Source organism: Pseudophryne corroboree, chromosome 10, assembly GCF_028390025.1.
Source record: "Pseudophryne corroboree isolate aPseCor3 chromosome 10, aPseCor3.hap2, whole genome shotgun sequence".
NCBI lineage: Eukaryota > Metazoa > Chordata > Amphibia > Anura > Myobatrachidae > Pseudophryne > Pseudophryne corroboree.
In genome coordinates, this window is record NC_086453.1 from 361,936,321 (window position 1) to 362,008,409 (window position 72,089).

Here is a 72,089-nt window from a genome sequence, read left to right on the forward strand (position 1 = left end):
AGGAACATTTAAGGGCATAAGTTGCCCGATAGGCAAGGAACGGGGAACCTTATGCTGTGCACAGACCTGACAAGAAAAAACAAACTCCTTAATGTCTTTAGAAAGACCAGGCCACCATACTGAGCGGGAGACTAATTCCAAAGTCTTAGAGATCCCCGGATGCCCGGCAACTTTGCTATCATGAAATTCAGTCAAAACAGTAGCTCTCAAAAACTCAGGGACGTAAAGACGACCAGCAGGAGTATTTCCAGGAGCTTGATGTTGAAGCTGCTTTAACTGGGTAAATAAATCTTGTGTGAGGCCTGCCCAAATGACTGAAGACGGAAGTATGGGAGTAACAGGACTGTTATTATGAACTGGAAGAAAACTGCGTGACAGGGCATCCGCCTTGGTATTCTTGGAACCTGGCCTAAAGGTGATAATAAACTTGAAACTAGTAAAAAATAAAGCCCAACGAGCCTGCCGGGCATTCAGCCGCTTAGCTGATTCGATGTACTGAAGATTTTTGTGGTCAGTCAATACTGAAATGGTATGTGTTGCTCCCTCAAGCCAATGTCTCCACTCCTCGAAAGCCCATTTAATAGCCAGTAACTCCCGGTTACCAACATCGTAGTTGGATTCAGCGGATGAGAATTTCCTGGACATGAAGGCACAAGGATGTAGTTCCAGAGACCCCGGATCCTTTTGAGATAGGATAGCCCCCACTCCAACCTCCGAGGCATCAACCTCAACAATGAAGGGCAATTCTGGGTTGGGATGTCTGAGGACTGGAGCTGAGACAAAAGCTTGTTTCAAGGCCTGAAAGGATAACTCAGCTTCACGTGACCAGTTGGTAGGATCCGCTCCCTTCTTAGTCAGTGCCACCATGGGAGCAACTAGGTCGGAAAAAGAATGAATAAATCTTCTATAATAATTTGCAAACCCTAGAAAGCGCTGAATTGCTTTTAAGTTGGTGGGTTGCGCCCAACTAAGGATGGCTTGGAGCTTCTTAGGTTCCATGTAGAATCCCCGAGGGGAAATAATGTACCCTAAAAAGGATACCTCCGTGACATGAAACTCACACTTCTCCAGCTTGGCATATAGATGATTTTCACTTAATTTTTGAAGAACCTGACGCACTTGGGTAACATGTTGTTCAATTGAGTCAGAATAGATCAGGATGTCGTCTAAGTAAACGACCACGAATCTTCCTAGAAAGTGACGGAGCACATCGTTAATGAGATCCTGGAAAACTGCCGGAGCGTTAGACAAGCCGAACGGCATCACCAGATACTCGTAGTGACCCGACTGAGTACTGAAAGCCGTCTTCCACTCATCTCCAGACTTGATTCGGATGAGGTTATATGCTCCCCTCAGGTCAATTTTAGAAAAAATCACAGCCGAACGCAGCTGATCAAAGAGGACAGAAATCAGCGGCAGAGGATAAGTATTTTTAACTGAGATCTTATTCAGGGCTCTAAAGTCAATGCAAGGTCTGAGTGATCCATCTTTTTTCTCCACAAAGAAGAAGCCTGCACTTAAAGGGGATTTAGATGGCCTGATAAATCCTTTCCCTAGACTCTCCTTAACATACTCATTCATGGCCGGAGTTTCTGGCCCGGATAAAGCATATAACCTTCCCTTTGGCAATGTGGCACCGGGAATTAGCTCAATAGCACAATCATAAGGCCGATGGGGAGGCAGAATGTCCGCATTGCCCTTGGAAAACACATCAACAAAGTCCTGGTATTCCACGGGAATGAGTTCGGGAATGGCAGCAGCTATTCTAACGGGAAACGTAATACATTCCTTATTACAGATGGTACCCCATTGTGAAATCTCCCCCGACTGCCAATCAATGGTGGGATTATGAAAGGCCAGCCAAGGGTGACCCAGAACCACTGGAACTGCTGGGCAATGGGTAAGGAAGAACTCGATCTTTTCGGAATGAAGAGCTCCTACCATAAGTAGTACAGGAGGTGTACAGAGGGAAATAACCCCATTGGACAAGGGACTCCCATCTAAACCATGCATGGTGATACACCTACCCAAGGCTAACTGAGGAATACCTAAGGCCTTGGCCCAAGTTAAGTCCATAAAGTTCCCTGCAGCTCCACTGTCGACAAAAGCCGACACCGAAGAACTGAGGCTGCCAAAGGAAACTTTAGCTGGGACTAAAAGGGAGTTATTCGAGGAGATAAGCTGCAGACCAAAGTGAACCCCCTCACAATTCACTTGGTCGAGGCGTTTCCCGACTTGTTCGGACAATTACGGGCAAAATGTCCCTTACCCCCACAGTACAAACAAAGACCAGAGTTTTGCCTTCTGGCTCTTTCTTCTGGAGACAGTCTGGAGAAACCCATCTGCATGGGCTCCTCTACGTCCTCAGGAATGGAAAATACACATGGAGTAGTCCTGACTGGTGCTCCTTTTTCAGCCCTCCGCTCTCTGAGACGTCGATCAATCTTAATAGAAAGCTCCATGAGTTTATCGAGTGTCTCAGGAGCGGGATACTGAAGGAGACTGTCCTTTATAGACTCAGATAAGCCGAGGCGAAACTGACTGCGCAGGGCTGGGTCATTCCAGCCACAGTCGTTCGACCAACGGCGAAACTCTGTACAATAAACCTCTGCAGGATTTCTACCCTGTCTGAGAGCGCGTAACTGACTCTCAGCGGATGCATCTCTATCAGGGTCATCATACAAAAGCCCTAAAGACCCCAAAAAAGCGTCGACTGACAACAATGCCGGATCCTCTGCTTTTAAACCGAATGCCCAGGTCTGAGGATCCCCCTGGAGCAAAGAAATAATGATTCCTACCCTCTGAGATTCAGTACCTGAGGAGATCGGTCTTAAACGAAAATAAAGTTTACAGGATTCTTTAAAATTAAAAAACTCCTTCCTATCACCAGAAAAACGGTCAGGCAAGTGCATTTTTGGTTCAGGGACTACCCTCGGGGAAGTTCGTAAAAGATCTTCCTGCGACTTCACCCGCAGGGAAAGATCCTGAACCATCTGAGTAAGTTCTTGAATCTGGCTGACTAGGAGCTGACCAGGATTTGGCCCTAAACCTGTGGGATTCATGAGGCCGATAACTCTTAAAAAACTGAATAAGGAAAAAATCAAACCCTGTTTAATTTTAAGTTTTGGTTTGGCCGGTAATAATGTTATGATTCCAGTACTCCTGACCGGAGGAGATCTTATGACAATGGCCAGAGTACTGGAAGGGAATGCTGGTTACGGGAGCAGGAAAGACTAGTTGCCCCTGGCGCCCTAACTCTATTGTCTCACCCGTGCTATCGGAAATCCCTTGCGAGACTATGGTTTCTTGAGCCCCTGGCAGCCACGTTTGAAAGGCGGATTATGTCTGCCCAACTCCGGTGCCCCCCGGTCTTAGTGAGAGACAAAGGGAAATCCGAGGCAGGATGATGACAAGAGGACCTCTGATTACAACAGGCCAAGGGCAACAAGCTAACTAACCAAACTTGAAGTATGCGCGGAAAAACCGCCAGATAAAAGGACAACCAAAATCCACTAGTCCATTACTCCTACCCAGCACCGCTGGATACCGGAGTGGATCTGTGGGAGCGGAATCCTCCGCAAAAGCTCCGAAACACAAATAATAAATAATAAGTAATAAAGCGGCCAAGCCGCAACACACGGCTACGCCGCGACTCACGAACACCACTGGATGTTTAACGGTGCTCAGTCAGGACTCTAGGAACAGATGATGACTTCCGAGTGCAGGACAACTGAGGACAGGAACGACCGGATACAGCAGGACTGGAAACACTCTCAGCAAACAGATACAGCATGCAGGAAGCTATTACCGGCGTCTGTATGAGGCACTGCAAGAGCATATAAACCGAAGCCCTCCAATCAACTGCTGCCAGTGCTGATTGCATGAATGCCGTGCAGCTGCCTTGCTGCACGGCCAGGAAACAGGTGCCCTTACTAATTTAAATGGACCCAGCAACGGGGAACGCGGTCCGCCAGTGGCGTCCCCGTTGCTAGGGTCCGTGCGGCTCCGTGCGCCCGGCGTCTAGCGTTGCCAGGGAGCTGGCAGCTGTACGCGCACGGCGTCCCTGGTTGCTAGGCGCCGGGCCGCACCGACGAGCGGACCCCGGCGCCTAACAATGAACTTGCGTTCAGGCCTATGCGTTTGAACTTGTTATTCAAGCACTTAACCATAAGGCTTAATCTAACTTTCACCTGTGTACCCCACCGGTGTGTGTTTTTTTCAAGTATCCAGAATACGTAATTGCCATTTCATTGATGCACTAACAGTATTTATCAAGCACTAGAGACATACCCCTGATGAAGTCTTAGAGTAAGACGAAATGCGTCGGGTTATTTGTTCATAAACATCAAATCTCCGAATTGTCAAAGGAGAAGGAGGAATCAATCAAAGCTATTTCAACTGGTCCTCTGTACTATATGGTGTTATCTGCAAGAAGAGATACTATACCGTTTTGTATCATTGCTTTTATGTTGTAATACATTTTTACATGGAACATGTTAAATGTGGTTTTATGCTCACGAATTAGGAGTAAATATCTTAGGGAGACTGCTGTTTTTCCCCATTGAATATTGGGTGGAAAAACAACCCAAGTGCGCCCATTCCTCTACTGGCACATATTTGTATCTTTTTAGTCCCTCCTAACAAGGGACTTAGTGGAATTTGGCAGCCCAAACCCAATCCTTTCTCACTTTCTGTTTAATAGCGCAAAAGGGAGAGTATCTGTTTTGTATATATATATATATATATATATATATATATATATATACATCTCTCTCTGAAATCTTGGCAACATTTATTGTATAGATTGTAGGAGACACATACATATTATATATATATATATATATATATATATATATATATATATATATATATGTATGTATGTATATATAAATCCCTACAACTAAGAAAGCCCTATGGGGTTGCATAGGAAAATTCTCCCTGTGCAATAAAACACCAGCATCAATTTATATTTTCACCCAATTGATTACCACAAGTAAATCACATTACAATTGTATTCCCTATAATGGAATCTTTTTTAGAACTGGTTGTATATAAAAATTATTTTTAAGCTAATAAAAAATTAAAAGTTAAGTTTTAACTACTGAAAGAGTGCCCCCACAAAAGAGGTGAATTCTCTTTTTTTTCCCTGTCTTTCTGTGGATAATTTTTTTTGTTTTTGACATTGAGGAAGAGATAAGCCCCATACATAATAGACAAGATTTTTAAAGATCTCACAATGGCTGATCTGAGTGAGATATTTCACAATCTCATCCAGTGTGTACACTAAATGTCATTAACGATGCACGCTAGTGCGCATCATTAATGACCCCCTCCCTTGTCTGAACATGTACAGACGAGGAAGGACCTAGTAAATGATAGCCATGCTGGCCGTCGTTCCCCCGGATGCACCCCTGTATGCACTTGCCGATGCCGGCCCCCACCTGCCAGGTTCCCATCGTTGCCAATATTGGCATTGGCGGGGATTGGCTAGTGTTTACTAGCCTATAGCAGAGAGACAATTGGATACAGGAGTGAGGAGAGCAGGGTAGAATTCAGGGGCGGAAAGGTAAACTTGAGTATCATCAGCATTTAGATGTTATGGTAAGTCAAAAAAGGTAATGAGCTCACGCAAAGATGACGTATAGAGAGAGAAAAGGAGAGGACCTAGAACAGACCATGGGGGACACCTATAGTTAATGCAAGTGGTGGGGATGTGGAATCATGAGAGTTGACAGAGAAAGAATGGTCAGAGAGGATGGAGGATAGCCAGGATAGGCCAGTATCATGCAGACCAAGGGTGTGAAGGATTTGCAGAAGGAGTGGTGGGTCCACAGTATCAAAAGCAGCATAGAGGTCAAGGAGAATAAGCAGAGATAAGTGGCCCTTGGATTTAACAGAAAAGGGGGACATTGCAGACTTTCGTGAGGGCATGTTCAGTGGAGTGGAGATGATGGAGACCAGACTGGAAAGGGTCAAACAGTGAGTGGAAAGAATGAAAGGCAGTAAGGTGGTTGTAGACAATATGTTCAAGGAGTTTGGAGGCAAAAGGGAGGAGAGATATGGGTCTATAGTTGGATAGAGTGTGTGGATAAAGGGTAAGTTTTTTTTAGAATAGGGGAGATGAGTGTATGCTTGAAGGCAGAGGGGACAGTGCCAGATGAGAGGGAGAGATTGAGGAGGTGGGCAAGTTGGGAACAGGCAGAGGAAGCGGAATAGGCATGAGGGGATAGGGTCAAGTAGAGGGGGGGATGAATGGATAAGGGCTAAGACTTCCTAACTATATACGTGGGAGAAAGATGTTAGAGATGGTAAGAGGGATGGGCATGAATGGCAAGGGAGAGGAGGTGGCTGTTTGCTGATGGTTTGGTTGGATGTGATGTCCTAACGTATGGAATCAATTTTGGAAGTGAAGTAAGTGGCAAAGTCAAGAGCAGAGATTAAGGGGAAACGAGGTGGGGGAGGACAGAGGAGGGAGTTGAGGGTGTCAAAGAGGCACCAGGGGTTTGAAGACAGGGAGGAGATGAGGTTCTTGCATTATGACTGTTTAGTAAGGGAAAGTGCAGCACTGAAGGATGAGAGCATAAGTTTGAAATGAAGGAAGTCTGCTTTAGAGCGTGACTTCCTCCACTGTCCCTCAGCAGTACGTGAGCATTTTTGCTGATATCTGGAGCATTTGGTGTGCCAGGGTGCAGGTATTGATCTGTGAGGGTGAATTGTGATTTGTGGAGCGACAGAGTTAAGAGCAGTATTAAATGAAGCATTGTATAGGAAGCGGCTTGTTCAGGGCATGATAGATACACTATAGGAGAGAGAAGGGAGTCGAGCAGGGAGGATAGGGAAGTGGTGTTGTTTGCCTCAATGTCACTTGTTTTTCACTGTTTTATCACTTGTCCAGGCTTAATACATCTACCCCTATATTAGCCAACCAACAGTTGGTTTTCTCATTCATAATCTTCTTCTACCTATGAATTATTATTTTCTGCTGAGGAACTTGAAGCCATGGAGGGATTTAGAAGAGCTTCACCGACACCAACATTTTCTGATCCATGACTCAAATGCAAAAGGAAATTCCCATTGTATCTCCCCAAACAAACATCTGTTCAGAAGTGAGTATATTAATTTGATTTTTACATAAATAATATTCTAATAAATAGGACTAGGAGATCTTGAGCATATAAGATCCACAATCTTAGTGAGAAAAGAAAGCCTTTAGTTAAAATCAGAGAATGGCTTGATGTTGTGATAAAGCCTTCGGATAAAAGGTGCAATGTTGTACTATGGTCCAGAAATATATCTCAAGGAAGACTAACATCAAGAGGATAAACAACCTCATACTGAACAAAGATCACATGCTAGCCTGTATAGACATCAAATCCCTCTACACTATCAGCATTCATCTACAGGGAATGGAAGCCATCAATTTTTTTCAGTATAGAGAAAAGACATCGGACTTCCATAAGTTCATTCTGGATCTACTGGAATTCATACTAAACGGGAATTAATTTGTATTCAATAACATTTTTTTTCCCTCCAAACTAGGTCATTGCATGCTCACCCACTAATGTAAATCTGTTCATATAATGGTAGGAACATGATTATGTCTTCAATGATTTCAATGATGAATTTACCACACTTATACCAATGTGGATTCATTACATCAATGAAATTTTACTGATATTGAATAGAACAGCAAACAAAAATAGAAAAGGAGAAAAAGAAGACTCTTGTGTGGGCGCACTCTTTAGCATAATAAATGTGATAATGTATAATGTCTCGTGAATTAAAATGTAACTTTTATTACATTCAGTACATAAGAAAAAGCAGTATTCCTCATTGTATAAAATATGGTTAACTTGAAAAAATTGGATATGTTCTGGTGAACTACAATTAAGGTAGATTAAATTATTTTCATTTTACAATCCCCCTCCTCTTATGCAAATGTTCCAATGACCATTCGCCGACCTGGCGACGGAGACGGCTACACTCACTTCCGCCATCACTGCATCAGCCCCATTGCCCTAATGTGCCCACACTCAGGGAATGATTGACGTGGCTTCCGCCCATGATGTGCTCAATTGGATTCAGGTCTGGGGAATGGGCAGGCCAGTCCATAGCATCAATGCCTTCGTCTTGCAGGAACTGCTGACACAATCCAGCCACATGAGGTCTAGCATTGTCTTGCATTAGGAGGAACCCAGGGCCAACCGCACCAGCATATAGTATCACAAGGGGTCTGAGGATCTCATCTCGGTACCTAATGGCAGTCAGGCTACCTCTGGCGAGCACATGGAGGGCTGTGCGGCCCCCCAAAGAAATGCCACCCCACACCATTACTGACCCACTGCCAAACCGGTCATGCTGGAGGATGTTGCAGGCAGCAGAACATTCTCCTTGGCATCTCCAGACTCTGTCACGTCTGTCACATGTGCTCAGTGAGAACCTGCTTTCATCTGTGAAGAGCACAGGGCACCAGTGGCGAATTTGCCAATCTTGGTGTTCTCTGGCAAATGCCAAACGTCCTGCACAGTGTTGGGCTGTAAGCACAACCCCCACCTGTGGAAGTCGGGCCCTCATACCACCCTCATGGAGTCTGTTTATGATCGTTTGAGTAGACACATGCACATTTGTGGCTTGCTGGAGGTCATTTTGCAGGGCTCTGGCAGTGCTACTCCTGTTCCTCCTTGCACAAAGACGGAGGTAGCGGTTCTGCTGCTGGGTTGTTGCCCACCTACGGCCTCCTCCACATCTCCTGATGTACTGGCCTATCTCCTGGTAGCGCCTCCTTGCTCTGGACACTACGCTGACAGACACAGCAAACCTTCTTGCCACAGCTCGCATTCATGTGCCATTCTGGATGAGCTGCACTACCTGAGCCACTTGTGTGGACTGTAGACTCCGTCTCATGCTACCACTGGAGTGAAAGCACCGCCAGCTTTCAAAAGTGACCAAAATATCAGCCAGAAAGCATAGGAGCTGAGAAGTGGTCTGTGGTCACCACCTGCAGAACAACTCCTTTATTGGGAGTGTCTTGCTAATTGCTTAGAATTTCCACCTGTTGTCTATTCCATTTGCACAACAGCATGTGAAATTGATTGTCAATCAGTGTTGCTTCCTAAGTGGACAGTTTGATTTCACAGAAGTGTGATTGACTTGGAGTAACATTGTGTTGTTTAAGTGTTCCCTTTATTTTTTTGAGCAGTGTATTATCTGAATATGCACTTGCTCTTTTTTTTCTTTTTTTTTTCTATTTCTATTTTTTTTTTTTCATCTTACTTCTCTTTTTCCCTTTTTCTTCTTTTTGTATTCCCCACCTGCTTCTACTCTCTCTCACAATTATAAGCTGGTTGGCATATATCTATTATTAGTATTCTACTTTCACTGTTCAAACTTTATTTTTTTTTCAAACAAATGACTATGGCTTTGAATTTTAATTCCACAATGGCAGGCGCAATATCAGTATACAGTATGTGTTTGAACTAGAAATATTTTAATTAAATTGCTTAAATATTTTACAAGATTTAAATATAAATTGAAAAATAATTAGTATGATAATTTATTCTGCTTTAGGAGATGATCACACTGTCACCTGCATTCCCATGACAGCTACTGAGGCTGATAAACCATCATGTGATAACACGGATATCCTGGTTACTGAAGAATATAAATAACTGGATCCTAGTGAATATAAACAGAATTCCTGAGCCAGTAAATTAATAGACTTGAGCGTCAGCCTGTGACACAGTAATACAAGATGGATTCCAGCGCCCATAAATTCTATCCTGTACACGGTTTTGATTCTAGAGAACATCTGGAAGCATATTTTTCTAACAAACCAGATATGGTCTTTGGAGACGATTCAATTAAATTTCCGATGGAATGTTTACACCATGCTTTCAGTGAGGGTATGTATATTATACTGACAGTATGTATACTATACTGACCAACTTACCCTAGTGTGAGTGATTGCATGTACATGATTGTGTGTTGGGGAATTTAGACTGTATTCTCTAATGAGACATGGGGGTAAATTTACTAAGAATCGTATTTTCCCGTTTGAGGTCAAAGTTCAATCACGAATGACATCGAAAGTGTAAATATGCAACTTTTTGAATTGATTACGACTAATTTACTAAGCTGCCGTATTCTGTATTTTCGGGTTTTCCGATGTCAATGTCATTCGTTTTTTTAGGCAGTGTTTTACGTGAGTGACTTGTAAAACACTGCCGACTTTAATACAATGAATCTCGGCCGGATCTGAGAGATCCGTGCAGGGCTTCATTGTGCACCTTGTAAAAAAAAAAAAAAAAAATGTTTAAACTTAAAAAAAAAATTGCGTGGGGTCCCCCCTCCTAAACCAAACCAGCCTTGGGCTCTTTGAGCCGGCCCTGGTTGCAAAAATATGGGAAAAAAATTGACAGGGGTTCCCCCATATTTAAGCAACCAGCACCGGGCTCTGCGCCTGGTCCTGGTTCCAAAAATACGGGGGACAAAAAGCGTAGGGGTCCCCCGTATTTTTGAAACCAGCACCGGGCTCCACTAGCTGGACAGATAATGCCACAGCCGGGGGTCACTTTTATACAGTGCCTTGCGGCCGTGGCATCAAATATCCAACTAGTCACCCCTGGCCGGGGTACCCTGGGGGAGTGGGGACCCCTTCAATCAAGGGGTCCCCCCTCCCAGCCACCCAAGGGCCAGGGGTGAAGCCCGAGGCTGTCCCCCCCATCCAATGGGCTGCGGATGGGGGGCTGATAGCCTTTGTTGAAAGTTATGAATATTGTTTTTAGTAGCAGTACTACAAGTCCCAGCAAGCTTCCCCCGCAAGCTGGTACTTGGAGAACCACAAGTACCAGCATGCGGCGGAAAACCGGGCCCGCTGGTACCTGTAGTACTACTACTAAAAAAATACCCCAATAAAGACATTACACACACACCTTGAAAGTATAACTTTAATGCCTACATACACACCACCATATACACATACTTACCTTATGTTCACACGAGGGTCGGTCCTCTTCTCCATGTAGAATCCATGGTGTACCTGTTGAAAAAATTCTACTCACCAAATCCAGTGTAGAGGGCTCCTCGGATAATCCATTTGTAATCCACGTACTTGTAAAAATAAAAAAACGGGACACCCGACCACGAACTGAAAGGGGCCCCATGTTTTCACGCTATATAAAATGCTCAGACTATATAAATACATTGTAATAATGATACTTTATGATGGATCTAAGATTATATATTTCTATGCAGTTGTTAAAGTCAATAATAATTTTTTTAATTTGCTAAATTCAGTGCCTATGGGCCTAATTCAGACCTGATCACTGCTGCAAATTTATTAGCAGTTGGTCAAAACCATGGGGGTCATTCCGAGTTGATCGCACGGTATCAGTTTTTTGCAGTTGTGTGATCAGATAGTCGCTGCCTATGGTAGAATGGGCGATCGCTTGTGCATGGGAGCTGTGCAAAAAGTTTATGTACAGTTTCTGATTAGCTCTGAACTTACTCAGCCGCTGCGATCACTTCAGCCTGTCAGGTCCAGGAATTTGTGTCAGACACCCGCCCGGTAAACACCTGGACACGCCTACGTTTTCCACTACACTCCCAGAAAATGGTCAGTTGCAACCCAGAAACACCTTCTTGCTGTCAATCACTTTGTGATTGCCGCTGTGATCGTGTTCTTCTTAAGGTTTCATGCTGCCTGGCATTTCCTGTCACCGGGCAGCGAAGCGCCTGCACATTGTGGTCGTGGCGCATGCACAGTTCAGAACGATCGCACCACTGTGAAAAATGAAAGTGTGCGATCGGGTTGGAATGACCCCCCATGTACACTGCAGGGGAAGTAGATATAACATGTTAAGAGAGTTAGATTTGGGTGTGGTGTGTTCAATCTGCAATCTAATTGCAGTGTAAAAATAAAGCAGCCAGTATTTACCCTGCACAGAAACAAAATAACCCACCCAAATCTAACTCTCTCTGCAAATGTTATATCTGCCCCACATGCACTGCACATGGTTTTGCCAAACTGCTAGCAAATTTACAGCAATGATCAGGTCTGAATTACCTCCTATGACTCTTTCTTTGATGACGGAACATGACTGTATACAGTACATACTGATTGCCATTGAGTGTAAGGAATATGCATTACATCATATCTGTCCACTGACATGTCTATTTAACATACAGTAATGTACAGTAAAGTAGTTCTTGCGCTATAGTGTATTTCAATGGAGACCTCTCGCATGTGCAATGGTGATTTTTAAAAGCAAAATCTGGTGGATGATCACTGGTATTACACTCGCCAGTAATGCCATACGCCAAACACCAGAGATGGATAGATGAGCGAGGCTCCATCTGTATGTATTATATCATTAGATCTGCCCACTTACATACTGTAGTTACAGTGTATTGAGTGAGGATTGAAGAATCCTGTGTAATAACACTGTCAGATGACAAGGACTAGAAGGGTAAATTGAGCACTTGAAATGGCCTCAGACAAGACCAACAATAAAGTAGGTGGGGTTGACCAGAGCCAAAACTAGGATTTTTGTCACCCAGGACAAGGCAACAATTTGGCATCCTCCCTTTCTCACATAAAATTAATATTATTGCCCATCCCTACCACACTTTATAAAGGGCAGAGTGCACTGCAAAAAGAGGGGTCTTACCATAGGGTGGGAGGATACCTGTCAGCGATGATACCTTCAGGTCTTACAGTTGGGTGGGAGGATCCCTGGCAGCCATGACAATCCCAGGGCTTACTCCAGGGTCACAGGATACCGGGCTGCACAGCACCAGACCCCAAGACCAGGGCCGTTTTAACAGCAGTGCAGGCCCCTGGGCACAGCAATGCACTGGGCCCCCTACCCATCCTCCAGCGGTAGGGGTGGGGGTGCTATCAGCGGTAACTTTGATGTCCCGCGGGCGGAAGTGGGTGTTCTATCTTCCGCTCAGAGTGTAGGACCTGGAGCAGTAATTTCTGCTAATTATTCCTTTACTGCACAGCTGGGGCTAAACTGTAGAGGGGGCATTGGGTTGAAAGAAGAAGCCCTGGTACATGACTTCCGGGATGGTAGGGGGTGATTAATACGTAGGGGAGGAGTGGATAGTGGAGTGGACTTAATATTCATCATTTTCTGGTGGGAGGGCAGCTTGCTTGACTGCAGATATCTCAAGTTCCTGAAAATATATTTCTTAGCTTTGAATGGGATATAAAAACTAGAGAGTCCCACCTTTCAGGAAGTTCTGGGAACTTGGCGATCAGAGTTCAGAAGCCAGAGCAATTGACCAACGAAAATCTAAAACTACATATTAGGCGTGTGGAGCTGGAGCAGGGAGCAACTGCTGGAAGGCTGATATCTCTGGTTCTGGGCATAGTAAAGACAAGCTGCCAGTTTCCAACAAAAAGGGAGAGTCACAGTTTTTGGATTATACCCTCAGAAGAAATCTAAGTCAGACAGAACCCAATATATCTGGCTGGGAAGAGCCATTAACAGGCTTGGATGGGGACCACTGCTTTCAAGTCGGATATCTCCAGTTCCCTAGGTCCGATTTTCAAAAATCTGGTACCCCTGGAAAGAGGGGACCCTCAGCTATCATCCTAGGACCCTTATACTCATGGGGCCCTTGGGCAAGAGCCCATTGAGCCCATACGAAAAGACGGCCCTGCCCAAGACATGATGCCGGATCTCCTCACCTATGTGTAGCCACCAGCCCATGTGCAAGTTACTGTAACTCACAAGCTGGTTCCCTTGTTGGATGTAATTTCTGGTCACACCATCTGGGTCCTCCCTCAAAGCTCAAAGTCAGGGCAGTGGCAGAAACAGGGTAACCATGATGCTGCCAGAGCAGGATGTGGGACTGTACCATCGCTAGGGAGTATGGAGTAGAAGATAATTTAAGTAAGAGAAGGAAAATCATATGAGGGTAGAGGGCCCTGCTCATGAGAACTTACATTCTAAATATGAGGGGCAGATAGACAAGGGTGACACAGATGGGGTAAACAGTGAGTGTGAGAAAGAAGGCCTAGGAGGAGAGTTTGCTGGGTTAGGTAAAGAAGTAAAGAAACGGGTGCAGGGAGTACAGTTTTAGCCCCCCTTAAGCTGCATGGTCCCCATAAAAGAATGAAAAACAATGCTCAAAATCTTCTTTCCTAGAGTAGAGCTGAGATGGGAAGGGCTGGCAAAACATATGTGGGGCCCAGTAGATACAGGGGGTGTGGCCAAATCCTAGAGGTTTGGCCATGCACCTGTAAAAAAATTAATGAGGAACCCTATGCATACACTATGGACAGGAGCATTCATCCCCCTCACCAGCTGGCCCAGGCCTCTGCCAGTACCCTCAGACAAGCCTGTGTCCAGGTAATAAGTTTCTAAATCTGTTTTTGAAGTGCTACAATGCAGCAGCAACACTTTGTTTCCATGCCAAGTTCTGTTGTGCTTCACATACAGACTCATTTGAACACAGATATACAAGTGTAATATATCATATTAATCAGCACAGTCTCCTGGTACGGGCTAGGTGCATTGCATTGAAATAGACACTAGCAGAGGGAACTGGTAACTCACACACGCCAGGCATCAGTGATATCTAAGTGTGCATGTTTCCTAAGAGATAACATTATGGCACATTATGACACTTCTGAGGTCTGTAAATGTCTGTGTGTATATGCTGGAAAGGTGGCTCCAGTTACTAGAAATGCTGATCAAAGAAGTACTTACATACCTCATACATTACAGTGAAGCAGCAACAGGTGTGTTGTGAGGAAGTGGCTTACCTGTATCTAGTAGAGATGTGCACCAGAAATTTTTCGAGTTTTGTGTTTTGGTTTTGGATTCGGTTCCGCGGCCGTGTTTTGGATTCGGAAGCGTTTTGGTAAAACCTCCCTGAAAATTTTTTGTCGGATTCGGATGTGTTTTGGATTCGGGTTTTTTATTTCAAAAACCCCTCAAAAACAGCTTAAATCATATAATTTGGGGGTCATTTTGATCCCATAGTATTATTAACCTCAATAACCATAATTTTCACTCATTTCCAGTCTATTCTGAACACCTCACACCCTCACAATATTATTTTTAGTCCTAAAATTTGCACCGAGGTTGCTGGATGACTAAGCAAAGTGACCCAAGAGGGCGGCACAAACACCTGGCCCATCTAGGAGTGGCACTGAAGTGTCAGACAGGATGGCACTTAAAAAAAATTGTCCCCAAACAGCACATGATGCAAAGAAAAAAAGAGGTGCACCAAGGTCGCTGGATGGCTAAGCTAAGCGACCCAAGTGGCAGACACAAACACCTGGCCCATCTAGGAGTGGCACTGCAGTGTCAGACAGGATGGCACTTCAAAAAATAGTCCCCAAACAGCACATGATGCAAAGAAAAAAAGAGGTGCACCAAGGTCGCTGGATGGCTAAGCTAAGCGACCCAAGTGGCTGGCCTCCCTCCACATTTTTGTTCTCCATCCTTTAATGTGTGGAATTATATGCCAGTAATATATCAATAGCAATGGCCTACTGTACCGTACTGCTATATATATATATATATATATATATATATATATATATATATATATATATATATACTGGTGGTCAGCAAAATTCTGCACTGTCCTCCTACTATATACTGCGCACAACTACAATGCAGCACAGATATACTTGACGACACAGACGTAGAGCAATGGCCTACTGTACCGTACTGCTATATATATATATATATATACTGGTGGTCAGCAAAATTCTGCACTGTCCTCCTACAATGCAGCACAGATATGGAGCGTTTTCAGGCAGAGAACGTAGATATTTGCAGCACACTGAGCACAGATATTTGCAGCACACTGAGCACAGATATTTGCAGCACACTGAGCACAGATATTTGCAGCACACTGAACAGTGAACATAAAAACTGAGAGAATGCAGCCACGTCCTCTCGCTATCATCTCCAAAGCACGAGTAAAAATGGCGGCGACGCGCAACTCCTTATATAGAATACGAATCTCGCGAGAATCCAACAGAGGGATGATGACGTCCGGGCGCGCTCGGGTTAACCGAGCAAGGCGGGAAGATCTGAGGCTGCCTCGGAACCGTGTAAAATAGGTGAAGTTCGGGAAGGGGGGGGGGGTTCAGATCTTGAGGAACCGAACCCGCTCATCTCTAGTATCTAGGGATGTGCGGGTTCTCATTTGTTTTGGATGACCAATAAAATAAATCTGGATAAATCCGAACTTGAAATAAATTTAGCAAAAAAAATAAAAAAAAGTAAATCCGAACTCGCACACCTGTAACAGGACATTACAGAATGATGCATAGTAGAGTACTGTAGATGCTACATATTATATTACACTCTGTAATCACTGGGATCTTTCCCTGCAGGTCACATTAAGGGAGACATTTTGATTGACATCAGTCCTGGATCTTTTATTCATCATCTATATACAGCCAGTGAATATTTCAAAGAGATCCTTGTGCTGAAGTGCTCTGAGCAATGTATTATGGAGGTGAACAAATGGATTAACACACGTACCGGAGCATTTGATTGGTCTCACATAATGGAATGTACTAAATTCACAGAAGGAAACAGGTAAGAAAACATATTTTCCAAAACATCTATCAAGTGTAACCCCAGTGTCAGTACTCAGTAAAGTATTCCAAATGCTTTACACTGGGCGTCATTTATCCTGGGATGAAAGAAATATCTGTTGTACAGCTCATGCCATTGGGGGTAATTCAGATCTGATCGCTGCTGTGTGTTTTTACACAGTGGGTGATCAGATCCTAACTGCTCATGCGTATGCACCACAATGAGCCTGCGTATCAGACAACAACGGGGATCAATTGTCAGCAACGAGATGGTGCAAAAAATCCATTTGCATGGGCGCTCGCAAGGTGATTCACAGGAGGAAGCCATTTTTCGGTGGTAACTGACCATTTTCTTCGAGTGATCTGGAAAATGAAGGCGTTCCCAAGCATTTTCAGGGAGGGTGTCTGATGTCAGCTCCAGCCCCGATCCGCCTGATTTAATCGCACTGGAAGAGTAAGTCCTGGGCTGCGCAGAGAATGCACACACAGAATTTTAGCAGCTCGGCGTACACATAGCATCGCACACTTGCACAGCAAAAATACACTCTCCCTGTAGGAGGCGACAATCTGATCGCAGGACAGCAAAAAACACAGCCCAGCGATCAGATCTGAATGACCTCCATGGTCTCCTGTTATATGTAGTTCAGCAGACTTAGATAATATTACTAAACCCATTACTGTTTAACTCTTTCATTTGAAATAAACAACTTGTCCAAATCCCTGGGTTTCAATTTCTTTCATCGCCTAAATCCATATGGATTCTTCTTCTCTGCTCTCCTGAAGGAGAGCAATAGGTAAAAATAAAAAACCCTTTACTGAGGGACATGAAGTTGCTCTTTGCAGAATACAGACATGAATTAATAAAAAGGAGCCTTATAGCACATACTCGTCGTGAGTCTGTCTGCAGTGTGGGAAACCATTCTGTTGGGTGTTCGTTATTGACCTCTTGTGGTCAATGAATGAACATATTATTAAGTCAGATCAATTAAAGTACTGGCATCTACTTTTATAGGTGTGATGCAGCCAGTGGTGGGCTGGGATGGGGGGCATGGTGCCATCTGCCGTCTTAGCTCCTGGGCCACCTGCAGCTATGATCTGCTTGTACATGGCCAGCTGTGGGAGGCAGGAAGGAGGTAGACAGGTAGAATGCTCCTTGCCTGACTGCTCTGCACTATAACACAATAAGAGTAGCTGACCGGGCAGCTCCGCCTCCCTGAGCTCCTCTCTCACTGTCAGGTGTGAATACGCATGTGTATCAGGCTGCTGTGTGCCGCTGCTGAGGAGCTTGCCTTTGTCAGACAAGAAGAGCTGAGCAGCCACAGGAGACTAGGCAAAAGTAGAGCAGGAAAGTTTGTTTGTGCTGGGGCCTTCTCTATAACCCGGCCTCCAGGCACTGTAAGCTCAGTTTTGAGTTGGTGCCTGTCAATGCAGTCACTAATTAATAGGAGGGCTGCACTTGACAGAAAATGTCTTCAAAACTGGACTGTCAGCGCTATATGTCATGGTGACACTTCAGCGCTGCAGCTCCATCACCTCTATAGCAGCGTTGCATACTCCCATACCTGTACCCGTGTACTTGCGGTGGAGACACTCTAGGCACATGGTCACAGATGGTTTCCTGGTTCACGTGGCTGCTGTGGGGAGGAGGTAAGAGAGTCCCTCAGACGGGACCCGCCACTAAATCATATTCCTGTTGACAACTAGGGAGACGGACTGTGATGCTCGCGTGGACACTGTCACTGAGCAGGGACCCCACTATATCCGCCAGGGCATTCTACTGGACAAGTTGACGTGAATCGCAGCGTTGGATGTAGGTAAGTATGTGGGTGTGTGAGTGTGTGCAATTAAAATTGTACTGTCATGGTGTCTGTGTACTGTTTTTTTGCGGTATTTTTTTGTAGTAGAACTACATGTACCAGCGGGCCCCTTATTTCCATGCATGCTGGTACTTTAGGTTCTCCAAGTACCAGCTTGCGGGGAAGGCTTGCTGGTACTTGTAGTTCTACTACAAAAAAACAATATTCTTTCTTTTTACCCAAAGGCTATCAGCCTCCCATCCACGGCCCACAGATGGGGGGAACAGCCTCGGGCTTCAACCCTGGCCCAAAGGTAGCTGGAGGGGGGGACCCTTTGATTTAAGGGGTCCCAACTCCTCCAGGGTACCCCAGCCAGGGGTGACTAGTTGGGGGGTAATGCCATGGGCGCAGGGACCAGTATAAAAGTGTCCCCCAGCTGTGGCATTATCTCTCTGGCTAGAGGAGCCCGGTGCTGGTTTAAAAAATACGGGGGACCCCTACATATTTTTCCCCCGTATATTTTGAACCAGGACCAGATGCAGAGCCCGGTGCTGGTTGTTTAAATATGGGGGGACCCTACGCTATTTTTCCCCTGTATTTTTACAACCAGGACCGGCTCAAAGAGCCCAAGGCTGGTTATGCTTAGGAGGGGGGACCCCACACAATTTTTTCCTTTTATTTTTAAGCCTTTCACATCCCTACCCACAAATCAACATGCACAGATCTCACTGATCCGTGCATGCCTATCAGAATACGGATAAAAAAAGCAGGTCTATTTCAAAAATGCTTTTTTATACGAATTTGAATATTTACCGGCAGTGTTTGTCTATTGCCGGCAGTGATTGTGAATACGAATTCTTTGTAAGATACTGAGTTGTATAAAATAACAGGCGTGTTTGACCGATGGTGTATTCATTCATATTTGTGAACTCTGCCGTTAAAACAAATATGAATGCCCTCATCACTGCCGAGATTTCTGTTTAGTAAATTCCAGAGCTGACACTTTAAAAAAAAAAAAAATCTGACAAAATCGGGAGCTTAGTAAATATACCCCCAGGAGCCATTCTGGGCTGCGTTCTGAAATCTACTGAGTACTATAGTGGAACACCTAACGCCCCCTATGGGACCACCTGTGCCATTACAGCCTCAAATGTTCCCTGTGGTGAATCCACCTTGAGTAGATGAATTGTCTAACGCATTCCTTGGCCAGACAAAAATCTACCCCAGGTCACTCCCATGTCTCTGGGTCATCTAAGCGGGCTGCTTCCTCCTTTGAATCCACAAATCTCTCAGATGTTTCATCTGAAGAGGAGGGTACTGTCCTGTCAGACACTGAATCAGGTGATTCTGATGAGGACTCTGAATTACAGATTGATGTTCCTGCTCTAGTGGTTGCAATTAAGCAAATCCTACTAATCACTGATGATGTTGAGGAATCCACTACTGACACTAAGAAAACTGATATGTTTAAAAGGCAGAAGGTGGTTAAAGATATATTACCCCATTCTGACCATTTGGTGAACATCAGGCAGGAACCCTGGGCTAATCCAGGGAAAAAGCTCCCTCTCTCTAAATGGGCCTTAGTTCACTACCGTCTCCTCGCAGAGTTACAGTATGTAACAAGTGGGAAAATTCACTGCCAGTAGATTCTTATTTCACCCACCTAGTGGTGTAATCCACTCTGCCTGTTACCACTGTCACTTCTCTGAAAGAAAAGACAGATAAGCATGTGGAGGGATGCCTGAAATCTATTTACTCCCTTACAGGTGTTGTACATAGACCCACTATTGCTGCCTCTTGGGCTGCTAAAGGTATCAAAGTATGGGTTCAGACAATACAGGATGAACTGCCCGATGATATACATGTAAATGCCAGACAATTCCTGTCTCACATTACCACCACCACCTTTTACAATAGGAGGTGTCCTCTGAGGCAGTTGTGTTGGCGGTCAAGGCATCAACTATGTCTGTCCTGGCTCACCATATTCTGTGGTTGAGGTCATAGAAGGTGGACCTGGACTCCATAAAGACCTTGGAGGTACTCTCTTTTAAGAGAGACATTTTAGTTGGAGAAGAGTTAATTAAAATTGGGTCTGAACTGGCAGCTGCTAAGACTGTTTTCCTCCCAAATACTAATCCTTCTGCACAGAGGGCAAAATGTACCACTTTTTGTTCCTTTCGGCCTCAAGGGAAAGCATGAGGTCGTGCTACCATAACCATTTAGCTCAAGACAAAGCAGTCCTGGGTGACCCGTCAGCCTGTGTCTAAACAAGACAAACCTGCAGCATGATGGGGTAGGCCTCCACCTGGGGAACCTTTGGGTTCTAGTCCAACTTCTGCAGTTCACCCAGGTCTGGTTAAAGACCACTTCAGGCGAATGGGTGAGAGAAGTTGTCTCTCATGGGTATGTAGTATCCTTCAAGAGACGTCCCCTCACCAGTTTTGTGCCATGGTCATCCCCTCGGATCAGTTAAAAGCACAATCTTTGCAGCAGGTTGTGAGTTCTCTCCTGGATACAGGAATGGTTGTGCAGGTACCTCTGTCCCAGAGAGGCAGTGGTTATGACTCAACCCTGTTTCTAGTATGACACTGAGTGGGTCCTTCCAACCTATTCTCAATTTCAAATCAATAAACACGTTTGTGAGAGTCTCTTTGTTCCGTTTGGAAATGCTGCGCTCAATAGTACTGGTGATGGAACCCAGAGACTATATGGTATCCCTGGATATACAGGTTGCGTACCTGCATATATCTATTGCCAAGTCATCAGCAGTATCTGCGGTTTGCTATTGGCAACCTACACGATCAGTTCCAGGCTCTGCCACTTGGACTGATTTTCACCAAGGTCATGGCCGTAATGACGGTGCATCTCCATCATCAGGGAATCAGGATCCTGCCATATATAGATGACCTGCTGATCCTGGGAAACTCCCACGATGTCCTCCTCAGTCATCTACAACAGACAGTAGACTTCCTACATGCCCACTGGTGGCTCATTAACTAGAAGAAATCCTCGCTGCTCCCAGCTCAGAGCATGGTGCACCTGGTTGCACTGCTGGACATGCACAGTCAATGGCTGTTTATGTCTCCAGAGAAGATCCTGAAGCTTCAGGACATGATAATATGCTTCCATTCCTGCAAGAGTGTTGTTACACTGGGCGATGCAAGTACTTGGCCTAGGGTGTGACAGTCAACATGGTGGAGTACGCTCAAGTTCATTCCCGCCCTCTGCATAATCCTTTTAAAGTGGGATGGCCTACCTCACCAGCTCAGGTCTGACATGATCACTTTGAATCTGGAGGTTCGGCTGTCGCTGACCTGGTGGCTCCAGGTCCAGCAACTGACCAGGAGATGTCCCTTCTGTATCACTGACTGAGTCCGGTTAACAACAGATGCCAGGGGATGGGGTGAGGTGTTGGAGCAACACTCTTTCCTGGGTCACTGGAACAGAGAATGATCACTCCTTCCGATAACCATTCTGGAGTTGTGGGCGGTGTTCAATGTATTAAGCTTGCCCTGCCTCTACTGCAGAACAGGCCTTTTCCAGTATGGTCAGACAACGCCACCATGGTGGCATACATAAACCATTAAGGTGACACTTGATGATGCATGGCAATGTTGGAAGTGTCAATAATCCTTCATGGGGTGGAATGCCATCTGTCAGCAATATTGGCAGTGTTCATTCTGGGCATCCTAAACTGGGAACTGGACTTCATAAGTCATTAGGACGTGCATTCCGGAGAGTGGAATCTTTATCTGGAAGTCTTTTGACTCCTATTGGACATGTGGGACCTACCAGACGTAGCCCTGATGGCATCTCGATACAATCACAAATTTCCGGTCTTCAGATCAAGGACCAAGGTTCCTCAAGCAGCGTTCATGGATGCACTAGCCATTCCATGAAACTTTCGGCTGCCATACATGTTCTCTCCAGTGTCACTCCTGCCCAGGGTCCCGTGGAAGTTCAAGAAAGAAGGAGGAATACTGCTTCTAGTCGCTCTGGCGTGGTCCAGTTGGCATTGGTTCTCAGACCTGCAGGGTCTATCAGCAGAACATCCTCTTCAACTTCCTCAATGCTCAGACCTCCTCGTACAGGGTCCGTGTCTCTACAAATAGGCTATTAGTGGTCTAAAGTACCAGTGCAATACACACTGGGGCCCATGTTCTGTTCCCAAGTAACATATACATTCAGACCTGGCCAGACTGGCTTTGATGGCGTGGCTCTTGAAGCATCACTCCTGAGGGCCAAAGTATTCACTGAGGTGGTCATCCGAACTAGGCTGAAAGCCCATAAGACATCATCTGCCTGTATTTATTATAGGGTTTGGAATTCTAAATTCACCTGTTGTGCTGATAAGAATTATGTTGCCTACAGATTCAAAACTTCTAGAATCTTTGCTTTTCTACAACAAGGCCTGGATTTACGCCTTCGTCTGGCCTCCCTCAAGGTTCACATATCTGCCTTGTTGGTGTGGTTTCAGAGAAAATTTGCATCTATACCTGACATTCATAGCTTCACCCAGGGTGTGTTAAGTATTCAGCCTCCCTATGCCGCTCCTGTGGCTCCATGGGATCTGTCTGTTGTCCTGAATGCTCTGCAAGAGTCTCCATTTGAACTTCTTGAGTCAGTGGACCTTAAATTTCTCACAACCAAAGTCCTGTTTCTACTGGCTATTGCCTCTGCTAGAAGGGTTTTGGATTTAGGCACTTTGTCCTGACTTCAACCCTTTCTAATATTCCATCATGACTAGGCAGTTCTTAGAACTCACCCAGGTTATTTACCTAAGGTGGTGTCATCTTTTCACCTTAACCTAGAGATTGTGGTTTTGGCCTTTATCTCTTCTGTTTTATCCTTCAAAGAGTGGTCTTTGGATGTGGTACGGACTCTCCATATTTATGGGGTGTGGACTGCCTCTTTAAGGAGGTCAGATACCCTTTTTGTACTGTTTGGTTTTCACAAACGTGGCAGGCCTGTGAATAAGCAAACCCTGGCTAGATGGATTAGAATGGTGAATGCACAAGCTTAAGCACAGGCTGGATTACCAGTTCCTGCTGCTATTATTGCCCATACTACTCAGTCTGTTGGACCTTCTCAAGCAGCCCACCATCGTGTGTCTGCTGAACAATTGCGCAAGGCAGCTACATGGTCCTCAGTGAACATGTTAATTAGGTTCTATACTTTTGATACTTCCCCCTCCCAGGATGCTTCCGTTGGATGCTGGGTTCTCATACCCACTAAGGCGCATCCCCTCCCTTGAGGAACTGCTTTAAGACATCACCCAATGATTCCCTGTGGAAAAAAATGTACCCTGCTGCAGAAAAGAAGATTTATGGTAGAATTACCATTGTTAAATCTCTTTCTGCAAAGTACATTGCGTTCAACAGCGCGCCCACCCTGATGCACTAGCTCCTATGGTTTTGTTTGGCATAAACAGCTGGTTCCTTCACCTGTCATGAGAATGTGGTTCTATGTGACTAACATCTGACTTCTCTTTTGCTTGCTCTTACATTGGACTGGTTAACAAAACTGAGCTCACAGTACCTGGAGGCAGGGTTATAGAGGTTATAGAGGAGGCCCCACAGTGCATCCTGTGGCAGCCTAAAGCTTTAAACTCTCTGAATCAAGATCCACTTTACACCCAATGTTTCCCTGTGGAACCCAATGTACTTCGCAGAAAGAGAATTAACAATGGTAAGTCTACCATAAATCTCCTTTTCAAGACATTATTGATGCGAGTTTCAGTGCAAATCAGTGCAGTTTGATGACAAAGCCTGATTCAAACCAAGAAACAGAGGCATGGTGAAAGACCATACAGATTGTTGATGAAAATACCCCACTTGAACAGAGAGAAAAAGTTCTCCAAGTTGTTGAGGAAAAGTTCAAAGCTTTCAGTAAAGACCCTTCAGATATTGGGAAGGTAACCATCATTCAACATCATATTACCACGGGAGATGCAGTACCGATTAAAGAGAGGCATTGACCCATTGCACTGGCTTTATACCAACCAGTAAGGCAAATGCTGGAGGACATGAAGGCCTCTGGGGTCATCAGGGAGAGCCATAGTCTATGGGCAGCACCAGTAGTCTTGGTAAAAAAAGGATCTGCAGTTAAGGTTCTGTGTGGATTATCGCAAATTAAACAATGTCACACAGAAGAATGCGTACCCATTGCTGTGGATAGAAGAGTCACTAGGAGCCTTGAAATCAGCCCAGTATTTCCCTACCCTTGACTTGACTAGTGGCTACTGGCAGATTCAGATGGCTCTTGAAGATAGAGAAAAGTCTTTACTACTCCAATGGGGCTATTTGATTTTGAGCGTATGCCCTTTGGGTTATGTAATGCTCCAGGAAACTTCCATCGAGAAATACAGCATTGCCTAGGACGCATAAACTTTGAGATGGTCTTATTGTACCTTGATGATATTATCTTTTCTAAAACCTACCAGGATCACCTTCAACACCTGAGAGAAGTTTTCAAGCAGCTAATAAAGTATGGGCTTAAGATAAAACATTCTAAGTGCTACCTTCTCAAGCCAAAAGTTTCATACCTGGGCCACACGGTGAGTGCGGATGGAGTCTCTCCTGATTCTGATGCAGGATAGGCCAACTCCTCAGAACATCAGAGATGTCAGAAAGGATTCTAGGCTTTGTGGGATATTATAGGCATTTTATTGAAAACTTTGCTGAAATTGCAGCCCCAATAATTAGACTTCTTTGAGGGGATCCTAACTCTGATCATTCCATGAATATTTCTATTATGTGTACTCCACAGTGCCAGGAGGCATTCACTCAGTTGAAGTATATACTTACCAAAGGTAAGATTTACAGCGGAGGGAGTAGTAAGCCTAAGGGACAGCTCATCTCTGTACAGTCGAGGCAGACTGTTAGGGCTGGGAGCTCCATATAAGGGCATTGCTATCTATAGGAGAGGTAGTACAATAATTAGGCTGTAGTAAAGTGATACACTATCTCCAGTTCACAATAACAGCACAGAGACAGTAATGGCAGTCAGATTACAGAAGAATACAAAGATGAATAAATATTGCTGGAGCTAGGAACAGGATCAACCAATCAATCCCAGAACAAGCTGCATACCACTGGCAGGGCGGGCACACCCTGAACAAGGAATGCAAAAAAATAGAAAAGAAGTGATAGCGCTGATGGGTAAAGTATATCAACTTAATTTTAAAAAAGTAGATATGTACAATACCTTTAAAACTGAATAACATAAAAATACAAGCAAATACATAAGAATTTAAAAAATATGCAACAATGTAGCATGTATTGGAGACACAAGTGGGTGATCTGATTTACTTCCAAAGTATTAGACTGGACACATTCTTTTGCTTCTGTAGCTGCAACATATACAATGAAGCCAGGAAGTGTGTAGAGTCTGATATAACAGCAGCCTTTGAAGATCTGAACACTAGCAGTATTACCGGCTATAGTGATCCGTGATTACTGATCAGGAATGCAGCCTGTGATGAAGTCTTACCCACTAGGTAATTTACTATTCTTGAGCCATGCAGTGTGTGCTGCTGTGCCCTGCTTTATGGTCTGTTCTATGAGTAGGAGAGGGGGTTGGACAGTGTTTGCATGCTGTGCATCCATGGCAAATGTTCAGACCCGTCTCATCAGCAGATGACGGCAGGGCAGCGGCTCGAACCCATTAGGGTGTATGGCAGGTGTTACCTCTGTGGGAGATTTATGCTGTAGATCACAGTTCACTTTGAAATAGGGAACACACTGTGCTTGTGTGTCATCCAAAAGAGCCGATACTCAATGCGTTTCTCGGTCTATGTCGCTGACCGTTTCCTCAGGAGGGTTAGTGAAGAAGATTTCAGAAGAAGTAATTAACAGACTACAGGCTATAATATATATATTGTCTGCAAATTCCCAGACTATTTCCTCAGCAGCCAGCACTAACAGATGCGATTCTCATCTGTCATTTACCCCCCAGCTTCTTCTTCCATCTGCTTATTTACCTAAAGAGTCAGTCAGGATTATAAAGTTGCTGATAATAGGCACTGACCTCTTAATAAACCATTCATCTTCAAATACTCCTGTGAGGAGCAGCACTTACCGGTGTTAGTCAGGAGTCCGCTACTTTACTGTTCCCTTTTCTACTCTCTCAGTGAACAGGCAGAGATAGAGCAGGGTTATATTGATACATCTGCTATTATTGCTAGAATGTATTAACCCCTTCAATCCCTGTGGATTTATACAAGTAAAGAGAGATTGGGGAAGCCTAGTTAGTGTTGTTTAACCCTCTGGAGCCTTGTAACCGGGAACTGGTTCAGAGGAAAACAATACTCATTTAATAGAGACATGGGCTCTCATTCCGAGTTGATCGCACGTAGCAACTTTTTGCTGCTCGTGCGATCAACTTGTCACCGCCTATGGGGGAGTGTCTTTTTGCATAGCAAGGTTGCGATCACTTGTGCAGTCCAGCTATGCTAAAAAAAGTTTGTGTAAAACAAGAGTAGCCTTGCAGTAACTTACCCTGTGAGATGGATCCAGCGATGAAGGTCCCAGGATTGACGTCAGACATCCGCCCTCAAAATGCCTGAACATGCCTGTGTTCAGATCTCCACGCCCGGAAAACAGTGAGTTGATGCCCTGGAGCGCCTTCCTCCTATCAATCTTCTTGCGATCGCCACTGCGACTGCTTTCTTTGTACGCAGCGTCGCTGCCCAGTGCAATGTGCCCGCTGCTCATGCGCAGTTCCGACCTGTTTGCACCATGCGAATGGGTCGGAATGACCCCCATAACCTCCAAAAGATTTGTCACATGTGCACCAACAAGGGAGAAGGGTTACCCCGATAGACTGTGATATTGTTATTGTACTGTGAACTTGATGAATTATTATATAGTCAGCTAAATCAGTGTTAATTGTTGTGGTGACCAAAGCAAGCATTGTATGATAAATACAGTTGAGGATATGGTATTGTGTTAATCTAAAAGATATTGGCCCTCATTCCGAGTTGATCGGTCGCAAGGCGAATTTAGCAGAGTTACACACGCTAAGCCTACGCCTACTGGGAGTGTATCTTAGCATCCTAAAATTGCGACCGATGTATTCGCATTATTGCGATCAAAAACTACTTAGCAGTTTTAGAGTAGCTCCACACTTACTCTGCCTGTGCGATCAGTTCAGTGCTTGTCGTTCCTGGATTGACGTCACAAACACACCCAGTGTTCGCTCAGACACTCCCCCGTTTCTCCGGCCACTCCTGCGTTTTTTCCGGAAACGTTAGCGTTTTCATCCACACGCCCATAAAACGCCGTGTTTCCGCCCAGTAACACCCATTTCCTGTCAATCACACTACGATCGCCGGAGCGAAGAAAAAGCCGTGAGTAAAAATCCTATCTTCATAGCAAAGTTACTTGGCGCAGTCGCAGTGCGACTATTGCGCATGCGCACTAAGCGAAATTTCACTGCGATGCGATGAAAAATAACGAGCGATCAACTCGGAATGAGGGCCATTGCACTATCCCTTTATGATACTCTAGTGGAACCAGGTAAAAGAAGACACAGTGACAAAGAGTTCCGGAACAATAAAACTAATTTATTGTTTTTGGGTGTGCAAACTTTACTGCATTGGGGGTAATTCAGACCTGATCGCTGCTGTGCGTTTTCTCACAGGCTGTGATCAGGTCTGAACTGTGCCTGTTTATGCACCACTATGCACAGGCGCAATGAACCACAGCAACAGGGATCGCCGGTTAGCAACAGCGAACACAAGGAGATTGACAGGAAGAGGGTGTTTGTGGGTGGCAACTGACTGTTTACTGGGAGTGTCCGTAAAAATGCAGGAGGGACCCGGCCTTTTGTGGGAGGATTTCTGACTTCAGCTCCGGCCCTGATTATTGTAGTGTCTGAGTAAGTCCAGGGCTGTGCAGAGACTGCGCAAACTACTGTTTGTGCAGCTCTCCAGCACAAGTGATCGCACACCTGCACACACACCATACCCTCCCCCTGTAGGTGGCGAATACCTGATTGCAGGGATGTAAAAAATGCACCCTAGCAGTCAGGTCTGAATTAGGCCCATTGTTGTAATGTAATTCTATTTAAATGACATATCGCTATTGTGAGTTCTTTATGTTGTGGAGTCCTTGGTAAATCTTCCAGGAAGTCCTTATTGTGGAAACCATCCTTGCCCCTCTGGGAAGAGTGGAGTCTTAAAGAGACCTGTAGAGTCAAGAAGAGACAAGTTACTTCTATAGATACTGAGCATTAACCTGCAACTTATAAAAGCATACTTACCATCCAACACCTACCGCTAGTACCTACCCGAGTGTAACAGATAAGCAGGTAAGGGCTGGTAGGAAAGCAGGGGCCAATTGGTTGCATTTGCCCCCCAGGCTGAGAGTTACCAGCCAGCCCCTGGATGCAGCATTCTGCATTAGTGTGAACCAGTAGATGAGGGAATGATATAATCTGCACAGAACTTACAAGAAATGTCTGTTTCCCTGTTTTGTATTTAGTAACATAATAAGTACATTCTGGGTGGTGCCCCAAATAATGTGTCTAAAGCATGTGGCGACAAAGAAAGTATTCTCAAAGGTCCCATGGATCAGAGGCATAAGATGATCCCAGAAGTGCTTCATGTGCACCAAATCTCTGTTACATCCTCTAAGCCTTAAGAGCCACCACAGATTCCACTGTGCCTGTATAATGAGTCCTCCCATGGCCTGAGTCAGTAGTGAATCACATAGATGGGTCTCAGGCATAACTTGTGGCTTCAAAGTATTGGAAAGACATTCCACTTCATACCTAGACCAACATCTTCTTACCTCACTATAGGGACCTTCTTCATCCTGAATCTATCACAACTGAGGGCTGAGGCTGACCTGGAGAGGCCTCTGTTGTAGGGGCTGGAGTTTAAGTGAACTGGGATGGTTGGATAAGGTTCTTAGACATGCAGAGGATTAGGCACCAAAGCCCAAAGGTGTGACGAAGACAACGTGGTAAAATAAAGTCTGTTTATTAAACACACAGTTCTGATACACCTAGGCAGTTCAGGTAATTCAACGGTAGATTGAGCAATGCAAACAACAGTACAGTTCCTTTAACACAGTGGTAGAAACATACTGTGGCAATATAGAATGACTTGGAATAAAGTCACTGCAAGACCCGGAGATGTAATGTCCGTTGGCCACAACTAACCACTGTAGAGGGAAACAATCATGTACTGACCAGCAGGTTATACTCAGAGCTGGAGTTGAGATAGATGCACAGAGGTTGAGAAGAACACAGGAGAATTGCTGGGGATGCCGGATGGAACCGGACCAGACGGAAAGGTGTAGCAGAACTCACCAATGATGTTAGAGTCTGATGGGAGTACCGATGGTGATGAATACCGATAGTGATTAGTATCGATGGTGATGAGTATCGATGGTGGAACGCCGATGAAGCTGGAGATCAATGGCTGAACACCGATGGAGCTAGGGATCGATGGCGGAACACCGATGGAGCTGGAGATCAATGGCGGAACACCGATGGAGCTAGAGAGCTGCAAACAACGGGAGTGGAGAGATACCAAACACTGCTGGAAACTGGAAGTGGAACAGAGTCCAACGATGGAAGCTGAAAGCTGATGTAGGTATCACAGCAGATAACCTGGAAGCAGAACTGGAACACTGCTGAAGTCAGGCTGCACTGCAAGCTGGTATCTGGTGCGGGTCTCTACATGGAGCTGAATCACAGGAGTTGAACACAGAGGCTGGAATACCTGGAGACTCGAACTGCAGATTCCACAAATAGGAGAGACATGTGTACAAGGATTGACAACCAAAGCACTGACGATTAGGCATCCTTGATGCAGGATATTTATACCAGCTGGGAAGCAGGTATTGGCTGGGTAATCAGGCAGAGTCCAGAGTGCAGCTGCTGGGTAATCAGGCAGAGTCCAGAGTGCAACTGACAGGCTGTAAAGCAACATGTTATGAATCCAAACATGGCTGCGCCCATGTTTGAATCTGGAGGAAAAGTCTGTTTTAACTTTAGCATGTGAGAGACTGAGGCCATGTTACACAGCGTGCTGCACGCAGACAGCGCAGGTGGAATCCAGGCTTGGAGTGCAGGGCCAGTCTCAGAAGGCACTTAGAAGGTAAGAAATTGTGATGAGTTACCCGGATCATGACAGCACCCTCCCCTTTAGGGGTGGCCCCAGGACACCTCTTAGGCTTGCAAGGAAATCTGGCATGGAAAGCCTGGACCAACTTGGGAGCATGGACATCTCATGCATCTGTCCAGGAGCATTCCTCAGGGCCATAGCCCTTCCAATCAATCAAGTATTGGAGGCAACCATACCAGAAACGTAAGTCCAGAATCTTAGCGACCTCATACTCAACGCCTCATTGAGTCTGGACATTGGGTGCAGTAGGGAGCACTGAGTGGAAATGATTCAGAATCACTGGCTTAAGGAAAGAAATATGAAAAGTTCCGAAACGGAGGCAGCTTGAACGTATAAGTCACAGGATTAACAACTTGTTCAATCTGGAAGGGCCTGATATACCGAGGAGCAAACTTCATACTAGGAATCTTCAATCTCAGATTTTTGGTGGACAGCCAAACACAATCTCCTGGTTTGAGGGCAGGGATAGCACTACGCTTCCTGTCCGCGAACCTCTTGTACCTTGATGAAGCTTTTAGCAGAGCTGCCCGAACATTCTTCCAGTTTTGGGAAAACTGATGAAGGGTGATATCAGCTGCAGGTACTGATTTTGCTGGAAGCGGTTGAAACTCAGGGACCTTGGGATGGAACCCATAGTTGGTAAAGAATTGCATGGAAGAAGATGAAGAATGGTATTGATTGTTATGGCAAAATTCGGCCCACAAAAGAAGATGAACCCAGTTGTCTTGAGAAGAAGAGATGTAAATGCGGAGGAAAGACTCCAAGTCCTGATTCACCCTCTCGGTTTGACCATTGGTTTGGGGGTGATAAGCAGTACAAAACTTTAACTTGACTTGGAGTGCCAAATACAAACTTCGCCAGAATTTGTCTACAAACTGGACATCTGTCAGAAATAATCTCTTCAGGAAGACTGTGTAATCTGAAAATCTCTTGCATGAAAACTTGAGCCAACTTGGAAGCTGACGGAAGACCGGTGAGAGGGATGAAATGAGCCATCTTGATGAACCGGTCAACTACCACCCAGATGGTATTACATTTGTTACACTCAGGAAGATCTGTAATAAAGTCCATTGATAAATGGGTCCATGGAGGATGAGGAATAGACAAGGGTACCAGTTGTCCAGCGGGCGACTGGCATGGTACCTTGTGCTGGGCACACTTGGGGCAGGATGCAATAAATTCTGTAATGTCATTATTTAGGGTCGGCCACCAGTATGATATGGAAACAAATTTGAAGGTCTTCTGAATACCTGCGTGTCCATTGCAGGAGCTTCCTTCTGAGAGCCGGTTTAATGAGGCTTTTCCATAGTGGAGGCATAGAGTCCACTCCTACGGCAGAGAATGCCACTGGATTGATGATAGGAGAATTACCAGTGGTTTTAGACTCATTTTCTAGCTCCCAGGAGCGTGAAAGAGCATCAGCCTTGTGATTCTGTGACCCTGGACAAATCAAGGGTCGGATGAACCCTTTGGAAAGGTTCTCTTTAATATATTCCTCCATGGAGTGGGTCTCTGGAAGTGACAGTGGATAAGTGCATCTCCGAGGTGGCGTTTTCCCTGGAATGAGATCAATAGGACAATCCCACTCCCTATGAGGAGGAAGAATATCAGCTGAGGACTTGCTGAAGACATCAGTGAAATTTTGGTATTGTGGAGGCGGAACATCGGAAGACTTGGAAGAAGTGCGGGCTGGAAGTACCTTTTGAAGACAGGTCCCGGAACAAGAAGGAGTTCATGCCAGAATGTGCGTAGTCATCCAATCAATCTGTGGATTATGGAGACGAAGCCATGGAAGGCCCAAAACCACAGGATGCATAGCTTTTGGAATGACTAGGAATGATATCAGTTCAGAATGAAGAGCTCCTACCTTCAGACGGATAGGCAGAGTCTTCTAAGTTAATGACTGCATCAGAGATCCACAGCAGTCAGGCACACGAAAGATGAAAGTCTCTCGTGGGTAGGGACCACCGTTTAGCAAATTCTGCAGTCATGAAATTCCCAGTCGCTCCAGAATCCAGAAGAGCGATGAGATTCCTGAATCGCTGAGATACTTGAAGATACACAGGGAGATTGCAATCACATAAAGATGGAGAGGAGTTTAATATTCCTAGCCGGCCTTCTCCTTGACTGGCTAGGATTTGGAGTTTCCCTAATGCTTTGGACAAGCATTGATGACATGAGATGGAGCAGCACAATAAAGACACAGGTGCTCAGACAGACATCTTCTACGCTCTGCAGGCGGCAGACAAGAGCGGATGATCTGCATGGGCTCATCTTTTGGCAGAGATAGTTGACAAGGAGGATTAACGGCAGAGGTCTTAGGAAGCGTAGACCTTCCTCGCTCAACCGCACTTTCGCGGAATTGGAGATCAACTTTGGTGCAGAGGGATATGAGCTCATTTAACTTTGGAGGTAAGTCTCTGGTAGCTAGCTCATCCTTAATCCGTTCGGATAACCCGTGCCAGAAGTCTGCATAGAGAGTGTCGTCATTCCAAGAAAGTTCAGATGTTAGGATCTGGAATTGAAACAAATATTTACCGACTGTCCGTTTCCCCTGACAAAGCCAGAGAAGATCAATGGAGGCAGATGTCACATGTCCCGGTTCATCGAAGATGCGCCTAAAGGTTGCCATGAAGTCTGCATAGGAAAAGAGCAGGGCATGAGACTTCTCCCATAGGGGTGATGCCCAATTTAGGGCGGAGCCACTGAGGAGGGAGATGATGTAAGCAACCTTGGTGCAGTTGGTTGGGAAATTGCCAGGCTGTAACTCAAAGTGTATCTCACACTGATTTAGGAAACCCCGAGAGGCTTTTGGGGAACCATCGAACTTGGCAGGTTTCGGCAAATGGAGATGAGAAGCAGAAACGGGAATGGTGGGGGTGGGGTTACCACCTGAGGTATTGTAGTCAGAACACTGGATGCGCCTGAACCATGGAGGGTTGCTTGAATCCCATCCAGCTGGGATGAAAGGTCCTGGAGACAGTGAATCACTTGTCCCTGTACAGCTTCTTGGTGTTCTAGGCGGGCTGCCAGCTGTTGGACTGGACTTGTTGCTTGGGCCTGGTCTCCAGCCGGATCCATATTGTCAGTGCTTACTGTCACAACTGAGGGCTGAGGATGACCTGGGGACGCCTCAGTTGTAGGTGTTGAAGTGTAAGTGAACCGGGATGGTTGGATAAGGTTCTTAGACATGCAGTGGATTAGGCACCAAAGCCCAAAGGCGTGACAAAGACAATGTGGTAAAATAAAGTCTGTTCATTAAACACACAGTTCTGATACACCAAGGCAGTTCAGGTAATTCAACGGTAGATTGAGCAATGCAAACAACAGTACAGTTCCTTTAGCACAGTGGTAGAAACATGCTGTGGCAATATAGAATGAGTTGGAATAAAGTCACTGCAAGACCCGGAGATGTAATGTCCGTTGGCCACAACTAACCACTGTAGAGGGAAACGAGCATGTTCTGACCAGCAGGTTATACTCTGAGAGCTGGAGTTGAGATAGATGCACAGAGGTTGAGAAGAACACAGGAGAACTGCTGGGGATGCCGGAAGGAACCGGACCAGACGGGAAGGTGTAGCAGAACTCACCGATGATGTTAGAGTCCGATGGCGAGTATCGATGGTGATGAGTATCGAAATTGGTGAGTATCGCTATTGATAAGTATCGATGGTGGAACACCGATGAAGCTGGAGATCGTTGGCGGAACACCGATGGAGCTAGAGAGCTGCAAACAATGGGAGTGGAGTGATACCAAACACTGCTGGAAGCTGGAAGTGGAACAGAGTCCAACGCTGGAAGCTGAAAGCTGATGTAGGTTTCACAGCAGATAACCTGGAAGCAGAGCTGGAACACTGCTGAAGTCAGGCTGCACCGCAAGCTGTTAACCGGTGCGGGTCTCTACGTGGAGCTGAATCACAGGAGTTGAACACAGGAGCTGGAATACCTGGAGACTCGAACTGTAAATTATCACAAACAGGAGACATGTGTACAAGGATTAACAACCAAAGCACTGGTGATTAGGCAGCCTTGATGCAGGATATTTATACCAGCTGGGAAGCAGGTATGGGCTGGGTAATCAGGCAGAGTCCAGAGTGCAGCTGCTGGGTAATCAGGCAGAGTCCAGAGTGCAGCTGCTGGGTAATCAGGCAGAGTCCAGAGTGCAGCTGATAGGCTGAAAAGTAACATGTGATGAATCCAAACATGGCTGCGCCCATGTTTGAATCTGGAGGAAAAGTCTGTTTGAACTTTAGCATGTGTGAGACTGAGGCCATGTTACACAGAGTGCTGCACGCAGACAGCGCAGGTGGAATCCAGGCTTGGAGTGCAGGGCCAGTCTCAGAAGGCACTTAGAAGGTAATAAATTGTGATGAATTACCCGGATCGTGACAGAAGCATGCCAACCCTCAGTCTTGTCAGTACTGTAGACTATATAGAAATCTCTCAGGTGCTGTTATCATATATACAATTTATTGAGGCACACTGCTTGTTGTGATCTACTGTAAATGCTGACACCTCCTATAATTTCCTGTTTTCTACTATGAGCAGTTACAGATGTAGACACACTCATTGTGATGCACCTAGTCATGGTTGCTACTAAGTTGCTGTGATGCGCGCACACGTCTGCTTGGTTGTGTGTATATTCATGCATGCGATGCATATGTATTGCATGGATTTAGTGATGGGTGTGATTAAGCGTAGCCAGACATGGCTGGTCATTGCTGTGATGCGTATGCATGTATGTAAGCATTGCAGCAGTAATGAGCCTGGCTATAATTATTATTATTATTATTATTATTATTATCCTTTATTTATATGGTGCCACAAGGGATCCGCAGCGCCCATTACACAGTACATAATCAAAAGAGCAAACAAGAAATCAGCACTTACAGTTCAAGACAATATAGGACAGGTATAGAAAACCCATCAAAGGCAGTAAGGAGTATAAGATAGTGTAAGTAAGAAAAGGAAAGGCACATGAGGAAAGAAGTCCCTGCTCTTGCGAGCTTACAATATCTGTAAATCTCCTAATCCAGTGGTTTCCAAACTTTTTTGAATCATGGCGCTTTACAGTACCAAATATCCTTTTATGGCACCCATAGGCTAAAAGTTTCTTTACTGAGTCATTAAGAAAAAAATATTAAATAAAGTAAATTGCCTTTTTATGTTATCTTTAGGTTCAATTGTGTGGTGAGCAGCAAGATCTGCTTCTGTTTGTCCACATACATTATGATTAGCAGCCACCAGCACTGGCTTTGCCTATTACATTGACCATAAATCATTTGAATTAGTCCTGAACAATAAATCCAAGGCTCCCCTGCAAGTTCCCTGAGGCACGCCATGGAGCCACAGTTTAAGAACCACTGTCATAATTGAAAAAAAATCTCAAAGAATTAAATGTACCTGACTTTAGTCTAGTTCTAAGGTTTCTGATAATATAAACAAGTGTAATACCTGCCCAGTGCTAATGCTTCATATCTAACTGATGCAATCTGTATTTCCATTTTTCTGACCTGGCCAGAGTCAGACTGTCCCAAAGGGGTTCAGGGAAATCCCCCAGTGAGCCCAACTGCCTCATGGCCCACCTCCTCCTCTAGGGATCAGGTTCCAGATTGTGCACTTGAATTTTGTCATAGGCACAGAGGTGCAGGACACTGAGCTGGCACGTGGGGGTAGGAGACATTATGACTCAGAAGTTTGTTTAAATTCTCTATGGTATAATACCAACAGCTGCAAAATTAATGTGTATACTGCAAAAAAACAGCTGATTAGTATATACTCACTCACTGAAGTTGTTACTGAAATACAGTGCATTTACAGCACATTATAGATCATCAATAGCAGGGGATGGGTTTGGGTAACCAATGTTTGGGATCCTGCCTGTCACCATACCAATGCTGGGATCCTGGGCTCCACATTGTATGGGGAAATCGTAATAGAGCCTCTTGTGGGCTCGCTGCGCTTACCACGCAGTGGGCTCGCCTAAGGTTCTATTCCCACTTTAAAGCTGAAATAAAGTAGGCTTATAGTGTACTATATATCATCAACAGCAGCTATATTAACTGACTGCGACTATAGCTACTCCTACTAAAAGCCACCCTTATAGCCTATAATGATATCAAACACTGGGGTATATTCAATTACTGTTGGATCCTCACTGACGGAGAGGATCTGACAGTTCCTTTTTAATTTGCAGGTGTTTTTGACGACTTTTGTACTGTTTTTGCCCATGCCAATTTGACATTGAATTGGCATGGGCAAAAATGGGACAAAAACAGGGCAAAAACAACTGCAAACAGGTGGATTGGTGGCAAATTCACTGAACCACCTGTTTTTCGACCATGTCGAAATTTCCGACTAGTCAAAAAAAGGCACTTACATTGAAAAGGGCGAATGAAAATTTGCCTTAAAAATTATGAAAAGTACAGTTTTTTTCGATCTGTCTGAAATTCTGAAAGCAATTGAATACCCACCATTGAGAGTTACATTGTGTGATAATAGAACACTTCAGATACTGGGCCTCATGTATCAACAGTTATCTGCATTAAAAAAAGAGATTGTTAGCTGGCGTGGCTACACTGAGAAGCACCAGCTCCTGGCTGTTGCTAGGCAACCATGCCAGCACGTAATTTCCCCCACCTCGTACCCTGATCGGGCCAGGGATGCCAGGTGGCTGCTCTCAGTCCTTGCTGTTACTAAGCAGCCGGGACACTACATATAGCGCACCAGACCACAGCTGGTGCTATTAGGGACCGGAGGGTTGGGCTGCATGAGCCTCCCTTGATTGGTTCTTTGGACCTTCTTATGGGAGCTAAGGCAGTGCAGCCCTGCCGGTGATAGCTTCCTACATGCCTGCTTCTGGTGGTTCCTGGTCTCTGTCAGCAGTGCCTGGTTCCAGTCTGTTGTTCCTGGTACTCTGGTCCTGGCTTCTGTTCAGATCGTGTCCAGCCAGGTGTCCTGTTTGGTTTCCAGTTCTATCAGCCATCCTTTGGAACTCCTCTGTAACCCGGTGGTGCCTGTATCTTTCCCTCATGGTACCATGAGTCTGTGGCTCTGCTGCATCCTGCATCATAGGCCACTTGTTTATTAACTTTTCCTTGTGTAATTTCTGCTGTGGTTTCCGCGCTGTTCTTTTGTTATTTTGCGACGGGGTCGCTTTAGGTGGTTTGGTTTACTCCTCTGGTAATGACTGTGTCGTATTTTGTGGGTCCTCCCACTTGCCTTTGTTTTTGTGCTTGGGTTCTGGCGGCAGCGCCGCACATACGTTTATTAATGTCTCATTTTTTGTAGTCTTTTTAGCTGTAGCTAGTTTTCCCCTTACTCACTTGCAGTCTCAGTTAGTGCCTTGTCACCTTATAAGACCTGGGGGTAAATTTACTAAGATGGGAGTTCTATTTAAGATGGGATGTTGCCCATAGCAACCAATCAGATGCCAGGTATTATCTTCTAGAAGGTGCTAAATAAATAAGAAGTAGAATCTGATTGGTTGCTATGGGCAACATCCCATCTTAAACAGATCTCCCATCTTAGTAAATTTACCCCCTGGAGGCATCGGAGTCTGGGCAGACCTAATTCACCAATTCAAACACGTCTGCTATAAGAATAGCTCTGCAGGCACCTTCAAACCACTGGGAGGAGTAACGGAGTTAGAGGTAGAGTTGGTGTAGCTGCGACTAATCCAGCCACAGCTCCAACCGTGAGTTCTGGAACTCCCCATTAGCCACCCGATCTCCAGAGTTCCAGTACTCATCTCCTAACATTATCACTGACCAGAAAAACAAATAGGGTCGCATTTAGATTTTCCCTTGAATCCCTCTGCTTAAGGTCAGAATCCCAGCCAAATTCTGGCAGGTCAGATCCAGAAACTTACCCAAACGGTGCAGGATATTAACTTATGGGTTAGGTCTCAAGGGGATCTTCTACAAAACATCTCCAAGTGCGTCTCCTGAACCCAAGATGAACCTCCCTGACTGCTTTTTGGGCAACTGAAAATATTTTTTGTAACTTCCGGGAGAGCTGTAAACTTTACTTTCGGTTAAGGTCCCGATCCTTAGGTTCAGAGTCTTAATGGATTGGCATTGTGATGTCATTACTACAGGGGGATCCACAAATATGGTCTTTTGGGCTTAGTTCTGATGACCCAGCTTTACTCACTGTAGATGCCTTTCTTAAGTCTTTAGGTCTTTTGTATGATGACCCAGACACAGAAGCTTCTGCAGAGAGTAATTTACATGCTCTAAGATAGGGTAAAAATCCAGCTGAAGTTTATTGTACGGAGTTTCACCGATGGTCAAATGACTGTGAGAGGAATGATCCTGCTCTGTGCAGTCAGTTTCACCTTGGCCTATCTGAACATATTAAAGATCATCTCATGGAGCTTACAATTAAGATTGACCTATGTCTCAAGGAATGGAGAACTGAAAAAGGGGCGAGTTTTAGGCCTAGGTCTTTTGTGTATGCTCTCTCTCTGAGTAAGTGGAGAAACCTATGCAAGTTGGTATGTCCAGAATTTCCTCTGAAGAGAGAACTCAGAGACTTAATTTAGGGCTGTAGCGGCAAGTAACATATTGTGCGCTTTTGCCCTAAGAAGCAGTGAAACACACATGCCAAGTGAACATTGATGTGGTTCACTTAGGCCTTCAGTCGGTCTCCTCATGCAAATCTTTGTTGGTTCCAGCTGGGATACTTTTTGGAGGGTCAAGAATCTTCTGTTTCTGTATTTATTGATAGCGGAGCAGCTGGAAATTATTTGGATATATCTTGAGCCTGGGCACGCGGAATTCCACAACTCCAGCTTAGTAGACCTATTACTATGTGGGGTCTGGATGGAAGCCCTCTTTCCAATGGCATAGTTAACCACCAGACTCCACCTTTGCAGTTGATGGTGGGTGCATTACATTCTGAGAAAATTTAGTTTCTTCTCACCAATTGTCCGGCTGTGTCATTAGTTTTAGGTCACCCCTGGCTCGCTAACCATAATCCGACCATCGACTGGAGGTCAGGGGAAATTTCACATTGGGGCTCCAACTGCCTTACTAGATGTATCATTTGCCCGGTGTGAGTTGCTGTAGTTGCCCAGTAGGATATTCCACCCACTTACCAGGACTTTGCAGATGTATTTTCCAAAGGTAATGCAGATGTTCTTCCGCCCCATCGCCCTTATGATTGTGCTATAGATCTTGTTCCTGATGCTTGTTTACCCAAGTGGAGACTTTATGTGCTATCCAGCCCTGAAACTAAGGCCATGTATGACTATGTACAAGATAGTCTTAAGAAGGGGTTTATTAGGCCATCAAAGTCTCATTCGAGTGCAGGATTCTACTTTGTGGAAAAGAAGGAAGGATCTCTGAGACCCTGTATTGACTATCAGGCCTTGAATAAGATTACGGTCAAACACACTTATCTGTTACCCTTCATTTTCATGTTGTTTGACCAATTCTGCACCACAGTCATTTTTACTAAAATTGACCTCAGGGGAGCATACAACCTCATCCGAATAAGATCCGGAGATAAGTGGAAAATGACTTTTAGTACACAATCCGGGCATTACGAATACCTTGTGATGCCGTTTGGCCTTTCCAATGCCCTTGCCATATTCCAGGACCTAATTAAGATGTCCTCTTCGACTTCCTGGGGAAGTTCGTGGTAGTATACCTAAATGACATCTTAATCTATTCTGATTCCCCAGAACAACATTGTCTCCATGTTCGACAGGTGCTCCAAAAACTGCAGGAGAATTATTTGTATGCTAAGCTGAAGAAATGCAAATTTGAGGTTACAGAAGTGTCCTTCTTAGGTATATTATTTTGCCTGAGGGGTTTTGTATGGAACCTAAAAAACTCCAGTCAATCCTGGATTGGGCTCAACCCACAAACCTGAAGGCTATTCAGAGGTTTTAGGGTTTTGCCAAGTATTATAGATGCTTTATTTACGCCTTTTCATATTTGGCTCCTCTCATTGTGGCATTGAGCAGAAAGGGTGCAGATCCATGAAAGTGGTCGCCACAGGTGGAGTGTGCTTTCCAGGCATTGAAACAGGCCTTTGTTTCAGCTCCCATCTTGAGACATTCCAACCCTGATCTACCTATTATTATTGAGGTAGACTCCTCAGAGGTAGGGGTGGGTGCAGTCCTTTCCCAGGAAGAGCCTAAGTCTTTAGAACTGCATCCATGTGCCTTCATGTCCATAAAGTTCTCTTCCGCCAAGGCCAACTATGATGTTGGTAATAGAGAACTGTTAGCAGTCAAGCAGGCTTTTGGAGAATGGAGGCACTGGCTTAAGGGGACAAAGCATACCATAACTGTGTTCATGGATCATAAAAACCTACAGTATATTGAGTCAGCTAAGCATTTAAATTCCCATCAGGCTCGCTGGGCATTATTCTTTACTCGTTTCAATTTTGTCATCACCTATAGATCCGGTTCTAAGTACACAAAAGCTGATACCCTGTCCCGTTTTTTTCTTCCTGTTCATGATGTCCAACCTCCTGCCACTTCCATTACTCTGGAGACCTCTTTATGGATCAATCTCACTCAGTATTTGCACACACAGCTACTTCAGGTTCAGGACCAGGCCCTCAGTAACACCTCCACTAGTCATCTCTTTGTTCTGGTGTTCCTGAACACATGGATTGCCCACATATATTGTTTCTGACCGAAGACCTCAGTTTATTGCCCTTTTCTGGAAGGCTTTTTGTACCTCTTTAAACAGGAGGCTCAGTTTAACCTCTGGATATCATCTGCAGTCTAACGGTCAGACTGAGCAGGTTAACCAGTCCCTGGAGCAGTACCTGAGTTGTTATGCATCTAAACTTCAGAATGATTGGTCAGAGTTTCTCCCCCTGGCTGAGTTTGCCTACACCAACTCTTGTCATCCGTCCACTAAGGTGTCTCCAGTATTTTCAGTCATGGGCTATCATCTTAGAGCCAATTCATTTACTCCCAATAATGAATCTTCATCTTTGTCTTTGATTTCCAACCACAAAGTGATTTGGAGTAAAATCACCTTACCTTTAAGAGAGCTGCAGTCCGAGGGGGAAAAGAATTTCTGACAAATTTTGTCGTCCATGCACCTTTAAGGTGGGAGAAAGAGTGTGGTTGTCTACCCATAACATCAAACTCCAGCAATCATCGGCTAAGTTAGGACCCAGATTCAGCAGACCATTCTTGATTGTCAAGCAAATCAACCCAGTTGCTTTTTGGCTGCAGTTGCCCAGATCTTTTTTTTTTTTCAAAAGTGTTTTTATTACAATATGCAGAGGACATATACAATAGAACAGTACAAGAAATTGATGCATACATTTTCTTAAATTTTCTTCCTCCCGATTTGACAATACAGAGAACTATATTCAGATTTATGTTGTATGGAAACAAAAATAACCTTACGGCGTTAATTAAAGAACAAATCGTATAACCAAAGACAGTTTCCTAGTCATTCTTTCAGTTTGCATTAGAGCAATATTTTGCTAGAGATTTCTCAGAGAATGCAGATATTGTGCATCTGCATAATAAACAAATAACATTTTCTTGCAGATATTTTAGACTAACTTGTGTCAGTTTTAAATTTAAATCAGAAACACCAAATAATGCGAAGCTTCGTTGGAGACTAGGAAAGTGAGTTATAGGGAGAAGAGAAGAAATAAGGTTACAGAGGCAGGGGGTTGAGAAATAAAGAAGTCTCAGGAGAGTAGGGGTCAAGGAAAGCAAGAAAGGAAAGAAATAAGGGAAAGAAGAAAGGTAGTGGTAAAGAGGATGGAAAGCCATGCATGTTTAAGTGATTCTTCATATTTTTATTTAAAGAGATAGGTGGATCTTGCAAGAATATCCTGGTCTCATACCAAAGAGTCATACGGAAACATTTGTGTATTTGCTGCCTAGTTTTTATGGGTAATGTATCTATATAACTGTCCCATATAGAGAAGAAATTTTCAATTTGAGAATCCTTATGGAGTCCATTCGAGTTTAAACATTTGAAATAGTTTTTCTTTAAACATATTGAGTGACAGTGGTGTGGGGGAAATCCATTGTTGCAATATGCATTTTTTGGCCACTGAGGTAATGAACAATAACTGTTTTCTACATCCTGTTGAAATTTTTGGGGTATGTTGCAAAAAACCCAATATGGCCCATTCAGGGGTCAAGGGGGGTCATTCCGTGTTGATCGCTAGCTGCATTCGTTCGCTGTGCAGTGATGAGGCAAAAAATGGCACTTATGCGCATGCGTATGCGGCGCAATGTACTATTACAACGAACTATGTAGTTTCACACAGGGTCTAGCGAAGCTTTTCAGTCGCACTGCTGGCCGCAGAGTGATTGACATGAAGTGGGCGTTTCTGGGTGTCAACTGACCTTTTTCAGGGAGTGTTCGGAAAAACGCAAGCGTGCCAGCAAAAATGCAGTAAACACTTTATGTCTTTTAATGGCAGAGTTCAGACCCACAACGTTCCATGATAAGAACCTAAATGAGTTTGAGGTGACCTGTGGGATTTTCAAAGAGGGTGCTTGTGTTTGTGTCATCCTATACCCTCCCTAGTGGAAATTGTGCAAAGAATGAATCGAAAATAGGATTCACTTGCTCTGTCCCAGCCATCAGAGCACGTGAAGATCAACAAGCAAGATTGAGACCAAGACCAGGACATGCTTGGCTTGGAGAAGGAGGGAGAAGTGGAAAGAAGAAAGAGAGGGAAAGAGAAGTAGGAGAATAACCAAACCAACAATAGCATTAACCGTATTACCTTTGGGTTTGGTGCATCACCCATTACTGGAAGGTGAGGCAACCAAAATCTTACAAGAACCAATCATTATTATGGCAACGTTAACATTACCATCTTATAGCATCATAAATATTCATCCATTTGGGGGCGGGTTATTAGCTTGGGTAGGTTGAGTGATTTTGAAGTAATCTCTGGCCTGAACGGGGTCCTCAAACAAGTGTGTTTTGCCATCAGCAGATACTCTGAGTTTGCAGGGTACAGGAGGGCAAACCTAATGTTATTCTTGAAAAGGTATTTGCAGACAGGGGTAAATTCTCTCCATCTTTGAGTGACAGAGTTGGAGAAAACTTGAAAAATCAAGATTTTAAAGTCATGTACCTGGAGGGTACGGCATCTGCGATAGGCCATTAGGACATTTTCCCCACAATCCCAGATTAAGGGGTTGCTTAACCCCATCTCAAGGGGAATACTGTTAGTCGGCACGGCTACGCTGAAATGCGACGGCTCCTGGCCGTTGCTAGGCAATGGGGCTGGCACGTCTCTTCTGCCGCCGAGTGTCCTGGCCGGTCCTGTTGCCTGGAAACCGGGGATGCCAGGTAGCCGCTCTCAGTCCCGGCTGCTGGGATGTTCTTTATAGCACGCCAGATCACAGCTGGTTCTATTAAGGGCCAGAGGGTTGGGCTGTATGAGGCTCCCTTGATTGGTTCTTTGGTGCTAGCTTCCTACAAGCCTGCTTCTGGTGGTTCCTGGTATCTGTCAGCAGTTCCTGGTTCTAGTCTGTTGTTCCTGGTACTCTAGTCCCAGCTTCTGTTCGGATCGGGTCCAGCCAGGTGTCCTGTTCAGTTTCCAGTTCTATCGGCCAGCCTTTGGAGCTCCTCTGTACCCCATGGTGCCTGTATCTGTCCCTCGTGGTACAGTGAGTCTGTGGCTCTGCTGCATCCTGCATCAGAGGCCACTTCTTTATTATCTTTTCCTTGTGTAATTTCTGCAGTGGTTTCCATGCTGTTCTTTTGTTATTTTGCGATGGGGTCGCTTTAGGCGGCTAGGACGCTATACTTTGATTTACTCCTATGGTAACAACTGTGTCGTATTTTGTGGGTCTTCCGCTTGCCTTTGTTTTTGTGCTTGGGTTCTGGCGGCAGTGCCGCACATTCCTGTTTAATAATTTCTCATTTTTAGTAGTCTCATTACCGTACCTAGTTTTCCCCTTACTCACTTGCCGTCTTGGTTAGTGCCTTGTCACTTTATTAGACCTGAGGGATCAGAGTCTGGGTGGACCTAATTCACCCATTCAAACTCGGCTGCTATATGCAGAAGACTAGCTCTGCAGGCACCATCTGACCACTGAAAGGAGTAGCAGAGTTAGGGGTAGAGTTGGTATAGCTGTGACTAATCCATCCCCTGCCACAGCTCCACCTGTGAGTCCCGGAAATCCTCAGTAGCCACCCGATCTCTGGAGTTCCATTGCTCATTTCCTAACAGAGATAAATTTCACTTTTCAATACTTTTCATATTTTATAAATATCTTCTGAATGTATGTCAATTTTTTTATTTAGTTTATCTGGTTTTTTTCCGCTAAATTATACTTTTCTGTTTTTTTTTTTTTTTTCAAACTTTCCAACTTCTATTGAAAATGAATGAGAACTTTATGTATCTTTTTTGGGGGGGTAAATTGTCTAAAACTTTTCAGAACAATTTTTTTTCCAGCTTTTACTGGCGAGTTTTGCGATAGGCTTTGATTGTTCTTGTAGTTACACCTGTAAACTGTGTTTTTTTTACTAAAAGTATATGCTTCAATGATTTTTTTAAAATTATACATATACTTATTGAACTAGTTTAATAATGTACTTATATTTACTATATGTATTCTATAAATCCTCCTCCCCTCCTGCTGGCTCCTCCACTCTATGCCACTCCTAGCAGTTTCAGTCTAGGAAACTGTGCCCAAGGAGATGGACATACTATGAGAGAAGGATAACACATAACATACTGGTGAGGTAACAAACATAGACACAACAGTATCAGGTAGCAGAGCTAACCAGGACAGAGGATAGCAAAGCTAACAAGGATAGCAATGCTAACACAACATGGAACAGGGAGAGCAACAGCAGACCCAACCAAGAACACTTACAACCTTGTAAGCAGTAATTCAAAGCACTGAGGTGGGTGCCCAGTATCCACTATGGACTACGAGAAAAAGCATTACTGGTAAGTATTAAATTCCTATTTTCTCTAACGTCCTAGTGGATACTGGGGAATGTACTTTAGTACTGTGTGGAAGTCCCAAAGCTCCCAGAACGGGTGGGAGAGTGCTGAGACCCATGCGACACTACCTGACCAAACTTAATGTCATCACTGGCCAAGGTGTGAACCTATAGAACTTAACAAACATGTTTGACCCTGATCAGGTAGCTGCATGGCACACCTATAGGGCCGAAACACCCCGGGCAGCTGCCCAGGAAGAACCCATCAACCTTGTTGAGTGGGCCTGGATAGAACTCGACAGCGGCAATGCTGCTGAAGAATAGGCTTGTTGAATGATCAACCTGAGCCAACGTGCAATTGACTGCTTAGAAGCAGGATGACCAATTTTGGTAGCGCCATAAATGACAAAAACGAGTCAGATTTCTTGTGATGAGCCATCCTCTTGACATAAACCTTCAAAGCCATCACAGCGTCCAGGAACTTTAGAGCAACAGATGTGTCAGCCATTACTGGAACCACTAAAGGGTTGATTAACATGAAAAGCTAATATGGGCTCTTACAGGATAATGCCCCCAATTCTGACATACTTCTTGCAGAGGCTAATGCCAGCAACATGACAGTCTTCCAAGTGAGATATTTTAAGTCCACCCTATGTAAGGGTTAAAAACCAGTCTGACTAGAGAAAGGTCAAGACCACATTAAGATCCCACGGTGCCGTGGGAGGTAAGCAGGGTGGTTGAATATGAAGAACTTCCTTCAGGAATGTCTGTACTTCCGGCAGAACTTCAAGCTGTTTCCAGAAGAAGATGGAGAGAGACAAAATCTGGACTTTGATTGAGCCCAATCGTAGGCCCATGTCCATACCTGCTTGCAGGAAAAGTAGGAAATGACCCAGTCGAAACTCCACAGGAGAACATTTCCTACCCTCACACCAAGAAACATATCTTTTCCAAATACAGTGGTAATGTTTTGATGTAACCACCTTCCTGGCCTGGACTAAAGTAAAAAATAACCTTGGAGTGGAGGCCTTTTTTGGGCAGAATTTCCCTCTCAACCTCCAAGCCATAAAATGTAGCTGCTTTAAGTCTGGATAGATGAGCAGTCCTTGCTGAAGGAGGTCCTTGAGAAGCGGCAGAGGCCAGGGTTCCTCCAGAGACATCGTCAGGAGGTCTGCATACCAGGTAAGTCGGGGCCAATATGGGACAATCAGAATTGCCTGAACTCTTTCCCTTTGGAGTCTTTTTAGAACTCGGGGAATGAGAGGGATTGGTGGAAACAGGTATACAAGCTGGTAAGTCCACGGTGCTATACCAAAAAAGAAGAGGAAAAGACTCTCGTTTTTTGGGGGGCACTCATTGAAAAATATTGCATAAAATCTAACTTTTATTAATTACCATTAAAAGCTGTTGCCACCAACCAGGACTGGGACAAAAACATACACACATAAATACAAAAATGACAAAACAATAGAAAACAACAAAAAAATGACAAAAAAACCACACCTAGGTTTGCGTGTGGTATGAACACGCCATGGGGAGATATGCCTGACGCAGTCAGGGCCAATATGATAAATACTGACACTAGTTCCTGCAACAGTTAGCCTTAACAGTCCCCTAACAGAAGGAGACAAATAGTGGGCTGGTATAGTCGGCTAACACAGGAAACAGAAACACTGTAGATAGATTTACCATCAATACTTCAGTCTCTCGTAATAAATGCTACTGGCGTAGAGTAAATAAGTAACAATGATGGTTTAGTGTGTGTTCAAACTTCATGGTAAGTGCAGTCTCCCCATAGATTGCATGTCATTGGTTCCTATAAAGAGGTAGTAGCGAAATAATCATAGTATTTATTCAGGATCTAGGATATAAATATCCATAATATAAACAAAAAATAATAATAATAATCTTGTAAATGTTACAGTGCAAATACTATTAATTTTCTCAGTGCAGTAAACCGGTAAGCCTTATATTAGTAAATAATTTCTTGGTATCGAGTATCCACTATAAATAACACCCTGATCCGTATCTCAGGTACAGGCAGGCTATTACAAATTGAAGTTGTCTGGGCAGACGTATCTAGTATGCCTCAAAAACAAGCTGTAGCAATATATATATATATATATATATATATATATATATATATATATATATATATATATATATATATCTATATCACTATTGCTCTTCATATATAACCATCATTTCAATATGCAGGAATCAATGTAACCAGGGTAAATATCCAATCTATCCTCTGACACATGTGTCATATTGGTGAGTTAGAGAGGTGAAGAGCAAGTGAGCTGCTGCAGATTGCAGAAAAGGGGAAGAAAAAGGCACTCCTATCATAGATGTAGTGGGGTGGCTACTGTTCACTGTGGGACATGCATTAATACAGTGAATGAGCGTGTCACATCTGCACCTAAGGGTTAGAAACAGGTAGAATGCTTCTCCTTTTGAAAAGATCACCCACGGGCACCCTGATGTAACAGCGCAGGATGTCCTCTGAGTTCTCCTTGCGACAATGAGAGAGCATTGAAAAAAGGGAGATTTAAAGATACATGTTATGAGTAAGATGAAATAAAGAGCACCAATCCCCTTATGAGTGTATGCTGCTTCCTTGCATGTGTAAATACATTGATGCAAGGTGAGCGGTACCTCTTTTTTGCCTATAGTGCCTGGAAGAAAGTAGTTTGGTAACAGTGCTGGGACCCTAATGGTAGTAAAGGTCCTGATGCCGCAGGGTATTGCAGGATCCGTTACCCACCATGTGGACCCGCCGGCTGTCACTCGAATGGAAAGGTACCTAAGATTGCGCGTGGATATCAGGGTGTGTGGTTCCGGCTCTGGCTGCACTGCACTGAGTCTCCTCAGACAGCTGTTTCGCTTTCTAGCTTCCTCAGTGAGACACGGTGCTGTCAGAGCATCGACTGCTGCAGCCTGCAGATCCCATGTCCTGGAACAGTAACAACGGAGCTTCTTGTTTAGATGAGAAGCCATCATGTCTATCTGTGGACAGCCCCAACTGAATCAGTTGAATAAACACCTGAGGGTGAAGGCCCCATTCTCCTGGATGAAGATCATGCCTACTGAGGAAGTCTGCTTCCAAATTGTCCACGCATGGAATGAAGATGGCCGAGATGGCACTTGCATTAGTCTCTGCCCAGAGGAGTATCCTTGACACCTCTCTCATTGCTGCCCTGCTTTTTGTTCCTCTTTTGTCAAATTATGTGCACCACCGCGGTAGCATTGTCCGACTGCACCTGGATGGCTTGATTTCAGAGAAGAGAGGAGGCCTGCAAGAGTGCATTGTAAACTGCCCTGAGTTCCAATACATTTATTGGGAGTGCAGATTCTTGACTTGACCACTTCCCTTGGAATTGGCCCTCTTGGGTCACAGCCCCCCATCATCGGAGGCTGGCATCTGTTGTCAGTAGTATCCATGGCTGGAAACTGAAACTTCATCCCTCCACAAGGTGAGCGACCTGTTGCCACAATAACAGGGAAATTTGGGCTTTTGGTGACAGAGTTACCATCTGGTGCATACTGTATGTAGATGAGACCCAGACCATTTGTCCAGCAAATCCAGCTGGAACGGATGGGCATGAAACCTGCCATACTGGATGGCCTTGTATGAGGCCACCATCTTGCCCAGTAGGCGAATGCAAACATGAATCGAGATCTATAAGGAATATACAGGTGCGCGGCCAACAGCAGCAGGTAGGAGGAAGGTCAGTTCCTCAAGATTAAACAGTAAAGGGAAAAAGGTGTGTACCTGCGCTGGCTGAATATATTAAATTAATAAATTAAATAAAAACAATAATAATAATAATGAATAATAAGAATAACAATAATAATAATGAAAATGGATGGTTTGTTCTATATAAAAAAGTAACAATTTAATAATAACATACCACATCAAGCAATTGTTAAAAATAAGGGAATTCCTCTTGCCACTAGGTGGCAGTAAAAACTTGGATTAGCTTATCTGGACAATAATGAGTAAATTTTATGGTCTCCAATGTTAGAAATGTCCATTCCTATAGGCTAGGACAGCCTCCCTCTGCGCATTCACTGTACTCAATATGTATTTACCAGATCCCCTCGTTATTCTTATTATTCATTATTATTATTATTGTTTTTATTTAATTTATTAATTTAATATATTCAGCCAGCGCAGGTACACACCTTTTTCCCTTTACTGATGAATCGAGATCTTTCGGGGCCTGAGCACCAAGCGGACCATATTCTGGATAGTCATGACCTTGTCTAATGAAAGAAACACCTTCTGAGACACTTTGTCCAGTATCATTCCCAGGAACTGAATTCTTTGTGATAGTTCTGGTGAGATTTCCGGAAATTTAGGATCCAGGAATGATCAGTAAGCAGGCGAGTCATCAGGTCTATGCTGTGCAGCAGACGGTCCTTAGACATTGCCTTTATCAGGAGATCATACAAGTATGGGACAATGTTAAATTGGAAGTGGTTGTCCAGGAGAGCGAACCAAAGATAAACTTCATGGGGAGGACATATGGGAATAAGTAGGTAAGTGTCCTTGACATCCAGAGATACGAGGAATTTCCCCTCCTCCAAACTGTGAACCACAGCACGCAGTGATTCCATCTTGAATTTGAACACATGTAGGTATAAGTTCAGAGATTTGAGGTTCAAGATAAGTCGAACCGTACCATCCGGTTTCGGAACAACAAAGAGACTGGAGTAAAACCCTTGTTTGTGTGATATAGAAGGTAATGGGACAACATCCTCTGTTTGTAGTAGTTTTTGAATGGCGTATTGCAAGGTAACCCTTGCTACGGTTGAAGCTGGCAAGCTTGACTTGAAGAATCTGAGAGGAGGTAGTGCTTAAAAATCCAACCGGAATCCTTGGGATATGAGATCCCTCACCAAAGTATTCTGAAAGGACAGTGCCCAGACTGGGCAAAGTGCTGAATTCAAGTACCTACCTGGAAGTCGCCTTGCTGTTGGGGCCAACCGTCACGCAGGGAGCTTCATGGATGAGGATCCAGAGGACTGATCCAGAGAACCAGTGGCCGCTGGCTTACGGGACTTACCACAAGATCCTCTAGTAGGATTAGAGGCACCTCTGGCTCTTCCTCTGAATCTTGCCGCATGAAATGAGTGCAAATAGGGCCCTGGGTAGGGATGTCTAATAGGAGGTGCAGCAGACAGCAGATAGGTAGACATACACGCCGTTTCCTTGGAGATCCACTTGTGCAGCTCCTCTCCAAACAGGGCATCCCTTGCAAAAGGAAGGTTTTCTACACTTTTTTTGGAATCAGCATCAACTGACAATTGTAATAGCCGCTATAGCTGTAGTACGGCCATTGATGAAGCATAATTCCTTAACGGCTTCACTCATAAAATTAGCCACATCCTGTATATTATTCAGTAGGGTAATTTTCTCCTTCTGCTGCAACCCATTCACTATATTTGCAGGGTGTAGTAGGTATGCCGGCAGCCGGGCTCCCAGCGGCCAGCATACCAGCGCTGGAATCCTGACCACTGGCATATCATCTGCTGGACAAGCGCAAATGCACATGCGCCACTCTGTCTATTCTCCCTCCAGGGGGGTCATGGACTCCCAAGAGGGAGAAAAGGTGTTGGTATGCTGGCTGTCGGGATTCCGGCGCCGGTATACTGTGCGCTCTGATCCTGATAGCCCGTAAACTGAAGACCACCCATATTTGCAGACCATTTTACTATGGCCGTAGAAAACCATCCACAAGCAATATTGGGCCTTTGAGCTACACCCACTGCAGTATAAATTGATTTTACTGATTTTAGTTTAGTCCCAATTTTATGGTCGGCTGGATCTTTGAGAGAGAGAGAGCCCCAGGTATAGGCAGTACAATTTTACGTGACAGCCTGGACACTGAAGTATCCACTGACGGGGGATTTTTCCAAACCTTTCTGTCCTCTGCAGAAAAGTGAAAATAATTCAATAACCATTTTGGGGTTACATTAAAATACAATTCCTTTTCTGGTTCTGCCTCCCTATCTTGTAAGTTGAAGACCTCCTTAATGGCATAAATTAGGTACTCAACTCCAGGGGACAGGGAATTATCCTCATCCACCTCCAGCTCTGCCTCCTCCAACTCCAGTAAGTCATTCTCAGAGTCAGACTAGAGTTCCTGTGGAAGCATTCATTTATGAGAGACCACCAGAGGGGGCTGAGTAGACTGTCTGCGGTCTGCAGCCTTAACTAGGAAATCATCCTTAGACTGTTTTAAGGTCTGTCTTTCATGCTTAGCCATAGCTAACTCAGTATTAATATTAGCAATCATTGTTTTAAATGATTCTAACCACTCAGGTTCCTGCATAGCACTGGCCTGTGAAGGCAGAGAACACTGGGTACACAGTAAAGATACCTGTGAGGGAGGTGTAAACTTAGTGTTACATGAGGGGGACACAGATTTTTCCCAGACATTCTTACAGCAGATAACACATAGTTAATAAGAATACAATGTAAACAACACAATGCACAGACAGTGTAACCCCAAACAGCCCTGTATGGGATGACACAGAGAAGATTGAGACTAGCACCTGATACCGCAATTAGCAAACAAATCTATAGATAAAATACCGCTGGGTATATAATATAAATATTTGTTTGCTAAGTGGACAGCGGTGTAACTGCTGTATATATATGCCCTCTACCCTTCTTATTAGACCCCCAGGTACCAGTACAATAGTGGTTCAGTGGCCGTTGTTGAGGAGCAGCATCAGCATGCAGCCTGTAGCAGCAGGAAATGGTGCCTTCTGGTCACTGGTCCCGCTCTCCAGGAAACCCCGCACCTTTCATTGTGCGTGGTCCCTATCTATTATACTGGCTTGTACTGTGTGTAAAAAGCAGAATTGAGGTAAAAAACAGAGAGAACAACCCCCAGTTTTTTGAGCCCATGTGGGTCAGCGGCGGGCACAACAGCACGTGGCCTGTGACCACCACGCCCTTGTGCCACCATTGTCACCGGGGATCCGCTAACCGGGATTACGGTGTAACACTCACCGAATCTGTCTTCGGCATCTGTTAGGGGTGGCGGTATGCTGCCGGTGTGGGCTCACACTCTGGGAGTGTGAGAAACAGCACCTAGGGAGCTTACTGTCCTGTTAATGGGGATAAGAACCATTAACTCTATATTAAGTTAGTTTGGTCCCCACATAAGTCCCAGGATACAAGCAGACTAAATCAAATTCTGAAGAAAACTCTCTGGCGCTCCAGAGATATGCACCCGGCTCCTTGAGTCTGCTAGGAGGGGCATAGAGGGGAGGAGCCAGCACACACTAATTAATTCTTAAGTTGTCAGGCTCCAATGGACCCGATCTATACCCCACAGTACTAAAGTACATTCCCAAGTATCCACTAGGATGTTAGAGAAATAATGATACATATTTCAGAATTTTTTTTGAAAAAGTCACGATACATGACAACATTTTTTAGAAACGTGTCACATTTTTGATAGCCCCACTATGAGTTTGTGTATGAATCTGTCACACCAGAACCAGTTGAAAAAATTGTTACCCCTTATGCAAACTGAAGAACACTAATAGGTATATGGCCTTAGTGGAATATAAGAGCAACAAGATAATATGTGAGAGATAATAGCTGCTGTGCTCTCATAGAATTGATTTAAAAAATAACAAATACTGTAGATAACAGTTAATTTTGGATAATTTTATATTATACAGACTTTTTCTCTTCTTCTCACTATCCTTTATTTTAGATTTCACTGTTTTAACAATGAAATAATGAGATATTTTAATGCATACCAATAAAGTTATAAACCTTTTTTTTATTTTTTTTTATTAAGCAAGGCAATCAGGAGATACAGATAACAGTTGTCACAAAATGTAAAAAGGCAAAGATGCAGAGTTTCATAAAAATACATGGTACATAAAATATATGCACTATTATAAAGGGTAAACAATGAATGAGATGATATCAAGGCCTGATAGGCTGTAACTCATGACATTAATGATGAGCCAGCAGATCATAAACATGATCAGGGTAAGATATAACAATTACCAATATATGAACCCCTGGCCTGGACCACTTCCCTATAACATACAGGACCATCTGAGAGTGTTGAGTGATCAGACATCTGAGCTGCTTATGCAGGGCCCTCAAGTGATAAACTTTTAATAGAAATTGTTTGAGTCACAGTGCACCCTGGTAAACTAACTAATGTCTTCTTCTTTAACATCTCTAATGTATTTACCTTGGTTCTGATTTATGCTTTCAACTATAGAAAAATCTCTTTTCTTAAAAAAAATTATTCAGAAAGATTCTGTATCCTTTGTGCCAAAAGGTATTGTTATCATTGGCAGAATCCCACCATGGATAGTAAAGCGGAAACATCTATGGTAAATAATATGGTCAATAATACAATATCTTAGCCAAACATTTCACACCCTATCCTATAAGGTATATTTTTAAACAGATCTCCTGTAAATAAAAGTAATAACTCACTGCCTGGTAAGGGCTAATATCGCATCAGTTGTCTTGTCAGATCCTCCTTCTTTCTCATGATAAGAGTTGGTGACTTGATAGCTCTATATATTTGAAAGCTCCTTTGCAACCAATAGTTCTTGCACAACCATATACTGTACATGATGCACAGTAGAGCGTAAACTAGGAATATAAAATAGAAGGTGTTCAAGCAATTTAGTAATACTATACAGGTGCATGAAAGGAAGGGGTTATTCTAAACAAGAAAAAGTTTCTCCCATCACAGCAAGGGGTATCAGAAATAACTTGAACACTAAAGGATAATAACAAATCCTGAGATTATAAATTTATGGTTAATCCACTAGGCCTCGGCAAGGCTTCTCTGTAGTATTCGAGTCTTATTGCTGATACTTTTTTACTTTTCTCTTTTTCTTGATTAGACAGTAAAATAGACAGTACAATATACCATCCTCTATGTCACGGTTCTTAGATGGAAATATGGACTTTCCTGTACTTGGAGTCGGCTTAACCCAGTGCAGAGGCGCAGCATCTAATGTGCTGGTGGTGTTCGCCAGGGACCCTTGCAAGGAAGTGTTGACTACGTTGTGCCCAGCACGCTGGATACAGTCCTCTGCCTGGGTTCCTAGTACAGGAGCAGTTATACACTGGAAAATGAAGAGAACACTTTGACCAGACTGAAACTGGCCTCTCAGGAAACCGGACTGGGACCGGAATGGGCAAAACCCAGGCTGGAACCAGATTAGCTTGATGCTGGGTATAGTGGTGTAATGGTTCAAGTAAATCTAAACTAGAATCAAAATTGATGACAAAATCAAAGTGCTGCGAGGTTGAACTGAACTGGGAACTGAGTAATAGACAGGAACTGGAATAGCTTGTATTAATGTGCAGGGAAATACTGGAATAATCAGAGACAGAGAAATATGAACACAGTAGCTAATAAAGTCCTCTAGTGTGAGCTTACTGTAACTGGGACTTCTACACAAGTGCAGGATATAAAGAAGTGTCCACTCACATCTAGCCTCTCTGCATGGTAAACAGTCCTTCTAGTCACGCCATGCCTTGACATTACTGTGAAGGAGTGTGACAGCCCTTGTCCGTGACAGCCCTTGTCTGTTCTGGTTGGATAATTGAGATCATGTGAGGATGTCTCTAGGGGGATATAATCCCCTTTCATTTGCTCAGACGCCAAAGGGGAAAGTTTCCCAGAAACGAGTTGAAGCTGACTTCTGCTAAAGCCAGAAAACCGTGAGGATAAATGACAGTTTTTACCATCAGCTTTGAGAATTCCTACGACTGCAGCGGGGACTCATGCAGGTTCTTTATACAAAGACTCTTATCCGGTATCCGGTATTTTACTCAAACCTTTTAAATAGAAAGTCTTTTGTATCTGTTGTGCAGAACCACATGTTGTGGAAGCACATTATGTACAATTTTTATCAACTTGGTGGACCTGTATGAACTGAAGGAAGGACCAGAAAAGAATCCTTGAAGTGCACGCGAGGTAGATTATACATGTAAGATTGGGTGTGTGTGAATCGCCTGAATCATCATTTCCATTATAAAGATACCCTTACCTGCACTCGAGACAGAAGTGGAATGTAAGTGTCTATCCATAAGGGAAAGATGAGAACACCATCAACTTGAATATATTGCATGTAAAACTGGATCGGCCCTTTTAAAAAAAAATGATCAGGATAATTTATTATTAGGATAATCAATATCTATTTGCCCTAGTGCTGGTTCCTAGCATTTATTTGGATATTCTAGTGCAGAGGTTCTCAAACTCGGTCCTCGGGTGCCCACACAGTGCATGTTTTGCAGGTCTCCTCACAGAATCGCAAGTGAAATAATTAGCTCCACCTGTGGACCTTTTAAAATGTGTCAGTGAATAATTAATACACCTGTGCACCTGCTGGGTTACCTGCAAAATATGCACTGTGTGGGGTCCCGAGGACCGAGTTTGAGAACCTCTGTTCTAGTGCAACAAAAATGCTACTTAGTTGCAAAACATATTAAAGCAACAGTTTCACAGTATATTGCTACCTTAGAATAACAACACTAGGGAGCATTAAGGACCATTGATGAACTGTCCATGTCCTGCAAGTCACCAGGGACACTTAATGAACAAGTCTCATGCAATTATATTTGTATTTTATTGTGTGATTTTTTTTGTATTTTAATATGTATGTTTAAAATAAATGTAAAAGTATACTTTATAAGGTAAAGGTCTCCCAATGTTTACTGCTGAGCATGCAGCCACTTTATTATATGTATATTGTGGTTTACAAGAACCGCAGTGCTTTACTTAAAATTAATTTGTCTGAATGGAAGACACTACTAATCTTGTGGTTCATAACATACCTCAGCTGTCTAATGAGATATTGTTAATCAATTAATTTGGGCAGTTGGTTGTGGGTTTGATTGCTACCATGGACCTTTGTGGAGTTTGTATGTTCTCCCCGTACTTGCATGAGTTTCCTCTGGGTGCTCTGGTTTTCTCCCACATCCAAAAAAATATATTGGTTGGTTAATTGGCTCACAACCAAAATTAACCCATGTGTGTGTGTGTGTGTGTGTGTGTGTGTGTGTGTGTGTGTGTGTGTGTGTGTGTGTGTGTGTACATAGGCAGATGAGATTGGCCAAGTGCTTCTTATCTTCTGTCACATTCTACGTTTCTAGATTTCTTTAAAATAATGCAGATACTGTAGTTATGTAATTTCAGCAGGTAAGGTAAATTAAACTTGTTATTATATCACTATCCAAAAATTACATTCTTCCAGAATCAAATCTATAACACAGAATGAAAGAAATAGGTTCTAATCATTTCCCGAGTAGAAATTAGGCAGAATTAGTAATCCCCCAATATGTGGGAAATGCCTCCTGAAGCTGTTATGGTCACCTCAGAAAGGAAGGCAATTGCAAGACCACCTGTCAGGATCCCAGCGATCACAAAGCTGACACCGGAATACCAACAGGTGGTGAAATGGTGCCTCCAGAATATCAGTGCAAAAAGCTTTTTTCCCCTTTTCTCCTCTTCCCTCTGGCACAGCCAATTAGTCAAACTCTGCTCCACAGAATGAGGAGCTGATTGAGCTGCAAGAACCAGGCAAGGAAGGGAACCTTTAATGGGTTCTTGGTGTTGATTCAGGTTAATGGGTGCTGTGAGAAGGGGAGTTAATGAGTGCAGTGGGTGAATGGATTAATAAGTGCTAGATGACAGGGTTACTAGGTGTTGAGCATGAAATAATGAATAGGTGCTAGGAAAGGTAATTTTTGCAGTGAGGGTGGTTAATGAGTGCTTGGAGTGAAATGATTAATATGTACTGGGAGGGTGTGGGGTAGGAGGTAATTTGTGCAGTGACAGGGCTTAATGAGTTCTCAGGGAGATTGGATTAGTAGATGCTGGGTAGCAGAAGAATAGGGAGTGCTGACAGTGTGGACAAATGTGTTAATGGGTCTTTTGAGGATGAGTTGATAAATGGATTTGCAAAATGACTGTGCCCCCATTGTCATAGACCAGGTGTGGTTTTATGGAAATGGTTTGAAGGAGTGTATTGGGGAATTAGGGCAGTAATTTAAATCTTTGCCTAGGGTGCCCAGAATCCTCAGACCAGCCCACATGTCAATCATAATTGTACATGTTACTAAATGCTTCCACTAACCCAAAAGTGACACAAATGCTCTGAAATCCACATATACTCCTTGTATTGTATGAGGATAAGCAATAAAGCAATCTGATGCTCTGATCAACTTCAGTCTTCTTCTCTGCTTTATAATTGATTATAGCTGTGTTTTAAGCATAGCATAAAGCAGGTAGGAGCTGAGTGTTCTGGATAGAGGTATCCATTGACCACCTGTTTCCCACCACTGCCATATTAAGTGCTCCTGAAAGATTAAAGTGGTGACTGATTGAAAGTGTAGAATAATGTCCGATCTCTACCACTTTTGAGGAACCTTTCTACAAAACAAACAATGCCTTCCTAAATTATATCTTCCCATCCATTGGATCTCAATATATGACTATATCCTATTTCTCATGTGGTGGCATGGCTAGTCCTAGATCCCAGTGAACTTTATTTTGTTTGTATATTTCAGTGACCAGTGTCAGGACAAAGACATGATATTGAAGATGGCAATAACAAAGATCATGAAATGTGACATTGACAATGAGAATCTCACAGACCCGGAGGTGCTCCCACCAGCAGACTGTGTCATCAGTGCATCTTTCTTGGATTTAATCAGCAAAGTCAAAGATGATTATATCAATAATTTCAGAAAAATTGTGAAGCTACTAAAACCTGAAGGAACCCTGATATTGATAGGTTCTTTAAATACAACTTATGTGATGGTTGGGCAGGACAAGATACATGTGTTCAGATATGATGAGAAATTTGCAAGAAAAGTTCTTACTGATGAAGGGTTTGTTATTGACCACTGTGCAGTCCATAAAAAAACAACAGATAGTGACCTTTGTGACTATGAGGCATTTCTGTTTATAAAAGCTCATAGAGAGTAATAAGGGCCTGATTCTGAGTCACATGCTGTGTCGGGTGCAGTTAAACATTTTCTTTATACTGCGCATGTGTCTAAATCGCACTGTGCATACATCTTGATTGTGTTTGTACACAGTTGAAGTTAGAGATGAGCGGGTTCGGTTTCTCTGAAACCGAACCCGCACGAACTTCATGTTTTTTTCACGGGTCCGAGCAGACTCGGATCCTCCCGCCTTGCTCGGTTAACCCGAGCGCGCCCGAACGTCATCATGACGCTGTCGGATTCTCGCGAGACTCGGATTCTATATAAGGAGCCGCGCGTCGCCGCCATTTTCACACGTGCATTGAGATTGATAGGGAGAGGACGTGGCTGGCGTCCTCTCCATTAGAAATTAGATTAGAAGAGAGAGAGAGATTGTGCAGAGTCAGACAGAGTTTACCACAGTGACCAGTGCAGTTGTTGTTAGTTAACTTTTATTTATTTTAATATAATATATCCGTTCTCTGCTATATCCGTTCTCTGCCTGAAAAAAAACGATACACAGCAGCAGCCAGTCACACAGTGTGACTCAGTCTGTGTGCACCCAGCTCAGCCCAGTATGCTGCACATCAATGTATAAAAGGCAAAGCTTATAATAATTGTGGGGGAGACTGGGGAGCACTGCAGGTTGTTATAGCAGGAGCCCCCAGGAGTACATAATATTATATTAATTTAAAATTAAACAGTGCACACTTTTGCTGCAGGAGTGCCACTGCCAGTGTGACTAGTGGTGACCAGTGCCTGACCACCAGTATAGTAGTATATTGTTGTATGTATTGTATACTATCTCTTTATCAACCAGTCTATATTAGCAGCAGACACAGTACAGTGCGGTAGTTCACGGCTGTGGCTACCTCTGTGTCGGCAGTCGGAACTCGGCAGCCAGTCCGTCCATCCATAATTGTATTACAATATATACCACCTAACCGTGGTATTTTTTTTTCTTTCTTTATACCGTCGTTATAGTGTCATACTAGTTGTTACGAGTATACTACTATCTCTTTATCAACCAGTGTACAGTGCGGTAGTTCACGGCTGTGGCTACCTCTGTGTCGGCAGTCGGCAGGCAGTCCGTCCATCCATAATTGTATTATTATTATAATATATACCACCTAACCGTGGTTTTTTTTTCATTCTTTATACCGTCATAGTGTCATACTAGTTGTTACGAGTATACTACTATCTCTTTATCAACCAGTGTACAGTGCGGTAGTTCACGGCTGTGGCTACCTCTGTGTCGGCAGTCGGCAGGCAGTCCGTCCATCCATAATTGTATTATTATTATAATATATACCACCTAACCGTGGTTTTTTTTTCATTCTTTATACCGTCGTCATAGTGTCATACTAGTTGTTACGAGTATACTACTATCTCTTTATCAACCAGTGTACAGTGCGGTAGTTCACGGCTGTGGCTACCTCTGTGTCGGCAGTCGGCAGGCAGTCCGTCCATCCATAATTGTATTATTATTATAATATATACCACCTAACCGTGTTTTTTTTTTCATTCTTTATACCGTCGTCATAGTGTCATACTAGTTGTTACGAGTATACTACTATCTCTTTATCAACCAGTGTACAGTGCGGTAGTTCACGGCTGTGGCTACCTCTGTGTCGGCAGTCGGCAGGCAGTCCGTCCATCCATAATTGTATTATTATTATAATATATACCACCTAACTGTGGTATTTTTTTTTCTTTCTTTATACCGTCGTCATAGTGTCATACTAGTTGTTACGAGTATACTACTATCTCTTTATCAACCAGTGTACAGTGCGGTAGTTCACGGCTGTGGCTACCTCTGTGTCGGCAGTCGGCAGGCAGTCCGTCCATAATTGTATTATTATTATAATATATACCACCTAACCGTGGTTTTTTTTTCATTCTTTATACCGTCGTCATAGTGTCATACTAGTTGTTACGAGTATACTACTATCTCTTTATCAACCAGTGTACAGTGCGGTAGTTCACGGCTGTGGCTACCTCTGTGTCGGCAGTCGGCAGGCAGTCCGTCCATCCATAATTGTATTATTATTATAATATATACCACCTAACCGTGGTTTTTTTTTCATTCTTTATACCGTCATAGTGTCATACTAGTTGTTACGAGTATACTACTATCTCTTTATCAACCAGTGTACAGTGCGGTAGTTCACGGCTGTGGCTACCTCTGTGTCGGCAGTCGGCAGGCAGTCCGTCCATCCATAATTGTATTATTATTATAATATATACCACCTAACCGTGGTTTTTTTTTCATTCTTTATACCGTCGTCATAGTGTCATACTAGTTGTTACGAGTATACTACTATCTCTTTATCAACCAGTGTACAGTGCGGTAGTTCACGGCTGTGGCTACCTCTGTGTCGGCAGTCGGCAGGCAGTCCGTCCATCCATAATTGTATTATTATTATAATATATACCACCTAACCGTGTTTTTTTTTTCATTCTTTATACCGTCGTCATAGTGTCATACTAGTTGTTACGAGTATACTACTATCTCTTTATCAACCAGTGTACAGTGCGGTAGTTCACGGCTGTGGCTACCTCTGTGTCGGCAGTCGGCAGGCAGTCCGTCCATCCATAATTGTATTATTATTATAATATATACCACCTAACTGTGGTATTTTTTTTTCTTTCTTTATACCGTCGTCATAGTGTCATACTAGTTGTTACGAGTATACTACTATCTCTTTATCAACCAGTGTACAGTGCGGTAGTTCACGGCTGTGGCTACCTCTGTGTCGGCAGTCGGCAGGCAGTCCGTCCATCCATAATTGTATTATTATTATAATATATACCACCTAACCGTGGTTTTTTTTTCATTCTTTATACCGTCGTCATAGTGTCATACTAGTTGTTACGAGTATACTACTATCTCTTTATCAACCAGTGTACAGTGCGGTAGTTCACGGCTGTGGCTACCTCTGTGTCGGCAGTCGGCAGGCAGTCCGTCCATCCATAATTGTATTATTATTATAATATATACCACCTAACCGTGGTTTTTTTTTCATTCTTTATACCGTCGTCATAGTGTCATACTAGTTGTTACGAGTATACTACTATCTCTTTATCAACCAGTGTACAGTGCGGTAGTTCACGGCTGTGGCTACCTCTGTGTCGGCAGTCGGCAGGCAGTCCGTCCATCCATAATTGTATTATTATTATAATATATACCACCTAACCGTGGTTTTTTTATACCACCTAACCGTGGCAGTCCGTCCATAATTGTATACTAGTATCCAATCCATCCATCTCCATTGTTTACCTGAGGTGCCTTTTAGTTCTGCCTATAAAATATGGAGAACAAAAAAGTTGAGGTTCCAAAATTAGGGAAAGATCAAGATCCACTTCCACCTCGTGCTGAAGCTGCTGCCACTAGTCATGGCCGAGACGATGAAATGCCAGCAACGTCGTCTGCCAAGGCCGATGCCCAATGTCATAGTACAGAGCATGTCAAATCCAAAACACCAAATATCAGAAAAAAAAGGACTCCAAAACCTAAACTAAAATTGTCGGAGGAGAAGCGTAAACTTGCCAATATGCCATTTACCACACGGAGTGGCAAGGAACGGCTGAGGCCCTGGCCTATGTTCATGGCTAGTGGTTCAGCTTCACATGAGGATGGAAGCACTCAGCCTCTCGCTAGAAAAATGAAACGACTCAAGCTGGCAAAAGCACAGCAAAGAACTGTGCGTTCTTCGAAATCCCAAATCCACAAGGAGAGTCCAATTGTGTCGGTTGCGATGCCTGACCTTCCCAACACTGGATGTGAAGAGCATGCGCCTTCCACCATTTGCACGCCCCCTGCAAGTGCTGGAAGGAGCACCCGCAGTCCAGTTCCTGATAGTGAGATTGAAGATGTCAGTGTTGAAGTCCACCAGGATGAGGAGGATATGGGTGTTGCTGGCGCTGGGGAGGAAATTGACAAGGAGGATTCTGATGGTGAGGTGGTTTGTTTAAGTCAGGCACCCGGGGAGACACCTGTTGTCCGTGGGACGAATATGGCCGTTGACATGCCAGGTGAAAATACCAAAAAAATCAGCTCTTCGGTGTGGAGGTATTTCACCAGAAATGCGGACAACAGGTGTCAAGCCGTGTGTTCCCTTTGTCAAGCTGTAATAAGTAGGGGTAAGGACGTTAACCACCTCGGAACATCCTCCCTTATACGTCACCTGCAGCGCATTCATAATAAGTCAGTGACAAGTTCAAAAACTTTGGGTGACAGCGGAAGCACTCCACTGACCAGTAAATCCCTTCCTCTTGTAACCAAGCTCACGCAAACCACCCCACCAACTCCCTCAGTGTCAATTTCCTCCTTCCCCAGGAATGCCAATAGTCCTGCAGGCCATGTCACTGGCAATTCTGACGATTCCTCTCCTGCCTGGGATTCCTCCGATGCATCCTTGCGTGTAACGCCTACTGCTGCTGGCGCTGCTGTTGTTGCTGCTGGGAGTCGATGGTCATCCCAGAGAGGAAGTCGTAAGACCACTTTTACTACTTCCACCAAGCAATTGACTGTCCAACAGTCATTTGCGAGGAAGATTAAATATCACAGCAGTCATCCTACTGCAAAGCGGATAACTGAGGCCTTGACATCCTGGGTGGTGAGAAACGTGGTTCCGGTATCCATCATTACTGCAGAGCCAACTAAAGACTTGTTGGAGGTACTGTGTCCCCGGTACCAAATACCATCTAGGTTCCATTTCTCTAGGGTTGCGATACCGAAAATGTACACAGGACCTCAGAAAAAGAGTCACCAGTGTCCTAAAAAATGCAGCTGTACCCAATGTCCACTTAACCACGGACATGTGGACAAGTGGAGCAGGGCAGGGTCAGGACTATATGACTGTGACAGCCCACTGGGTAGATGTATGGACTCCCGCCGCAAGAACAGCAGCGGCGGCACCAGTAGCAGCATCTCGCAAACGCCAACTCGTTCCTAGGCAGGCTACGCTTTGTATCACCGGTTTCCAGAATACGCACACAGCTGAAAACCTCTTACGGCAACTGAGGAAGATCATCGCGGAATGGCTTACCCCAATTGGACTCTCCTGTGGATTTGTGGCATCGGACAACGCCAGCAATATTGTGCGTGCATTACATCTGGGCAAATTCCAGCACGTCCCATGTTTTGCACATACCTTGAATTTGGTGGTGCAGAATTTTTTAAAAAACGACAGGGGCGTGCAAGAGATGCTGTCGGTGGCCAGAAAAATTGCGGGACACTTTCGGCGTACAGGCAGCACGTACAGAAGACTGGAGCACCACCAAAAACGCCTGAACCTGCCCTGCCATCATCTGAAGCAGGAGGTGGTAACGAGGTGGAATTCAACCCTCTATATGCTTCAGAGGTTGGAGGAGCAGCAAAAGGCCATTCAAGCCTATACAACTGACCACGATATAGGAGGTGGAATGCACCTGTCTCAAGCGCAGTGGAGAATGATTTCAACGTTGTGCAAGGTTCTGCAACCTTTTGAACTTGCCACACGTGAAGTCAGTTCAGACACTGCCAGCCTGAGTCAGGTCATTCCCCTCATCAGGCTTTTGCAGAAGAAGCTGGAGACATTGAAGGAGGAGCTAACATAGAGCGATTCCGCTAGGCATGTGGGACTTGTGGATGGAGCCCTTAATTCGCTTAACAAGGATTCACGGGTGGTCAATCTGTTGAAATCAGAGCACTACATTTTGGCCACCGTGCTCGATCCTAGATTTAAAACCTACCTTGGATCTCTCTTTCCGGCGCACACAAGTCTGCTGGGTTTCAAAGACCTGCTGGTGAGAAAATTGTCAAGTCAAGCGGAACGCGACCTGTCAACATCTCCTCCTTCACATTCTCCCGCAACTGGGGCTGCGAGGAAAAGGCTCAGAATTCCGAGCCCACCCGCTGGCGGTGATGCAGGGCAGTCTGAAACGACTGCTGATGCTGACATCTGGTCCGGACTGAAGGACCTGACAACCATTACGGACATGTCGTCTACTGTCACTGCATATGATTCTATCACCATTGATAGAATGGTGGAGGATTATATGAGTGACCGCATCCAAGTAGGCACGTCACACAGTCCGTACTTATACTGGCAGGAAAAAGAGGCAATTTGGAGGCCCTTGCACAAACTGGCTTTATTCTACCTAAGTTGCCCTCCCACAAGTGTGTACTCCGAAAGAGTGTTTAGTGCCGCCGCTCACCTTGTCAGCAATCGGCGTACGAGGTTACATCCAGAAAATGTGGAGAAGATGATGTTCATTAAAATGAATTATAATCAATTCCTCCGCGGAGACATTGACCAGCAGCAATTGCCTCCACAAAGTACACAGGGAGCTGAGATGGTGGATTCCAGTGGGGACGAATTGATAATCTGTGAGGAGGGGGATGTACACGGTGATATATCGGAGGATGATGATGAGGTGAACATCTTGCCTCTGTAGAGCCAGTTTGTGCAAGGAGAGATTAATTGCTTCTTTTTTGGTGGGGGTCCAAACCAACCCGTCTTTTCAGTCACAGTCGTGTGGCAGACCCTGTCACTGAAATGATGGGTTGGTTAAAGTGTGCATGTCCTGTTTTGTTTATACAACATAAGGGTGGGTGGGAAGGGCCCAAGGACAATTCCATCTTGCACCTCTTTTTTCTTTTATTTTTCTTTGCGTCATGTGCTGTTTGGGGAGGGTTTTTTGGAAGGGACATCCTGCGTGACACTGCAGTGCCACTCCTAGATGGGCCCGGTGTTTGTGTCGGCCACTAGGGTCGCTTATCTTTCTCACACAGTCAGCTACCTCATTGCGCCTCTTTTTTTCTTTGCGTCATGTGCTGTTTGGGGAGGGTTTTTTGGAAGGGACATCCTGCGTGACACTGCAGTGCCACTCCTAGATGGGCCCGGTGTTTGTGTCGGCCACTAGGGTCGCTAATCTTACTCACACAGCTACCTCATTGCGCCTCTTTTTTTCTTTGCGTCATGTGCTGTTTGGGGAGGGTTTTTTGGAAGGGACATCCTGCGTGACACTGCAGTGCCACTCCTAGATGGGCCCGGTGTTTGTGTCGGCCACTAGGGTCGCTTATCTTTCTCACACAGTCAGCTACCTCATTGCGCCTCTTTTTTTCTTTGCGTCATGTGCTGTTTGGGGAGGGTTTTTTGGAAGGGACATCCTGCGTGACACTGCAGTGCCACTCCTAGATGGGCCCGGTGTTTGTGTCGGCCACTAGGGTCGCTAATCTTACTCACACAGCTACCTCATTGCGCCTCTTTTTTTCTTTGCGTCATGTGCTGTTTGGGGAGGGTTTTTTGGAAGGGACATCCTGCGTGACACTGCAGTGCCACTCCTAGATGGGCCCGGTGTTTGTGTCGGCCACTAGGGTCGCTTATCTTACTCACACAGCGACCTCGGTGCAAATTTTAGGACTAAAAATAATATTGTGAGGTGTGATGTGTTCAGAATAGGCTGAAAATGAGTGTAAATTATGTTTTTTGAGGTTAATAATACTTTGGGATCAAAATTACCCCCAAATTCTATGATTTAAGCTGTTTTTTAGGGTTTTTTGAAAAAAACACCCGAATCCAAAACACACCCGAATCCGACAAAAAAAATTCGGTGAGGTTTTGCCAAAACGCGGTCGAACCCAAAACACGGCCGCGGAACCGAACCCAAAACCAAAACACAAAACCCGAAAAATTTCCGGCGCTCATCTCTAGTTGAAGTAGCTTTGACACACGCACGTAGAAATGTATTGAAAATGTATTAGGTGTTCCCAGGTGTGGTTTCAGAGAGGAGGGAGTCCGTATGCTGGTTCTGTACGGTTCCCCTCCTCTCCGGCAGTGCAGTAGACTCTGGCTTCATGCTACAATTTATTCTCCATGCACAGGTCTCTGAGAACTTGGCACCTGTACCTTGTTCCAGGGGAAAATCTTTACTGCAGATGCTCAAATCACAAGGATAATGGCCACGGTGGACACTTTCCCTGTGATTTTTGCAGCTCTGCAGCCAGTGCGGGGACAGTGGAGGGATAACTATAATTATATGGGTGTAGGGTATGCGGTGTATGGGCTTGAAAACAGGGGGCATGGTTCACAACCTCATCATTCCTGTGAAGCCATGCCTCCTTTTGTCATGTCCATGTTCCCTTTTTGGGCGCAGGAGTGCCTATGTCACCATGGAGAATGTTGGGTGGTATGTATGACAGTGTCATGGAAGTGTTGCAGGTACAGATGAGTCTTCTTACATCTTTTCAGTACATACCATGGCTAAACTTTTTTGTACATGCAGTGAGTGGATGGATTTAAAAAAAATATTGATTCCCATAATAGAATATGTATAAAGTAGCATAATAAACCATGGCTAAATCTCTGACTCTATGGCATGCCAAACCGTGCCACACATGGCAGGATATAGGAAAGGTGTATGAGGACACATCTGTATGTCGCTGAAGTGGCTGTGTATAGAGACATTTAGATGCTCATACCGAGCAACAGAAGCGGCAGCAGCGTATGACTCAGATCAGCCCCTACTGTAAGTATGAGATGCAAATAGACACAAATACACCAGATCTTCCTGACAATTTGCAAATGATAAATCTTAATAATAATCAAATATATTACTGTACATTTATATTGAGCTGATGTTAAAACCTTATCAACAGATATAGTATTTGTCATTACTTACAGTTCCCTGTGTGATTAAAGAGTCTGAGATTAATGTGTGATCTGTGAGTGGTTCTGTCACCCACCAGGGACCATTGTTGTCATTCGCTCAGCAGACTCATAGTTACTACAATAACCCACATATAATTTTATTATCCCACTGATATCTGACTTAGAGACAAGGACTAGATGATGATTTATGTCACAGAGAAGGAGAGAGTTTGTGATTGACTTTAAATAACCATATAACATTTTCGATTGAAATGTTATTAAATTACTGTAGAAGTTTGATTCTTCTAAGTAACTCCCCGATTCTTCCAGCAAACATACATTTACAGCAAGACTCCACTTCTTTCTAATAGGACCCACCCTTCTAGGCAGCTGGAATTAGAACTGTCCCAAGAGTCATGGGACTGTAATTTACCACATGTATGTCATCCATTAACAAATTTACTGGCACAGTTTAAGTGGGGAATTCAATTGTGTCCTTTAATTATTGACACGAAAAAATGGGCTTTAACCACAATTTTTTCCCATTGGCCTATATTGGGCAACTCATTTTAAGCCCTGTTTTGATATATGAAAACTGACCCATTGTCTTGCAAAAACACTTGGATCTGGGATGAGTTGCCAGATCTATGTATTTTCATGTGGTCGATTGTGAAAATGGGTCAGTTCTCAAGGTTTTTCTCAGGTCAGTTTTCAGGGATTTTCTCAGGTCAGTTTTCAGGGATTTTCTTTGCCTGCCTCCATTCAGGAAAAAAAATCCTCGATAGCACTGGCTTTAGAGGCTACTTGGATAACCCTCAAGGATCCATTAGCCATGGTAAGTTACCGCAGTTAATTGAATTCACCTGTACATTTTTTTTTTTAATCATCAATAATTTTTGTGAAGAGTAAAAAATGCAATTTTTTTTTACGGAAAAATAGGATACAGAAAAGAAAAAGAGGGGGTGGGGGGACAAAACCATGGAAAAGGGATGTAGCTAACATTCCAGACAAATCAAACACAAATACAGAGAGCATGTTAATCAGAGGGTACATACACAATAAGAAATAATTATACAAGTAAGCATTAGGCATACTATAAAAATGAACAGTAGGTAATAACCCCATAAATGCAGTGAGACATAGAGAAAAACATGTCTAGGGACATTTAAGATGGAGAGGAGGCTCCTGCACCACCTGACACATATTCATGCCAAGCCATCCATTTCACCATAGGTGAGGATGCCAGAGATGAATAGGGCATAAATTCAGTTTCCATAGTATAATGAAATAGAATCTTTTTAACAACCAGAGAAAGGGAGAGAGGAGATGGTTGCTTCCAGCACTGAGCTAATGCAGCTCTAGCAGCTATACATATATGTCCTAACAGATATCTCTGATGAGGCAATACTTTGTCAGGGAAAATGTGTAATAAAGCCAAGGCCAGAAAGGGAATCAATTACAAATTCAACACATCATTCAACACATCATGAATTAGTTGAAATATTGCTGACCAAAAGCTTTGGATAGATGGGCAAGTTCAAAAAATATAAAAAATATGACCCACCTTCCCTCAATTCCTCCAGCAAAATTTTGAACATGAGGGCCAAATAGTATGAATTCTATCAGGCGTTAGGTACAACCTACAATATGTAAGAGTTTAATGTGCATCTCCGAGTGATTCAGACATCTCAAACTGTGATAGGATGAACTAAATATACTTTCCCAGTGACCCTCAGATAATGGAATCCCCAGGTATGTCTCAAATTTCAATTGCACCCTATATTTTGTGGTATTGAATAAATCTAAAAGAATTTTATACCAAAAAGAGATAACTTTATTTGAGTTAAGATGCTAAGCATGCTACAATGGCCTGAGCTGAAGGTCCCGGGTTAACCAAAGATCTAGGCAAATTTTTAAACCAATGTAGTACATGAAGGTAGTAAAATAGTTTCCTGTCAGGAAGGTTTGCAGCAATGGAAAGGGGAACATGACACTACCATCCAAGAGATTTATTTATTTATTTATTACCAGTTTCTTATATAGCGCAGCATATTCCCTTGCACTTTAAAATTAGAACAACAGTAATAGAACAAAACTGGGTAAAAACAGACAGACATAGAGGTAGGAAGGCCCTGCTCGCAAGCTTACAATCTCCCCTAGGGACTGTAGGTTACATGCATACCAAGTGGAGAGATTAAGGTTAGGGATTAATTTAGCTACAGAGCGTAATGATAAATCTGAGTATGGATATAAATGCCCAGGGGGTGGCCTATCAATTTATCCCAAACCCGTAGGGACGAGTTTACAGATGGAAGAAATGTCAATGATGAATTTCTTAAGCTTGATGGTATTTTGATAAGGTCTGCAAGGGGAATATCCAGGCACCCTGCTCTCTCAATAGCTACCCAGCTTACAAGATATGGTACACCAAACCAATATTTAAGTTGTGCTAGCACACAAGCCTCCTGATATGAAACAAGATCCGGCAGAGCCTAGCCTCCATTTCTGTGTGGAAGGATCATTCTAGAGTAAGCCAGTCTATGGGTTTTGGCCTTCCACACAAAATGCAATAATATATTGCGACCCTTATCTAAATACATTTTAGGAAAGGAAAAGGGTATTGTACAATATAAATACATAAGTTTCAGGAGGATAGTCATTTTAAAAGCTGACAATCTCCCCAACCATGAGATCTCATAAGAGAGCAAAGATGTAGTCAAGGCCAACAGATTATCAAGCAGCAGAGGTAAATTAACTTCAAGAACAGAAGGGGTGGCAGGGGGAATATGAATCCCTAGGTATTGAAGTATAGTTGAGCACCAATTGTATGGATATTGGGACTTAAGAACAGAAAGAACCGGGGTCAGAATATTAATGGGGAGGGCATCAGATTAGTCATATTCATCCTGTAATTGGAAGCTGCACTATAGTTTTGTAATATACCATGTTAACTGGGGAGGGAAGATAATTGCTCAGTAACAAAAAGTAGGATCATTGTCCGCAAATAAACATAATTTATGTCTGCTATTACCAAACATAATCCCAGGAAATTCCCTAGTCATCCGAATATTTTTAACAAGGGGTTGAATGCCCAAAACAAAAATCAAGGGCTACAAAGGGCATCCCTGTCGGGTACCATTCGTGATTGGGAAAGCACCCAATAAAAACCCATTGCTGAAAACACAGGCAGAGGGGCAGCTGTATAAGGCTAGTACTGAAGATAAAATGTGATCACTAAATCCGAATTTCTCTAGGATCGAATGCATGTACAAAGTCCATTGAATGCTTTTTCTGCATCCAGAGAGATCAGAAGGAGGCCGAGGCCTGTCTGCCGGGCACAAAACCAACTTTATCTGTATGAATCAAGGATGCCAAAAAAGCATCCAAATGGATAGCTATAAGTTTGGCAAATATTTTAACATCTCTATTCAGGAGTGCAATAGGCCTATAGCTTTGACAGTAACATAGTAACATACTAACATAGTAACATAGTATCTGAGGTTGAAAAAAGACAATTGTCCATCAAGTTCAACCTATTTGTGGTCTCCTACGCACAATGATTTGTCTAAAATTATGACTGATGCTGATTTCAGCCGTTGCATTTTATCCTTTTTTATAGTAACTATAGTGCACCATAACCCTGGATATCCTTATCCATGAGGAATTTATCTAACCCATTATTAAAGGTGTTGACAGAGTCTGCCATTAAAACTCCCTCAGGCAGGGAATTCCAAACACGTATTGTCCTTACCGTGAAAAAGCCTTTACGACGTATTGTGTGGAATCTCCTCTCTTCTAACCTGAGCGGGTGTCCACGAGTCCTATGTGTTGATCTGGCCAAAAACAGGTCCCGCACTAGCTCTGTGTGTTGTCCCCTTATATATTTGTAGATGTTGATCATATCCCCTCTTGGTCTCCTCTTTTCCAATGTAAACATGCTTAGTCTTTCAAGCCTTTCATTGTATTCCATCCTCTCCATGCCCTTAATTAGTTTGGTTGCCCTCCTCTGAACCTTTTCTAGCTCCAGGATATCCTTTTTGTAGTACGGACCCCAGAATTGTACACAGTATTCAAGATGTGGCCTCGCTAGTGATTTATATAATGGGAGTATAATACCCTCGTCCCTTGCATCAATTCCCCGTTTTATGCATGCTAGTATCTTATTAGCCTTCTTTGCTGCCATCCTACTTTGGGAGAACACCTAAGTCTTTTTCCAGTACAGTATCCCCTAATTTTACCCCATTCAGTATGTAGGTGTTATTTTTGTTCTTGCTACCACAGTGCATTACCTTACACTTGTCTGTGTTGAAGCGCATTCTCCATTTGGCTGCCCATGCTTCTAATTTAACTAAGTCGTTCTGAAGAGACTCAGCATCCTCCTCTGTATTTATAGCCTTACACAATTTGTTATCATCTGCAAAAACTGACACCATGCTTCTAAACCTTCTGTTAGGTCGTTAATGAAAATGTTGAACAATAGCGGTCCTAAGACCGAGCCTTGTGGCACACAACTTAACACTTCAGTCCAATATGAAAGAAATCCATTAACCACAATGCGCTGCTCTCTATTAACTAACCAATTCTTGACCCAAGTGCATATAGAGCTTCCTAGCCCTATTTCTTGTAGCTTGTAGATAAGTCTCATGTGTGGTACTGTGTCGAAAGCTTTGGCAAAATCTAAAAAGATTACATCCACCTCTTTACCCTGATCGAGGTTTGCACTTACTGTTTCATAAAAACCAAGTAAGTTGGTTTGACAGGATCTGTCCTTCACGAATCCATTTTGATTCCTTTTAATGATTTTATTGGCTTCAAGGAACTTTTGAATACTATCCCTTAGAATACCTTCCAGTACTTTCCCCACTATAGATGTAAGACTAACTGTTCTATAGTTTCCCGGTTCAGCTTTACTTCACTTTTTGAATATAGGCACTACTTCCGCTATACGCCAGTCTTTGGGAACCATACCTGATATAACTGAATCCTTAAAGATCAAAAATAGCGGTCTTGCAAGTTCAGAGTGAAGCTCC

The 72,089-nt window shown here is 43.9% G+C and overlaps 1 protein-coding gene across 1 annotated transcript; it reads left to right on the forward strand.

The window, feature by feature from the left end:
- Positions 1 to 9,751: 9,751 nt before the first annotated feature.
- Positions 9,752 to 58,424, forward strand: LOC134965376 (indolethylamine N-methyltransferase-like). The gene is made up of 3 exons (XM_063941842.1): positions 9,752 to 9,902; positions 16,367 to 16,574; positions 58,004 to 58,424. Exons 1-3 carry the CDS (start codon positions 9,752 to 9,754, stop codon positions 58,422 to 58,424), a joined length of 780 nt encoding a protein of 259 aa, XP_063797912.1.
- Positions 58,425 to 72,089: the final 13,665 nt, after the last annotated feature.

What these genes read in the sequence shown, in the direction of transcription:
- LOC134965376 (XM_063941842.1), top strand. Translation starts at nt 9,752, where the DNA reads ATGGATTCCAGCGCCCATAAATTCTATCCTGTACACGGTTTTGATTCT. An exon ending in ACACCATGCTTTCAGTGAGG is followed by an intron (nt 9,903 to 16,366) that starts GTATGTATATTA and finishes CTTTCCCTGCAG; the next exon opens with GTCACATTAAGGGAGACATT. An exon ending in AAATTCACAGAAGGAAACAG is followed by an intron (nt 16,575 to 58,003) that starts GTAAGAAAACAT and finishes TGTATATTTCAG; the next exon opens with TGACCAGTGTCAGGACAAAG.